Genomic DNA, 51,560 nt, shown 5'->3' with positions numbered 1-51,560 from the left:
AATGATTAACTTCCCAAATCTCCACAAGAGCTGAACTGGGCCAGACCAAAGTCAGGATCTGGGAACTCCATCTAGATCCTTTGGTGGCAGAGACCTAAGTGCTTGGACTATCATCAACTGCCTCCCAAGGTGTGTGTTAGCAAGAAGCTGGATTCTAAAGTGGAATCAAGACATGAACCCAGGTATTCCCAATATAAGATATAGGCATCCCAGTGGTGTGTTACCTGCGGCACCAAACAGCAGTCTGGTGATGTAGAAGACTTCTCAACTTTGCACTTTCCAATATCCTCACATTCAACATAGACAATACCAATCTAATTAAATACACTTATACAATGTAAGTGAGCATTAAATGTTTTAGAAATTCAAGTTGTTAAATCACATCAGCCAAATACTAAGTATACTGGTAATACATGAGGGCACTTCAAAAAGCTTATGCAAAATATTTATTATGCAAAAGTATGTGGATATTAAACTTTCTTTTTTTAAAGATTTGTTTATTTATTTAAAAGGCAGAGATAACAGAGAGACAAGGAGTGAGAGAGAAAGAAGAGGGGTTGATGGAGAGGGGAGAGACAGAGAGAGACAGAGAGAGAACCTGGTTCACTCTCACTGGTTCACTCTCTAAGTTGCTGCAACGACCACAGCTGGGGCAATCTGAAGTCAGGATCCAGGACCCAGGAGCTTCTTTCAGGTCTCCCACTTGGTGTAGGGGCCCAAGTAGGTGGGCCATGTTCCACTGCTTTCCCAGGCTCATTAGCAGGGAGCTGGATTGGAAGTGGAGCAGCTGGGACTCCAAGCAGCACTCATATGAAATGATGACACTTTAGGTGGAGGTTTAACCTTCTACAACATGACACTGGTCCCTTCAAAATATCTGGTACCAAAATAAATATATCTTTTAATTCCCTTTTCCAAAAAATTTTTGAAATATTCTCATGTATGTGTTTGAATTATATTATTACAATCACAAGTATAATTGGTATAAAGAGGTAATAGTGAACATGGGAGTAAAGCAATGGTCTATCAAATTAGGATATGTATTGTGGGAGTTTTCAGTTTGATCTGGGCATCTTGGCATGTTTTACAAAAGGACTAGACAGTTTTGCTTAACTCGATAAATTGAATAAATTGGATTTAAGTAAAGAAAACTTTTACTGTGTGTTGATTGAGTATATTGAGAAGATATTTTGCCTGTTTTTGGCCCTTCAGACTCAAACATTTTTGTTATTAACTGAAGAAAAACGGGTGCCCTTTTTTCAAAAAAACTATTTTTATTTATTTATTTGAGAGGTAGAGCTATAGATAGAAAGTTAGAAACAGAGAGAAAGGTTTTCCATCTGCTGGTTCACTCCCCAGATGGCTGCAATGGTTGGAGCTGGACTGACCCAATGCCAGGAACCAGTGTATTCTTCCTGGTCTCTCACATGGTGCAAGTGCCCAAGTACTTGGGCCATCTTCCACTGCTTCCCCAGGCTGTAGGCAGAGAGCTGGATTGGAAGAGGAGCAGTCAGGATACAAAGTTGTACCCATATGAGCTACCTGTGCCACAGGTGAAGGCTTAGGCTATTATGTCACAGCGCCAGCCCCAAATGGGTGCCTTTAAATATTTTAAAAATTAAGGGGAAAAAAGATGCCTGGGGAGCCAAATCAGGACTGTTGGATGGATGCCCAGCAAAACTGTGACAAAATTTCCCTTGTTTAATGAAAGGAATGATTAGGAATATGATTATCATGGTGAAGAACTCTCTGTTAAAGCTTTTCCAGATACTTTTCTGCTAAAGTTTTGGCTACCTTTCTTTATTTATTAAAAAAAAAGATTTATTTATTTATTTGAAAGGCAGAGTTACAGAGAGGCAGAGGCAGAGAGAGAGAGGATTTCCACCCGCTGGTTCACTTCCCAGATGGCCGCAACAGCTGGAGCTGTGTCCGAAGCCAGGAGCCAGGAGTTTCCTCCGGGTCTCCCACATGGGTGCAGGGGCCCAAGGACTTGGGCCATCTTCTACTTCTTTCCCAGGCCATAGCAGAGAGCTGGATCGGAAGTGGAGCTGCCGGGACTTGAACTGGTGCCCATATGGGATGCCAGCACTGCGGGTAGTGGATTTACCCATTACAGCACAGTGCCGGCCCTGGCTCCCTTTCTTAAAACTCTTCATAATAAGCAGATGCTATCATTCTTTGCCTGTCCAGAAAAATCAACAGCCAAAAATGCTTGGAGCCTGACAAAAAACTGTTGCCAGGAGCTCTAATCTTGACTGAACCATTTCCACTTCTCATCAACCATTGCTTTGATTATGCTTTGCCTTCAGGATCATACTGGTAAAAGCACATTTCACCGTCTGCTAAAATCTTAGAAGAAATGTTTTGGGATTCGGATCTTACTTATTTAAAGTTTATATTAAAAACTCTATTCCTTTTGCATATTATCTGCACAACAGATTTTTGTATCCATTGAGTACAAAGTTTGCACTGCTTTAATTTTTCAATCAGAATTGCATAAGCTGAGCCAAGTGAGATATCAACCATGTTGGCTATTATTTCTGCTGTCAATCATGGGTCTTCTTCAATTAGGGCACAAACAAGATTAATTTTTCCTCACACGTTGAGAAAGATGGTCTGTCACTTCATCATTGTCTCATCCTTTCTTTAAATGAAGATGTAAACTTGTAAACTACTGATTTCTCTAAAACATTGTTCTCATGGATGTTTAAAATATTATCTATTTTCATTTTATTTGAAAGACTTTCAGAGAAAAACAGAGACAGATGGACATCTATCCCCTGATTTCATCCTCTCAAGCCCACAGCTGCCAGAGCTAAGCCAGGCTGAAGCAAGGAACTTGCAAACCCATCCAGTTCTTCCAAGTGGGTGACAGGGGCCCAAGTGCCTAAGCTTACTGCCTCACAGGATGTACACTAGCAGGGTTGGAGTGAAGCAGAGTTGCCATGACTCTATTCAGGCACTCTGATATGGAATGCAGGCATTCAACTGGCAATTTAACTGCAGCGCCAAACGCTCAACTCTTCATAACTTTTTAATAAAGCATCAATGATTTCACCATTGTTCTACCCAAACTTCACTCCAAATTTGGTATTTGTCCTTGCTTCAATTTTAATAGAATTTATCTTGCTTTGATAAGTATTCTTTTTGAATTGATTTCTTATCCTTCTTAGTGCCCCAAACTACATGCTGTTCAGACTTAACAAATCATTACAAGGTCATTTTGATGAAACAACTTTTTTGAACCCATGAATGATTTTTTCATGATACACCCACTCCATGTACTTCTTGAAAACCCTCCGTATTACACTAAAATTTTGGGAAACAAGTAGCTAGTAATTTGTCCAGGCTCAATATAGATATAGGTCTTCATTTCACCTATGAAATTAAAATACTTTTGCAAAGTAGAATGGAACTAATTCCATAAAGCAAATCTAAAATATAAAGTTATTCCAGGATGATAGGTCACTGCTTTCTATTCCTCCACCAGAAGTTCTAGAATTCAGAGACTGAAGTTCTGTTAATTTTGTTGGGACTGGTTTCCTTCCTGATATCTATGTACATCATAGCAACATGCCAGAACCCCTCGAGCAGAGGAAAAATCTGAAACACTTCCAAACATTGAAAGTTATGTGATTTTCCTAGAAATTTTTTAAAAAGATTTTATTTATTCATTTGAGAGGCAGAACTACAGAGAGACTAAGAGACAGGGAGAAAAGTCTTCCATCTGCTGGTTCACTCCCCAAATGGCCAATGGCAGGAGCTGAGCAGGTCTGAAGCCAGGAACTTGGAGCCACTTCTGGATGTGCCACATGGGTGCAGGGGCCCAAACACTTGGGCCACCTTACACTGCTTTAAGCAGAGAACTGGATCAGAAGAGCAGCAGTCAGGACATGAACAATCGCCCATACAGGATGTGGGCATTGCAGGCAGAGGTTTAGCTTACTATACCACAGCACTGGCACCTAGAAATGTTTTTATATGACTATATCAGTTATCTGTTCTAAAATTTATTTCTTTGTAGCTTGCTCTTAATTTCTTAATTGTTTTAATTTTTCATTGTAAACACATAAGTAATATATTTGATTTGAGCATAGCAGTGTGTGTATGGGGTGTGAGTATTTGTAGTCGTTACTAAATTAAAAAAAAGTGAGAGAGAGAAGGGTTTCGCATGCTGAAAAAATAAACTGAATTCCAACCACCAAAGAAAATAAAGTCAAATACTAATGTTTTCTTTTATAATGACATTTAATTCTTTAAAATTTTATACAGAATAGACTCTGTTTACATAGCATTTCAGCTCTGTTGTTGCAAATAGTAAATATGTTAAAGGAATTAAGAAATTTTGAACAAAGATATAGCATTATGAACTAGCAAATTTAAAAAAATATTTGTTTATTTGAAAGGCTGAGCAACAGAGAGGGAGTGATAAAGAGATTTTCACCCACGGTTCACTCCCCAAGTGATCTTAATCGCCAGGGCTGAACCATGTGGAATCAGGGGATAGGAACTGCATCCAGATCTTTCACTTGGATGGCAAGGGCCCAAAAACTTGGGCCATCAATCACTGCTTTCCCAGGCATATTGGCAGGGAGTTGGATTGGAAGTGGAGCAGCTGGGTCTTCAACCAGCAGTCTGATATAGGATACCAGCATTGCAAGCCATGATTTAATTGCCTGCTCTACATCACTGGACCTTAACAGAACATTTTGAAAATCGAAAAAGCACTGCCTGAAACAATCATGTTGCTACTTTCAATATATACATATTTTTAATTTTGAAGAAACGGACATGATTAGAATGTTGATTTATAAGTAAATTCATTTAACTGGTAAAAACACAGGTATATACATCAAATGCTCTCTATGCATGTATACACTAGTAAAAGCATTGTTGAGAGTTTTGTAAAGACTCCATTTTAATGTCTATTTTATGAGCCACATCCCTTTAAATAAATAATCATTGACTATCAATAGGTAGCACCAGTGGACCTTTCACACTGGGTGCTTGGGGTCTATGATATATCTACTCTGATATCACGCTTTCCTTTGTTTTTCTAAAATTAATTCCAGATACTCAGAGAGGATTCTGTGGCCCAGGGATCATATTTAGACTTCAGGTTCCAGCTCACTGTGGTCACCAGGATCATGGAAGTGATGGTCATGTTCTCTCCACCGAGGCACCTGCAGAGAAGGCAAGATTGGAACACTTAACAGTTTCTTTCACTGGGCCTGTCAGAAGTTAGCATTGAGACAAAGGTTTATTTCTGTACTAATTATCCAAGCTTGGAAAGAACTGGAAATAAAAATCGTTTGACCTGGGGAAAAGTAGAAGAACAAAAATATTTATCTCACCCACCCTGGCTGTATTTCTTTTTTTCCAAGCTCAGTCTTCCTGAAAATCCTGCTGAAAACACCTGAGCATCTATCCTTGTCAAGTTTTGCAACAAATAATTTGGGAGAAAATGTCAATGGAGTAAAAAGGTAGAAACTGGAGGACATGAGAGAGACTGTTTTGTTATTCATTGAGCGTCTTGATACATAGTCATTAAAATTCAATTTTACAGATCCTACTGGCTTTCGCCTATTTTTACATATTGTTCTCACACTATTGTATAGATTTCCTATTATTTTTATGAATAGCTCTTTCATTGCTCTCAAAGGAGAGAAAGGACATTTTTGAACTAAACTCTGTCTTTAGTTTTAGCTTTGGAAAGTACCTTAACTTCTGATTTTATCTGGTTTGGACACATTTCCTCTATTTTTCTCTATAAATAGGAAGTACATCTGCTTTCAACATATATATGCCAAAGAGGTATCTAGGCTTAAGGTGAGCAAAACTTTCACAAGTGGAACTATCAGTTACTCTCTTGTTTAGAATGGTGTACAGTACCTCCCAGTAAACAGAGTCATCATAGCAGTACTCGTCCAGTGGCTGTCCCCAGATAGGTAACCTTAGAATTAAACCTTTGAAGGTAGAGGGAAAATAAGACATGTTATGATGCTGAAGAGGAAACTCTAGTAACTAGCTTGCTGCCATATAATCATGGCTTGAGCCCCATAGTTAACTTTACTGCCAGAAGCTTAGCACATTTTCTAATTTACCAACTGAGTGGATTGGCAATGGTCTGTCACACTGAGAGCATGAAGTACAGGAAAGTGTTTACTTTTTATGCTGACCTGTAGTCAGACCTCCAACAACTGCTGTTCCGATGGAAGAACCCAGGGCAGCTGCCTGCATTGCCATGGTAGACCTGAGAAGCCAAGCAAAGAGAACCTTGTTTTTCCTTGACACTAGCAAACAAATCTCACAGATGGTTTGAATGTCTGCCATCTTCAGGCCAAAGCGCAGCATCACACCAGCAAGTTACCAACATTTGTTACAGCTTTTATTTTAAGTTTTCATTTTCTTTAAATCTCTTGAGCAGTGTTAGAAAATTCCTAGGCACACTTAAACAAGAACCAACTTTTGTTGTACTTTCAGAATAATAGGAAGAGCTTCCGTAGGAAGGCTTCAGCGCTCTCAAAATAGCGTGCCCCGACTGGATTCTCCAGTAAATGCTTACTGCGCACCAGCTCTGTGTCAGCGGCTTTCCAAAACTGAGGATAATCTGTAAAACAGCATGGGCTACCTTCTCTTCTCCCCTTATGCTAAAAAAGCAGTTATAGCCAAATTGGAAAATCTACCAATAAGGATAGAGAAACTATCTTCAGCAAATACTGAAGAGACAATTTGTTGAAGATATTTAAATCTATGTCATCATAGCAGTAGCTACCATAAAATGACAATAATAAAAAACAAACATCATTTGTGGAATGGAGGATTATGATGAAAGTCTAGTAAAATCATATGGGTATTACATGAGTGACAAATGAACTAGGAATGTGGTGAATCTCCTCAACACAGTGCCTTGGTCATTATAGGCAATTAATCCAGAGTTATTGAAACATTAAATTAGTGACTCCAGGAAAGTAAACACTTAGAAAATAAGAGTGTATTGGTGAGACAGGCTTGTCATTCAAGGGAAAGAATTCATTAAACTCTGATTTCTTTTTTTTTTCTATTTGAAGAGTTTAAAATTTTCTACTACATAAAAATTTGCATAAAAGCATACAACATTATAAAAATATAGAACCAAATAAAAAAGAAGGAAAAATGTTGTTATACTTCAAATCCTATCAGAGTAAAAATATAAGCTAAAAATTTATTAAAATGTAATAATTCTATAATTCACATTTTCCTCTTTTATAAGAATTATGTAGGTTGTAGTGCCTTACTGCCACTATTTTTTTTGAAAAGATTTATCCATTTATTTACTTGAAAGGTAGAATGACAAAGAGAGAGAAAGAGACAGGGGGAGAGTAGACTTTCATCTGCTGTTTAACTCCCCCAATGGGCCATCCACTGCTACCTTCCCAGGCACATTAGCAGGAAGCTGGAACTCAAATCAGCACTCTGATATGGGATGCCAATGGCAGCTTAACCCACTGTGCCACAACACAGTCTTCCATTTTTTTCAAATATGTCTTACATATCCTTTCATGTCAGTAAATGAAGATCTAGATCTTAATTTGAATTGGTACTGAGCATATCACTGTGCCAATGTTCTGTAATTATAGTTCTACAGCATGACATTTAGTTTGCCTCATTGTTCCATATTTTTAAAAACCCATTCTCCTCTTAGCTTTCTTATGAACTTGTCCAATTATTCTCCTAAAATAAAACCTATACAAAAATGAGACTATCAGTAAAAGATTATGTATACTTCTAACAGTTTTCCAAACAGGAATTGTACAATTTACATCCCTATATTTCTACTTATACCACAATTCAGAATTAGGATTAGTTTGCTCTTTATAAATTTCAGAAGTGAACAAGTTGAATATTTAATAAATATTTATTTATCTTATTCTCTACTTTTGTGAAATGCATCTTTTTGTTTGTTTGTTTGTTTGTTTTGAACTGCCTCTTAATGTTACAGGAATTTGCTAAAATCTTTCACAAAGTGTTAAAAGTTAGGCTGCCATTGCAAAAATGTCCTTTAAGAACATTAACTTCCTAGAGTTCTACGCATTCCAAATATCTGATCTGCATTTTAATGTGCTGAATAGACACATGTGAGTTGTCTTGGCTCTCGGATAAGGTACTTTATTTGCTGTGAAAAATTTATGAATTATATCCAGGTGAATGAGACTTCTTGGCTTGCCTCTCTCCCCTACCACTACTCATCTTTTCCCCCAAAATAAATTGAGAAGGTGTGGCTTAAGTTGCATACCCAAGGATTAGACCCTCAATCTTGCGCCTTACCCAATGCCTCGCCAGCCAGTGAGACCCACCCTTCCAGAGTCAGACAGACTTGTTTTACTGCATGTGTGTAACTTATCGGCATGGAACCCAAGAAACTCAAATCATGAGGCATCTTTAGTGTGTCTGCACAGTGTGTTTAGACTGAAGCTCATTGACATGTACTTTCAGTGTACTTGATTCATATAAAAATAATTGTAGTGTTTGGTTTCAGTAGCCTATTAGGTCCTGAAGGGAATTTTTAAAAGAGTGACATTTTGGAGATTGGCCTTCAAATTTGCAAAATGGGGCAAAAAAAAAAAAAAGGAAATATAAAAATGAAATGGGTCAACTGTACACATGAAGGAAGAAGCAAATTTTCTATTCAGTAAAAATATGATTTAGTGGATTTTTCAAATATTTATTATAGTTTTAGCATGGTTATTTCAATCTTCTAAAATTGAAAGAAGATTTTTCTTTGCAAGTCATGCAATTCTAGCCAGTGGTCACCCTGAAATATTTCCAGACATACTTTCCACTTTTATTCCTATTTCATTTGGATTGAAAATCAAGTATTCTGATTCTTCTTCGTTTACTCTCTTAATGATCTGAACTATATGAACTTCCTAGCTGTTTTGCAAAGATGGTGTTTGTATCAAATTGCTCTAGTGTTATTGCCTAAAAGTGACAACTGCTAACATCTCGTTCATGCTCCTAGATTTGATAGATAGTTGTTTTTCCTTGGACCTTTTAAATTTTTTTAAAGATTTTATTTATTTATTGAGAGACAGAGTTACAAACAGTGAGAGAGAGAGACAGAGAGAGAGAGGTCTTCCATCTGCTGGTTCACTCCCCAGTTGGCCCCAACGACCAGAGCTGTGCCGATCCGAAGCCAGGAGCCAGGAGCTTCTTCCGGGTCTCCCATGTGGGTGCAGGGGCCCAAGCATTGGGCCATCTTCTACTGTTTTCCCAGGCCACAGCAGAGAGCTGGATAGGAAGAGGAGCAGCCTGGACTAGAACTGGCACCCATATGGGATGCTGGCGCCGCAGGCGGAGGATTAACCTACTGCACCACGGCGCCAGCCCCAGACCTTTTAAATTTTTATGTCCGTCTCCCCGACGTGGCAGAATCTAGTTCTGTTAGAGGTTGAAGTGATTTTAGAGAATAAATAGACCAATCTTCTTATTTTGTGGAAGAGGAAACTGGGATCCAGAGAGGTTGAGTGAGACATCAAAGGTCATGTAAGTAGTTAGGAGCATAGTTGAGTTGTATGCCCGTCTCCCTGACATCCTAGCTCCACTGCTTGCCATGTTGTGCTATTTCTTCTTCATGTGAACTGCATGGAAATGACTGTTGAATTAATCACATACATCCCCTCCTTTGTTTTGGTAAGACCAAGGAAATGAGTAAGCCTACTGCAATCTGATGGTGATCACTGAATTGCTTTCTATGATAGGAGAGTTGTCTTTGGTAGGGAGATTTAAATTACAATGCTAATTTTAAAAACATGAATAATATTACGACCTATTCTAGTACAACTCTATTGTGTTGGTTTATTTCTTTTCTTCTTTCTCTTATGATTTATTTATTTATTTGAAAGGCAGAGTTACACAGAGAGAGAGGAAGAGAGAGGGCTTCTAACTGCTGTTTACTCCCCAGATGGCCGCAATGGCCAAGGCTGGGCCAGACCGAAGTCAATAGTCAAGAGCTTTTTCCAAGTCTCTCACGTGGTTGGCAGGCACCCAAGCACTTGGGCTGTCTTCTGCTGCTTTTTCCAGGCCATTAGTCAGAAGCTGGATCAGAAGGGGAGAAACTGGCACACAACCAGAGGCTTTACCTGCTATACCACAATATTGGCCCTGGTTGTGTTTCTTTGTCTCCAATAAAGACAATATTTACAGACTGTGGCTTTGTGTGCTAAAACAAAACAAAGTGCTCCCTATCACTGGATATGTCCAAAAGCAAGCAAAAATACAACAGAGGTAGGAAGGCACAACCCTTTACTCACGTGTTAGATGCTCCCATGGCGACTGCTACAATGCCTGCAAGGCCTCCCATCACACCAGGTAAGCCGTGAAGATTGTGGATTCCACAAGTATCGTGGATCCTCAGTTTAGTAGCAATAAGTGGCTGAAATTGTAAAAGGAGGAAGATTTATTATTTTGTTAGATATACACAGCTCTAAAACAAAAGTAAATAACCACAGAGAATACATTTTATAGTAAATATTATGTGTATTTAAGATGTACAGCAGGAGTTATGGGATAGATATAGATAGTAAAACAGATACTATATTGATGCAAATGAACATCTCCATCATTTCACATAATTATTCAATTTTTAAAGGTATGAGTATTTTTATGCCTTTAAAAAAGCTAACATCTACTCATTGAATGTGGATCTTATATACACTCCTTTTTTAAAAATTTGTAGCCTTCATGTTATGCATTACATCTCTAGACCTATTCATATCTATCATATCTGCTATTTGTGTCTTCTGAGTTTACATCTCCCTGTTTTCTCTCCCTCCTAGAAAAAGAAATTCTGTTTGCAGCCAAGTTCTCCTTCCACATCTGATATTTGGTTTTAGTCAAATATTTTGATTGCACTGCTGGGCACAACTACCTATTTTGGTTCTTAGTGGAGGAGTTCGAAAGTGAATGACTTCAAGTCCCACTCTTTCTTATCTTCTGATGACATTCTAAATCCTTAAAAGACCACAGAGCCTTTAACTTTACAAAATGAGCAACAATCAACAATGACAAAAACATCAGTGTAACTGTCCCAAAGAGAGAGTAATGCAGAAGTACTTAACTTCCTATTCATGCTAAATTATAAATAGCTTTATCAGCTTCTCTTCTGTCATATAGAAGTCTAGAAAGAATAGAACACTGGACCTTGAAATGTGAGTAGTATTTCTGAAGGGAAAGCAAATGACCTCCAAATAGGAAAGGTATTTTTGGAGGAAAACTTTATAGATTTTTTCTGCTGGAGGAATGTGAGAAGATAGTGGTGCAGATTAGAGTATGACTTAGAACATCTGTTGTACTCACAGTCAGGAACTTGTATCCAAACACAGAAACAATTCCTGCAATGCTTCCAATGACCATAGAACCATATGGGTGGATCGTCATGTCTGCACAGGTACCCACAGCGACTCCTCCTGCGAGGGTTGCATTCTGAATGTGCACCTGTGTGGAAGGTAGCAACATGAATGAAGTGAGTGAATGAGGCAGAGTTCAGAATACTGCAGGATTCTAGACTTTAGTAGACTCATGGCATCTTATACAGTAATGAGAGAAAATCAAAACAAGTTGTAGAGGCAGGGAGGGAGTTTATAGAGTAAATATTCTACCAGTGTTCTGCTTCTTTATAAAAAAGATTTGCTTATTTATTTGAAAGGTAAAGTTTCAGAGAGAAAGAGGAGAGACATGCACACACAAACACACACAGAGAGAGAGAGAAAGGGAGAGAGAGAGAGAGAGAGAGAGAGAGAATATTCCATCTACTCGTTCACTTCCCAAAAGGCTGCAATTCCAGGAGCCAGGAGCTTCCTCCGGGTCTCACTCATGTGGGCAGGGGCCCAAGAACTTGAACTATTTTCCACTGCTTTCCCAGGCATACTAGCAGGGAGCTGGACTGAAGTGGAGGAGTTGGAAGTTGAACTAGTGCCCATATGGGATGCCGGCATCATAGGCCAGGCTTAACTGGCTGCACCACAGTGTCAGTCCTGTGTTTTGCTTCTTGATGGAATTCTTTTTTTCTAATATTTATTTACTCATTTGGAAGAGTTAGAGAGAGAGGAGAGACATAAAGCTATCTTCCATCCACTGGTTCACTCTCCAAATGACCACAATAGCTAGGGCTGGGCCAGACCAAAGCAGGGAGCCAGGAGCTTCATCTGGGTTCCCACATAGGGGGCAAGGTCCCAAGCACTTGGGCCGTCTTTCGCTGCTTTCTCAGCCCATTAGCAGATTGCTGGATTGGAAGTGGAGCAGCCGCGACACAAAGTGGTGCCCACATAGGAAGTGGCAGCCTTATCAACTTCAGCAGAACACCAGCCCCACTGATGCAGTTCTTGAAACATGTGCGTGGCTATCATGAATCACTTGCTAAACATTTAGAGAATTGGAATATATTCCCCTAGTCATGCTTTAAAATTAAATTATAATAATTTCCCTCTCTCAAGTTAAAAAAGTAGAGTGACTGATTTGCCATTTCTTTAGTTCAAAAACAAGAGACTCAAGAGATCAACTTGGATTTAAAATATTTTAGATTAATTTTAGATATATAAGGTTTGCAAAAATACACTTTCCATTTCCAGCATCTCCCAATGTTAACACCTTGCATAACGATAGAATGAGGGAATTATATATCACTATAAAAAGCCTCATTGGGGTTTCACCAGTATTCCTAATAGTGTGCTTTTTCTTTTCCAGAAGCTTATGCTGGATCCCACATTACATTTAGTTCTTTATTTGAAAGGAAAAGTTGCAGTTGGAAAAACAGCATCAGTGTGTACCATCATATTCTTTTTCTACTTGCTGACAAATAAGTAGGGAAACTTAGGAACAGTTAGCTATATCATGAAATATATTTCATGGCTTTGATTTTTTCCACAACTGTATATGCTACTAGACGAAATTCTTTTAGAACACTTTTTCCCTCCCAGAGTGCACATTTGATGAATGAATTGTTATTGCTTTTGAAATATTTCCAAAGTGTATGGTTTGTGACTTGTTCCAAGTAGTTCAGCAGTGATGCAGAAATTATCTATTTATCCAAGCAACTTTCAGTATCATTAAGTGAAATTTACATGGGAATTAATATGACACTTACCATGTCGAGTTTGCCTCGGTGCTGGACAAGGCTGGAGAACGCGTAAGTTGTAACCACACAGGCAGCAAGAGAGAAGTATGTGTTTACAATAGCCATGTACTGTTTGTCTCCAGTCTCAGCAATGGCTGAATTAAAGCTGGGCCAACACATCCACAGAAAAAGAGTCCCTGCAGCAAACCACAAGAAAGGATGTTAGTTCTGAATAGTAAAGACAGTCCAGGGAACAGAGTTTCCTATGGGGAATGAATGTGTTTCTACATTTAGGCTTAATTACTTAATAGTTAGGAGAAAAGAGGAGCAATGAGCCAGTATGAAGAAAGCAACATCCAAAGGTTGTTTCTTGTTGAGTATTTTCATGTCTGCGTTGATGTTGACCTTCTCCTATGCTTGCCCAAAGAGACAGGGTCAGGCAAGTCCGTCTGCACTCACCAATCATTGCAAACAAGTCTGAGTGATACACAGACTCTTCATTGTCATGCCCCCTTCTCAAGCCAGATCGATACAAGACGCCTGCTACAGCCAGGCCAAAGTAGGCTCCAAAGGTGTGGATTGTCATTGATGCTCCAATATCAGAGGCCTGTGGGGGAAAAGGGTCATTCATATAAATAGAGGTGAAAGTGAATTTACTCATTCCAGGAGGAAAGTTGGTGAAAGAACTGCTTCATTGGTTAGACAAGTTAAAAAAAAATGGAGAGAAGAAGAAGTGGATTAAAACAAGGCCGTTAAATAGAAAAAAAAAAAAAAAAAAAAAACTGGGGCTGCCACTGTGGCAATAGTGGGTTAAGCCATGGCCTGCAAGATAAGCATCCAATATGGGTGCTGGTTCTGGTCATAGCGGCTCCATTTCTGATCCAGATCCCTGCTAATGAGCAAAAGATTGCCTCCATGCTTCCCTCCCTGCCTCCCAAAGGAAAGACCCAGATGGAAGCCCAGGCCCCTGGCTTCAGCCTCGCCTAGCTCTGGCTGTTATCATTTGTAGGATGAATTAGCAGATGGAAGATCTCTCTCTGTCTGTCTCTCCTTCTCTCTCTATAACTCTGCCTTTTAAATAATAAAATAATCTTTAAAAAATAGAAAAAAAATACAGATTTGGGGGCTACACAGAAATGACTTTCACTAGTTGCTCAGGCACTTACTTACAATGCAACTTTAGAAAAATTACCAAACACTTACTTTCAGGGTTCTGTAAAATCAGGAACTATTATAATCTAATAGAGTTGTGGTGACACTTAGATTCCAAAGAACTAGATCCTTAGTGGGCATTTAATGTATTCTGTGTTATTTCTCCAGGAAATAGAGTCTCAGTGAAATACTGTGTGTTGCACTTGATGCAAAACAAAGATGATTTATGTTTGCTGGACATTGCACCTTTTTTTTTTTTTTAAAGATTTATTTATTTACTTGAAAGTCAGAGTTACATAGGGAGGGAAGGAGAGGAGGAGAGAAAGAGAAGTCTTCCATCGGCTGGTTCACTCCCCAGATGGTCGCAATAGCTGGAGCTGCACTGATCCGAAGCCAGGAGCCAGGAGCCAGGGGCTTCTTCTGGGTCTCCCATGTGGGTGCAGGGGCCCAAGGACTTGGGCCATCTTCTACTGCTTTCCAAGGCCACAGCAGAGAGCTGGATCGGAAGTGAAGCAGCCAGGACTTGAACCGACACCCAAATGGGATGCCAGCACTGCAGGCGGTGGCTTTACCTGCTATGCCACAGCACTGTTCCCTGGACATTGTACTTTAAACTCACTAAATTGCTCCTCAAATGCTTGAAGCTTCAAAAGGCTAGCATTTGCCCCCTATTTTTTCACTCTTCTACATGATAACATGTAGCTGAGGCCCAAGATTCATTGGAGAAAATATGCTTTAGGTTCCTCTTTAGGACATGGTAAATTTGATCCTGTTTTCTGTTTCTGGCTCTGAGGAAATGTTTAGTGTGCCCAACCCTGAGAATTTCTCTGTACTTATTAATATAGAAAAATGATACTTTATTCAAAATGATCAAATTGTCACCAATTAAACTAAAAAAGGACCTTCTTTTTGCTTCTCTGTCTTTGAGTAGTCATCCACAGACCCAGTCCCCTTGAAGGCCCACACTTGGTTATCCTTCCAGCACATCTGACTCTCCGGCAGCCATTAGCCTCTCAGCAGCACCTAGGCCCTTTGCAACTATGAAACCTTGCCTGGCTTCCCTACATGGTTTCAAGAGAGTGGGAGGTGGCAACTGATCAGGTTTGGACTTTACAAATACTGCGTCCAAATCTCTTTCAATGCTATCATATTTTATGCAAAATCTTTTCCCTGTTTCTCACTCTGGAGCAGCTGACACACATAGTCTATAGGGTTTCTTGGTCAAGACTGTTTTCCTTGATGGCTTCATTTTGTACTGGTAAACTTCTTTCATCTTGCTTCAGCTAAAGGCTTTCCTTTAGTTCCTCATTATCAGTGAACTTGATGTTACATTGACTTAACATACTCTCTCCCCTTTGGTTACTTGAGAAATCCCACATGCCCTTCAGGGCCAGCTTATCTATTATATCCTCAGAGACCCCCTTCATGATTTTAAAATATAAATTAGGTATGTTTCACATAGGCACTCCATGCACTTATTTTTCATTGCACACATTGCAGTTTTCTAAAAATATTTAAGTGAGTATATATTTGTGTTTTTAGGTACAAGATTGCTTATACAATTATTTGTCTAATTTCTTTCTCTACCACAGGTTTGTAAGCTCTGTAAAGGTAAGGACTATTTTGCTAGTCACTGACACCCACATCTAGAAAGTTGTTAAAAATATTTGCTGTTAAATTACTCAATAGAATTATAAACAAAATAACAAAACACTAGAGTTCCCAGAAATATTGTTTATTATCCATGAGAGAACCAATGCAATATTCATAGAAGGAAAAAAATTTTACCTTGACCTTAACAAAAGCTATCTAAGACTTTATATATGTCTATTTACTTAGTGATTGGGATATAAATTGAAATTATCATTAATAGACAATATATTATATTAAAAGTGTTGTGGAGTTAGAGAAATCTGGGCTTAAATCCAGATTCTGGCAAGTCATTTGGCATCTATGATCATCAGTTTCATTGTGTATAAATGGTAACAGCAATAACTACCTTACAGTGTTTCTGCAAAGCTGAAATGAAATAATGTTTGTAAAATCCCTTGTTTAAAATAGGCATTCTGGGGCTGATGCTGTAGCCTAGTGGGTAAAGCTCCCACCTGCAATGCTGGCATCCCATATGGGCACTGGTTCGAAACCCAGTTGTTCCACTTTCCATCCAGCTCTCTGCTATGGCCGGGGAAAACAGTAGAAAATGGCCCAAGTCCTTGGGCCCCTGCACCCACATGGGAGACCTGGAAGAAGCTCCTGGCTCCTGGCTTTGAGTCGGCACAGTTCCAGCTGTTGTGGCCAATTGGGGAGTGAACCAGTGGATGGAAGACCTCTCTCTCTCTCTCTCTTCCTCTCCTCTCTCTGTGTAACTCTTTCAATTAAATAAATAAATCTTTAAAGAAAAAATAAAATAGGCATTCTACGAACAATTAAACTATGATTACTATATAGCTATGATTACTATTGGCTGTGTTACTACTCTTACCAAGATTTACCCATGTTTCAAGTAGGCACATATTATGCATTGTGACCAGAATGGGTACACAAAGCTAGGCAAGGATGAATCCTCTAATTCTTACCTTGAATATCTCACCAACCAGATATTCATTGCCAGCAAAGAAAGAAATTTCTATAATTGTCATGATCAGCATTTGGATTGGACTTGTTTTTCCCAGAACGGCTCCAAAAGAAATCAGGACTGTGGCTGTACTGAAGTCTGCATTTATCATGCTGAAAGGAATAAAGAATAAACCAAAAATAATCACAACAAAAATAAAACTGAGTTGTAAGGTGATGAATGACAGCATCAATTTATCCGGAGTGTAAGCCCTTCTCCAACCAGGCCCCATCAGGTTCTCCTCCCAGACTTACTCATCCTCTCTCACTTCATTACTCCTTCTTTCTCCTTTGGACTATATATTCTTAAGTTGCTTTAACATTTGTAGAAATTTTAACTTACCCATTCTTCTCTTTAGTTTTGTTGATTGATACATGTCCTATAGTGATTGTTTATTTTTTAAGATTTATTTTTTATTTATTTGAAAAGCAGAATTACTGAGAGGAGGAGGAAGAAGAAGAGAGAGTGAGAGCGAAAGCAAAAGCAAGAGAGAGAGAGGAGAGAGAGAGAGAGAGAGATATTGGGAGATCAATCTTCCATCTTCTAGGTCACTCCCCAAATGGCCACAACAGCTGGGGCTGGGCCAGACTGAAACCAGGAGCCTGGAGCTTCATCTTGGTCTCCCATTTGTGTGCAAAGGCCCAAGAACTTGAGACATACTCTGCTGCTTATCCAGGTGCATTAGTAGGGAGCTGGATAAGAAGTGGAGCAACCAGTACTCAAAACGGTGCCCAACTGGGATGCCGGAATCTCAGTAGGAGGCTTAACCTGCTATGCTCTAATGCAGACCCCAACACTTTTACATTTTAAAAATGATATTCATTTTTGTTCCTTATAGCTGAGATTGAAGGAATATTAATTTTATGAAGGAGGATTTCTCATATCTTTAAGTCAAACCAGAGAGGTTACAACATTGATGTGGAATCCAGCGCAGCAGGGGAAGGAACTGATTGGGATCCTTGGGTGAAAAATTGCCAGCTAGTTCAGAGTCCAAATGACAAAGCAGTAAGTAGAGACATGATTTATCTGAAAACACAGTGGACAGACATTACTGTCTTTGGGCTGATATTACAATGCCATTAACTGGGTAGCTTAGAAACAGCAAAATTCTTTTCCTCACAGCTTAGGAGGCTGGGGTTTCCTGCATAAGATGTTAACAGATTTGGTGTCCGGTGAGGGCCCACCTCCTGGTTCACAAATGGTGCCTTTTGGCTACACTCTCACACGGTATAAGGGGAGACAACTCTCTCTAAGGCCTCTGTTATAAAGGTTATTTTTTAATGATTTCTTTATTTATTTGGAAGTCAGAGGCGGGGGGGGGGGGGGCGGGGAGAGAGAGAAATGTCTTTCCTCCGCTAATTTACTCCACAGATGGCTGCAACGGCTGGAGCTGTGGCAATCCGAAGCCAGGAGCCAGGAGCTTCCTCCAGGTCTCCCACACAGGTACAGGGACACAATCACTTGGGCCATCTTCTACTGCTTTCTCAGGCCATAGCAGAGAGCTGGATTGTAAGTTGAGCAGCCGGGACTCAAACCAGCATCCATATGGGATACTGGCACTGCAAGGCAGTGGCTTTACCCACTACGTCATACTGCTGGTCCCTATAAATGTCCTTAAAGTGCTTTACCATTTTAAAAAAATTTTTTTTGACAGGCAGAGTGGACAGTGAGAGAGAGAGAGAGAGAGAGAGAGAGAAAGGTCTTCCTTTGCCGTTGGTTCACCCTCCAATGGCTGCCGTGCTATGGCCGGCGCACCGCGCTGATCCAATGGCAGGAGCCAGGTACTTATCCTGGTCTCCCATGGGGTGCAGGGTCCAAGCACTTGGGCCATCCTCCTCTGCACTCCCTGGCCACAGCAGAGAGCTGGCCTGGAAGAGGGGCAACCAGGACAGAATCCGGCGTCCCAACCGGGACTAGAACCCGGTGTGCCGGTGTCACAAGCCGGAGGATTAGCCTAGTGAGCCGCGGTGCCAGACATTTTTAAAAATTTTAATTTACCTTTCCTTCACTTTAGTTTTGTCAATTGATAAGTTCTCTAGAGTGATTGTTTCCTGCCGCATAACAAGAATACATTTCCATTTTTAAAAATGATCTTAAAAATATCTCTTAGATTCTTTTGCACCTTGGAGCTCAGATGGAAGGAATATTAACTGTGTGAAAGAAGATCTCATATCGTTACAGTCGAATGAGAACAATTTCAGCATGAATGTGGTCTGGTGCAGCAGAGGATTAAATCCCCCATTCCTGAAGGATTTAATCACCACCCAGAGGTCTCACCTGCTAATGTACCTTGGTGGTTAAGATTTCACCATATGAATTTTAGGGGGAGCTGGGGATAAAAATATTCAGATGACAGCAAGGATGCTCACTTTTTGATTCCAATCTGAAATTTCTTTCCATGGCTGTGTAGCATCCCCTGTGCGATAGTGCCCCATTGGAGGCCCAGAGCAGCAATTAATAGGTTGATACCCACACTGCTGAAGCCGTATTTCTTCAGGAAGGTCATGAGAAAGCCAATACCAACAAATATCATAATATGTACATCTTGGAATACTGGAAAAGAGCAGAGGAAAAGGTAACTGCATTAGGAGAACCTGAAGAATGTGTTACACCATAGGCTATCCCATTTATTTAATGCTATCTCTTTTGTACGAAACATTTCACAAGGGAAGCATTAACTTGTAGGCAAAAGGCTGATTCTATCACAAGCTTGGCTACTTACCATCCATGAGACCTATTCAATATTTGAGCCTTAGGAAAATGTGCACTATCATGTATCAGTGTAACTTTTATCCTCTTCCTGAAGAATTTTTCATTATTTTCCACCCAAAGAAAGCTTTGTGGAGAATAATGCACGTGTAACATCCTTTTGCAGATTTTCCCAAAGCTCTCAAGGAAAATTAATATTTTCTCTTGTCATTTATACAGCTCTCTGTATACATACTTTGGCTTTATCATTTGTCACATTATATTAGCATTTATTTAGGGTGCATTACCCTGTAATAGTTAAATAACCAATGAAATGTTCATCTCCTGCATTAGGTTGTGAGTTTCTTGATTGAAGGATTTAAGACATATTCACCCTTGGCTCCCCTGATCTTGACATTACGGACTACACCTAGAAGAGCAAGGAATGTTTGATATATGAATGAAAATACTTAACACTAGAGTCCTCATGTCATATTGTCAAATGTGTACAATAGCTCTAGTCCCACAAATCTTACCAGATCATTATTTTAGTCAAATGGGATAATGACTTTGGTAGCATTTTATAAACCATGAAGCACTAAAGAAACATGATTATCTCAAAGTCTGTTTCCTGGGGAACCCAACCTGTACCACCTTCTGCCTGCGCTTCAGAATATGCTACTCAGAACTTTCCTGACTTCCCCTGATATAACTTACATACTACATTTTTTTTTGACAGGCAGAGTAGACAGTGAGAGAGAGAGACAGAGAGAAAGGTCTTCCTTTTTGCCGTTGGTTCACCCTCCAATGGCTGCTGCAGCCAGCGCGCAGCAGCCGGTGCACCACGCTGATCTGATGGCAGGAGTCAGGTACTTATCCTGGTCTTCCGTGGGGTGCAGGGCCCAAGGACTTGGGCCATCCTCCACTGCACTCCCTGGCCACAGCAGAGAGCTGGCCTGGAAGAGGGGCAACCGGGACAGAATCCGGTGCCCTGACCGGGACTAGAACCTGGTGTGCTGGCACCGCAAGGCGGAGGATTGGCCTAGTGAGCCGCGGTGCTGGCATACTACATTTTTTTTCAAACATTGTTAATTAAATCTGATGTGCTAATATGTGGTAGTAACTGCATGCAGAGGTGAATTAAGATGCTAGCTTCCAAAGGCAACCTGCATTTGGAAAGGGCCCCATAGAGGTACAGGGAGTTACCCTGAAGTATTTCTGATTAATCCTGAAATAGAAAAAGTTGGCAAAATAGAATGATTCAGAAGGTCCTTTGGTGGACTAGAAACTGGTCTTGTTCTTGTCTGAGTGCAGGAAATATAAGAGTAAAGAACATGAGCAAATTAAACAAGTTCTACATGATTCAATCACATGTTGTAGTATCATTCATTCTTTTGACCCTTTCTATGTGCTGAGACTTTTGGACATTTTATTTTTCACTTGAGCCACTCCCAGGAAAGGCAGTATGAGGAAGGCAACAATGGAAAGGAGTATCTGAGAAGTGTCCCTTGTTAGCAGCTCTGAGAGACATCTCAGAGAGAATGCTGCACAGTCTTTATTGTGGTAAAGTAGTGCAAATGGATATGCATCTTCATTTCATACCTAAATATCCCAGAACTGGTGTCAAATCTGCTGATGGCAACCATCAGCAAACATCAACTTGTTTCCTTTTCGGCTTTTGAAATATAGATGACAATATATACTTAATTTTCCTTACAAATTCTTTTACTATCATTTAATTTTTACACATAAATATTTGATTTTTACAATAGACCAAGTTGAAGGAGAATTTAGGGAATATGGATGGATGATTATTATTAACTATAATTTTACTAAACCTCCGTGAAACTCAATCTTTTTCCTCTTTTCAAGAATATTTGTATTATGTTGAATGGTTTTCCAGTCTACAAAATGGTTAATTCATTTTATTTTGATCTTGCTTTTAACTTCAGAATCTAAGGCTATATAAATTAAGTGAGTTGTTCGTAGTTACAAAGCTCTAATTAAAAAAAATCAGTCTAGTTTTATGAAATTCACTTTTTATTTCATTATGTAAAACTATTTTACTAAACAATCTCCTTTTTTTCTTAGACTACTCTTGTTCCCCCTGCAATCTACTGATTTTAAAGTATGCCCTAACCAGCTAGTTTTAAAAATTCCTTGATTTAGTCCTGTAATGTCAAACACCAGTAGCAAGTATTTCATGGAATCCATCCCTTCTTTCTTTTGATGGAAAATGAAACATTTTATAAGAGGGAGGAATATTCTATTAACTACTCCATTTTTTTGTTTTCCTTTTGCTCTAATTTTTATTACTGATTTTTGCCACAAGGGGGCCTAAGAACTTCATCTATTATTTAAGTTGCTAAAGGGAGTTCACATTTTGCGTGAAAGGTATGGATTAATAGATTTACACACAGTTAGAAGTATGAGCTTTCTCTCATCCTGATTCGGGTTCTGGGTGGAGATCATGAAGAAGACCAAGAATTTCAGTTTTTGGTGCAAGACTCTGCCATTAAAGCAACAAAATATCTACATTTTAATGGAAAACAGGATTTCTTGAGGGGTTTGCACTTTAGGGAAGTCTTTCAACGTATTTTAAGGATCATCAAGATTTGTCTGGGTCAGTGTTTCTCAACAGGACACTATTTTAGTTCCCAGAATACATTTGACAATGTCTGGAGACATTTTTGGTTGTGGCAGCAATTGCTCAAGTTTCCTAATACAGGTATCTAAGTTTACTCCCCTTATTGCTTTCACTGAGTAAACGATCCCACAAAGAGTATGTTCTTGCCTTTCATAGGTTGACTGATGCTAGTGGAAATCAAAAAATATTTTGACAATGTGTTAGAGACCAGTAGGTAGATATCTGAATTCCTACCTGATGAGCAGTGTTCCTCTACAATGTAGTGGTTAACAAATGGGTTTTGGATGCAGACAACTAGGGTAGGAATCTGAATAGGCTCTTTCCTATATTAAACAATTGACTTTAGGCAAAGTACTTCCTGTTTCTCAACTCCTACTTTATCATAGGTGTTTTTCTTCACTTGCATAATACAGATAGTTTTGAGGATTAGAAAATGAGTGCAAAGTTAGTTAGCACAGGCTTGGAACAAATTAAGTAGCATTATAATTATAACTTCTATCATAATGTGAAGTTTGTGCTATTTTGGAAAGTGCAATGTGACAATGATCATCATCGCTATCACCACCATCACCAGTCACCACCACTATCATCATCCTCACTCTCATCATTTCTTCCTTAGTACAAAGAGGTTTGCTTTATTTTGTTATTTTTGCTATATTTTGCTTCCACATTTATCTTCCAACAGAATATCTTATAAGCCCTGATAGGTCAACATGTTTAAAATGTAACCATTTTATTCTAACACTTTACTACCCAAAACAAACAAAATGAACCAAAAGTCTCCTTATCCTCTGTTTTCCATGTATGACATCAACCCAGAATGTCCTCTTCATTCTACAGCTGGCAACTCTTTTTACCTGGAAAACTTCTAGATAGCATTCAAGAATCAACCCTGTGAACATAGCTCTCACATTGTATATAACCTTTTTATTTGATTTTATCTGTTTTGTTTCTCTGTGTGCTCCTTTATTATTTATTCAAGTAGCCTGGGGATGGAGCACTATCAGTTAGACACTATCAGGAGAAAGTGAATGCAAGTCTGCCTACTTGTTCTTGTTAGACCCTTGGAGAAAATCCGGCACCTGCAGCCGTCCAGGGAATGCCTCAGTTATTTACGAATAAGTGGATCACAGGTGAGGGCTACTGAGAATTATTGTAATTATAACTACAGGGCTTTTCTGAAAAAAAAAAAAAAAAAGTGTTTCTAGACCAACTAGTGAATATGACTTTAAAGCTTAGTTTCTGATTAGAGATGCTGTTTTATAATGGTTCAGTGCTGGTGAAGTAAATTTACTAAGGTTGTAGATTTTGAAACTGCAGGGTTGTACTATGAACTCTTTTTTTAAAGATTTATTTATTTATTTTAAAATCAGAGTTACAGAGAGAGGAGAGGGAGAGCGAGAGAGAGAGAGGTCTTCCATCCTCTGGTTCACTCTCCAATTGGCTGGAACGGCCGGAGCTGCGCCGATCTGAAGCCAGGAGCCAGGAGCTTCTTCCCAGTCTCCCACGTGGATGCAGGGGCTCAAGGACTTGGGACATCTTTTACTGCTTTCCCAGGCCAAAGTAGAGAGCAGGATGGGAAGTGGAGCAGCAGGTACTCGAATTGGCACCCATATGGGATGCTAGCACTGAAGGTGGCAACTTTACCCACTGTGCCACAGCACTGACCCCTGAATTCATTTTTTTAAAAGAAAAATATTTATAGGCTAATGTCATCCCACCTCTATCCAAATATTTTATTTTCAGGTATTTCAAATATTCAGAAAAGTTTGATCAATAAACACGTATATACTATTTATCTAGCTTTATCAGCTATTAATATTTTTCATATTGATTTTCTCTCTCCTGTATGATTAATATATTTATGTATATAGACTGGCGCTGCGGCTCACTAGGCTAATCCTCTGCCTTGCGGCGCCGGCACACCGGGTTCTAGTCCCGGTTGGGACGCCGGATTCTGTCCCGGTTGCCCCTCTTCCAGGCCAGCTCTCTGCTGTGGCCAGGGAGTGCAGTGGAGGATGGCCCAAGTGCTTGGGCCCTGCACCCCATGGGAGACCAGGAGAAGCACCTGGCTCCTGCCATCGGATCAGCACGGTGTGCAGGCCGCAGCGCACCAGCCGCGGCTTTTGGAGGGTGAACCAACGGCAAAAGGAAGACCTTTCTCTCTGTCTCTCTCTCTCACTGTCCACTCTGCCTGTCAAAAAAAAAAAATATATATATATATTTATGTATATTGATATATATATAATGCATATTCTTTTAAACCACTTGAAAATGAGGTGATAGTTTGCTTAAAAACACTTTAGCATGAATTGCCTATGTAAAGGATATTCTAGGGGTCAGTGCTGTGGCATAACGGGTAAAGCTGCCTCCTGCAGCGCTGGCTTCCCATATGAGCGCTGGTTTGATTCCCAGCTGCTCAACCTCTGATCCAGCTCTCTGCTATGGCCTGGGAAAGCAGTAGAAGATGGCCCAAGTCCTTGGGCTCCTGCACCCTTGTGGGAGACCCAGAAGAAGCTCCTGACTCCTGGCTTTGGATTGGCACAGCTCCGACCATTGCAGCCATCTGCGGAGTGAACCAGCGGATGGAAGACCTCTCTCTCTCTCTGCCTCTGCCTCTCTGTAGCTCAGTCTTTCAAATGAATAATTAAAATCTTTTAAAAAAAGGATATTCTGAACAACCACAATTTCATCATCAAAGCCAAGAAATGGAACAGTAATAAATGTTTATTTAATATATAATTATTTTCTAAATGCTCCAACAGCCTCAAACTGCCAAGCTTCAAATGTTTCCTTTGCTATGTGTCTTCAGACTCCTTTAATGTAGGGCAATTTTTCTACATGCCTTTTATTGTTGTTGCTCCACTTTTTATGTAAAATGCCTTATAATTTGAATTTATTTGTTTTTACCATGATTAAAATAATATTATATGTTTTTGGTAAGAATAACATGTAAGTAGCATGGTGGGCCTCCCACTGGATCACACATAGAGGCACCTAGTTTGTTTTTCCTAACACTGTTAACAGTGAGTTTGATCACTTGGATTAGATAGTGCTATCAGATCACTCCATTACAAATGCATCTTTTACTCTCTAAGTAAGAAAAAACCTTAGGGATAATTCTTCCAGATCATGTGAATACTATGTTCTCCAATAACTTTATATCCAATGGATTTATCATTCATTGATGAACCTTGCCAGAATAAATTATTACATTGATCATTTCAATATATAGTTTTCTATATCTATTACTTATTTTATATTAATCTGTTGGCATTTTTCTCTAAGAAGATTTCCCCTCTTCCATTTCTCAATTTTATGAAATATTTCTGAGTTCATTGAATCCTTTTTCTTTCTTTCAATTTCTAATAACACCAAATTGTTAGTATTTTTCATACTTTCTTCCTGATTTGGCTAGTTGGTGTCTCTTCAGGCAGAATGTGTGTTATTTTTGTCAGGACCCTATTAGTATTTAAGCATTTGGCTTACCCTGTCCTTTCTTTGCCCTCATTTGGAATCTATAGTTTCTCCAAGGAGCCCGTAATTAAGGAATGTTGTTTAGAAACTGAGAATCAGATCCTAGCTGTGCCCATTGCTTCCAGGCCTTTTAAGAAGGTAGAACTACTCAATTCAAAGCAGCACATGAACTCTTCTGGGTCCTAGTCTCTTATTGTTAGGTTATATATTATAGACAGTATATTAATTCAGGCATCACAGCAATTCCAAGTAACAGAATAGTGGCAAATGGTTTCCTAGGAATTGTTCACATTGTACATACCAGTTATTCTTTACCTATAATCATCAAGATTTGCTGAATGTCGTAGCAAAAAAAAGTGAATTGAATGTATACAGGAGCAAATTCTTAAATACAAAATTTAAAAATAAATCATTGAACCATAAAAGTTCTCAAAGCAGTTTCTAGTGCTGTGTAGATTCTTAGATTCCCTGTATCTTTGGTGATGTCCAGTGTGATCCAAAGACATATCGGTGTTTGGGACTTACTTTCAGGAATCTGAGAGGTGATAACTATTTGCATGATAATTCTAAGATGTAATTTTTCTTTCTTCACTATATTGATATTTACACAAATGGTGGAAAGCAATGCTGTATGAAACCACTGTTGCTGTAGCATGAATGAGAACAGGAGCATCAAACTGTCATAGTAGTCAAGATAGTCTTCAATACAGCAGGAAAAAAGATTAATTTAAGACTTTTTAGATGAAGTAAAAATTATTAATTTTGTTAACTATTGAGCTTTTCATACATGTGTTTTAATACTTTCTATGAATTAGAATGATAAAATGCAAATACACAGAAAGCACTACTGAAATGTGGTGGTATCTTGGAAAACAATCACTTCTGTGACTGAGGGGTGAACTCAACCAGCACATTTTTTATCGAATTCCATTGTTACTTGAGAGACAGATATGTAGTTTTTCAGACCTGGGTATTTGGCTCACTTTTTTTTTTTTTTTTTTTTTTTATTCGGCAGATAGAGTTAGTGAGAGAGAGAGACAGAGAGAAAGGTCTTCCTTCCGTTGGTTCACCCCCCGCAAATGGCCGCCACTACTAGAGCTATGCCAATCCGAAGCCAGGAGCCAGGTGCTTCCTCCTGGTCTCCCATGTGGGTGCAAGACCCAAGCACTTGGGCCATCCTCCACTGCACTCCCGGGCCACAGCAGAGAGCTGGACTGGAAGAGGAGCAACTGGGACTAGAACTTGGTGCCCATGTGGGATGCTGGTGCCCAGGCGGAAGATTAACCAAGTGAGCTATGGCGCTGCCCCTGGCTCATATTTTTTTAAAAACTGAAGCTGAATTGCCATCATAGTTAAAAGGACTAACAGCATTTGCTGTCATTATACAATTTTAGCTTTGAAAACATTAGAATTTCAGAGAAGTTGTGTTTGCCACTACATGCTTATTAATTTCCTGATATTCCTCAAGGTTTTCTTGGTAAGATAGTTGGTGATATTAACACATATTCTCTTTTTGGAAATTGTATACTGAAATGTGTCAACATTTGTAAAATTGATATAACTCAATGGGTTAATATTTTTCAAACAAGCAATACACACTATTCTAAAATCAAGCAGGCTGAATGATTCATTCAAAGTACAAGACAGACTAAAGGACTTCAGTGTAACACAATGCTAAAATATTTCAGCATATTTTTAAAATGTCCACTAGGTGTTAAAGACTAGCCATTTGTAGAATTTCTAACAAAATGTAAAAGTCTTGGAAAGGTCCATCACTCTACGCTAAGCTGAGAGGTTGATGCTGCAGCCTCCATCTCCATGCGGTTTGACTGGGGAGAATTCCATGGTACTAATCCAGCCTGGGGAGCTGGTGTGGGTCTAAATGACTACTCTGCTCCGTGAAGGGAGGCCTTGTTGCCCCCCACCCCCCCCCCCCCCCCCACTAAAGCACCAGACTCAGTTTACTATGATGGAGACCCAGCTGAACTTTGGCCTGAGTTGGAGAACAGTAGACAGTTCTGCCTCTGCTAGAGGCTGCTGGGGACAAGGCAGCTTGCAGGATGGAGAGTGGACACCCTGTACTCTGTGACTGTGGCCTGTGACAAAGGCCACAGAGCTGGGAGGGTTGACACTGTGTCTGTTTCCCATGCACCTGCCCAGTCTGACTGCAGAGTCGCAGTGCTCCCTATACTGGGGATAGATCTTGCAGAGGAATTGAAGGACATACTGCAGGGTGGGCTGATGCTTAGGATGGTGCCCATACATAGATGGAGGAGGTCCACTGGTGCTGTGAGTTAGCTCTGGGATCTGAATCAGCTGGTTCACTCTGGCATATAGACTATATAGAAGGACTGAGATCCTGAACACAATACTCAGCCCCAACATCCTGTTCACTCACTGAATGTAGCCGTAGGTGCACCACCTTGTCCCTCTTGGGTGTCACTCTGAACTCTTGCCCCACATACAAACTGTTGCCAGAACTCCCCGATCCAACCCAGCACACACCCCTGGAACTCAAGTGTAAGCCTTAGACACTGCATAAAAACCCAGAGGCAGATATCCAAAATGAAGCTTTCAATAAATCAATAAAACATATTCCAGAATATATAGAAACAATAGATCTCCCAGATGCACAAAGATTAATGTAAGAACACAAGAAACATAAGCAAGGAAGACAATATAACCCCCAAAAGGAACACAATAATGCAGTAATATTGGACTGTGAAAAAGGGGAGACTGACAAAATATCTGAAAAAGAACTAAAAAGAATGATTAAGGATATTCAAAAACACAGAGAAACAGTAGGATGAAATCAGCAAATCAGTGCATGAAATTTATGAGAAATTTTCAAAGAGAGAGATACTGAAGGAAAACCAGAGAGAAATATTAGAAATAAAATATTCAGTAAGTCACATACAAGAATCACACTGAACCTCAAATAGGCATGTTCAGAAAAGACCCTCACCACAACACATTATAGTCAAACTTTCAAAAGTAAAATTTAAAGAGAATATCCTAAAATATGCAAAATAGAGAAAAGCCGGATTGCCTTTAAAGGAACTCCCCAGCATATTTCTCAACAGAAATCTGATAGGCCACTAGGGATTGAAGAGATGTAGTCCAAGTTCTAAAAAACAAAACAGAACAAAACAAAAATAAAAAAACTTCAAACCCAGAATACTTTACCCAGAAAATCTCTCATTCCTAAATAAAAGTGAAATAAAGACTTCCTAAGACAAGCAAAAATTGAAAGAATTTGTTATAGCCTAGCCAGCCTTACAAATGGTAATTTAGGATGCATGACACACAGTAATAGAGAAAGACAATCAGCATCAAGAAAGAATGTGAAGGTAAAAAAAATCCCCTAGTAAAAAAACAAAGTAGACTGCAAAAAAAAAAAAAGGAATTTTTATGGGAAAAGACTAAGTCATTACTTATCAATAATAACTTTGAACGTATATGAGTTAAATTCTTTTTTTTTTTTTTTTTTTTATTTTTGACAGGCAGAGTGGACAGTGAGAGAGAGACACAGAGAGAAAGGTCTTCCTTTTGCCGTTGGTTCACCCTCCAATGGCCGCCGCGGCCGGCGCACCGCGCTGATCCGATGGCAGGAGCCAGGAGCCAGGTGCTTTTCCTGGTCTCCCATGGGGTGCAGGGCCCAAGCACCTGGGCCATCCTCCACTGCACTCCCTGGCCACAGCAGAGGGCTGGCCTGGAAGAGGGGCAACCGGGACAGAATCCGGCGCCCCAACCGGGACTAGAACCCGGTGTGCCGGCGCCGCTAGGCGGAGGATTAGCCTATTGAGCCGCGGCGCCGGCGAAGTTAAATTCTTAAATTAAAGGACTGACTGAGGGGCTGGCGCTGTGGCTTAGCAGGTAAAGCCTCTGCCTGCAGTGCCAGCATCTAATATGGGAGCTGGTTCAAGTTCTAGCTGCTTCACTTCCAATCCAGCTCTCTGGCCCAGACCTGGCCTTTGCAGCCACTTAAAGAATGAAAGAGTAGATGGAAGACCTCTCTCTCTCTCTCTTTCTCTCTCTCTCTCTGTAACTTTGTCTTTCAAATAAAATTTTTTAAAAAGGTTTATCTTAACAGATGCAGAGAAAGCATTTGATAAAACATAGCATTCATTCATGATAAAAAAAACTTAAAAAATTTTATATAGAGGGAACATACCTCAACACAATCAAGGCAATACATGACAAATTGACTGCCAGCATCATATTGAACAGGGAAAAGCAGGAAGCATTTCCACTAAGATCTGGAACCAGACAAGGATTTCCACTCTGACCACAATTACTCAATATAATTCTGGAACTTTTAGCCCTAGTCAATAGGCAAGAAAAATAAATAAAAGGGATGCAAACTGGAAAGGAAGAAATAAAATTATCCCTGCTTGCAGACGACACAATTATTTATACAGGGGAAAAAACCATGCCTCTAAGAGACTATTAGCATTCATAAGAGAGTTCAGCAAAGTTTCAGAATACAAAGTTAACACAAAAATCAATTACATTCTTATGTAGCAGCAATGCTCTGGCTGAGAAACAACTTAGAAGACCAGTTCAATTCACAATAGCTACAAAAATTTAAATACCTTTAAATTTATATTTATTATATATATACCTTTAAATTTAATATATTTAACCAAATATTCAAAAAATCTCTACACTGAAAATTATAAAACATTAATGGAAGAAATAGAGGGACACACAAAAAATAGAAAAAAACATCTTCCATGTTCATGGATTGGAAGAATTAATATCACCAAAATGTTCATACTACACAAAGCAATTTACAGATTCAATGTGATCCAAAAATCAAAAAAATAAATGCTGGTGAGGATGTGGAGAAAGAGGAACTCCAATACACTGCTGGTGGGAATGTAAATTGATACAACCATTATGGAAAACCCTATGGAGATGCTTCAGAAAACTAAAACTAGATCCATCACAAGAGCCAGCTCTCCCACTCCTGAGAACACGTCCTTAGGAATGAAATCAGCACATGAAAGAATTACCTGCACCCTCATGTTTATAGCAGCTGAATTCACAATAGCTAAGATATGAAACCAACCTAGATGGCACCCAACGAAAGAATGAAATCCTGATGTTTGCAACAAAAAAGATGCAACTGGAAACCAATATGCTGAATGAAGTAAGCCAGACACAGAGAGACAAATAACACACATTTGCTCTTATTTTTGTAGTTAATGTAAATAAAGAGAATATAATAATTTCATGAATGTTATCTTATTCTTCATATAGATATAAATACTGCTTCAGTGAGTCATCCTATGTTAATGATAACATACGCCTTTTTCCCATGTTAATAAAGAAGAATTGGGGAGGGGAGGAATAGTGAGCACTCTTTGGGAGCTAGTAATGCGTTCTTAATTTGGATTTTAGTTATGAGTGTGATCAGAGGATCAAAAACTCATTTTCTATAAACTTATGTGGGTTTCCTGGTATGTATAACGTCTTCCAATAAAATGTTTAAAAAAGAAGTTTTTTTGTTTGTATACACACTGGATTATGAACAGCATTTTGAATGAATGAAGATGAGTTTTCATGTAAAATTTCACATTGTGGTCTGCTGTTACCATCTCATATTTATATGTACCCCCCCAACTTTGCTTGTTTAAGTACTGTTTTAGATACATACAAGAAAAGTTAATTAATGACATTCAACTTATGCCTTAAATAACTGATGAGTTCTCTCAAATAGCTTTGATTGAGAATGACTAAAAGGACAGTAATGCTTGTCTAGATGCATATGCTTACCCAATCTTACCTCATGGGTAACCATGACATTTTATTATTGTCTGAATGTACATACACACACATACCTCTTTGTATATAGTATATCTTCTGTATATAGTATATTTTCCCCAAATATGATACAAAGATCATAACGACATGGACTCTGCTCATTTTGTCTGCCTTATTCTCTGTCTAGAGCATAAAGCTTGAAGATCGCTGGACTAGAATTACAAGCTTAATAAATATTTTCTTAATAAATAAAAAATAAGTGACAAGAATGATTTCCTTGTTAGTCTATTTTCAAATAGCTTTATTGAAATACCATTAATACATAATTATGTATACGTAAAGTCTATGATTTGGTATTTTCATATGCATATATCGTGAATTTATCACCACAATGAAGCTAATTGTGTCCATTACTTCTACATAACCACCCCATTTGTGTGTGTGTGGGTGTGTGTGTGTTTGTGTGTGCATATGAATGGTTTGGAGATTTAATATTTATCCTTTTAGTAAATTACAAATGTAATTTGTACCAATTCTTCATCTATTGGTAGACTATTAAGAAATGAACATGTTTAGTAACTCCCTTGCAACTTAGTTTTTATTCCACATTCTGAATTGAGGCTATACCTGAGCTTTTGACACTGGAACTAAGAAAGTTCAGCACAAATTATGCACATTATCAAGCTCTTAACATCTTAATATTATTTTATTAAAATTAAAAATTAATCTTAGATCATGGTTTTCTACATCAAAAATGTCATACATCACTATAAGTGAGATTTATCTCAGAGATACAAGGGTGGCTCCACATTGGCAAATCAATAAATATCATAAATTACATCAACAAAATGAAGAACAAAAACCACATGGTCATCTCAATAGATGCAGAGAAAGCATTTCATAAAATTTAATATCACATCTTGATTAAAACTCCACAAATTAGGCATATAAGGAACATAACTCAAAATTATAAAGCCTAGATATGACAAGCCATCAGCCAATATTATACTGAATGGGGAAAAACTGAAAGCATTTTCCCTCAGATCTGGAACAAGACAATGGTGTCGACTTTCACCAGTCTCATTCACCGGAAAGTATCAACAAGAACAATCAGGGAAGAGAAAGAAATAAAGGGCATCAGCATTGGGAAGGAGGACATCAAAAAAGCCATGTTTGCAAGTTATGATGTTGTCCATGGAAAACTCGAACATGCCACCAAAAATTTGTTAGACCTGATAATCCAATACAGGAAAGTTGCAAGTTACAAAATCAACATACAAAACCCAATAGCTTTTTATACGCAAATGATGAATTCACCAAAAGAGAAATCAAGAAAGAAATCCCATTCACAGTGGCATTTTATTTCTTAAATTTATTGCATCTCTTTGTATATATGTGAATCAGACAATGGAATCTTTTAATAAAATAACTGTATTTTTTTATCTTTAAATACATTTGCTTTAGCACATGCTTGGTACTTAATAAAATATTTTATTGGAACAAATGGATGAATCAATAAAATGTACACAAGCATACAGAGTTGAATGGAATTCTGTTCTGTTGTATTGTTCTTTAATATACAAAGTATAAAACATATTTAATGAAGAACCCTCTTGGATATCTATGCAGTATAAAGAAAAGTAGATTGGAATACAAGTATTAGATTTATGATCATAACTTTGCCCTTAGTCTCCAGCTTTTTATTTTTGCTGTCAGGTAGCAGCTCTAGGCCATAATTTCACCATAAAAATACTTCTCATTGCATTAATTCCCTAAAAAAATATAGGAATGGAAAAATAGGTGTCAAATTATTAAATTAAAAAAATAAGATTATCTTCGTTAAAGAGTTAAGCAACCTGTCTAACAGGGATCACTACCATATTCCTCCTGGATTAATGAGGTAATGAATACGTCTGGTTCATAATAAGAAAGTGTTAGTTAGCATTATCGTGTTAACTATTTCATAGTCTATCTTCCTAAATTTGAAACTAAACTCCTCCTTTTCCTGGTCACTATTCTGAGGGAAGGATGCTGCTTTTCAAATGTGTTAGGTAAATGTTCACAAGTTTTTTCCATCTCAAAGGAATAAATTGCTTTCTTTTCAGAATGTTATAAAATCCTGAGTACACGCTTTTCAATTGAAACTTCATTAAGTTCTACACTATTCTAAATACACCTTTTTATATATTTTATGGTCCCCACATAAAATCCAGATCACCTCTCTTACTTTTAAGTTCCCCTTAGCCACTTTCTTTGGGTTAGGGGAAGGTGTGAAATTTGTATTCTGTGCAGAACTAGGGATCAAGAGAAAAAAATCATTTAGCTGCAGAGAGGAAACATGCAAACAGCCAATTTTTAAATTTTCACCTTCTTTTCCTGATATTTTAATAGATGCAGCTTCCATCAAAACACCTTAATCATGTAGATTAGCAAACAAAAGCATAGCAGAAATAAAGATGCTTATCATACTTCTACAAAGAGTTCAAGAGCTTACAATATTCAAAGATTTCACATTATGAGAAAACAAAGAACCACAAATTGCCTAATAAAAAGTAAATTGCCTACTCACAAGGATATAATTTCAGGAATCCATCCATGTCTGCTGCCATAGTGTTGTTGATATGTGAGGTAGTATTGTGATCTGTTTCGTACTGAACAAATAATGAAAATAAAACAATCATGGCCACCTCCAGGCCTATGGCCATGAGAGGGAATTTGAACCTCATGTTTGTGACCAAGGGCAGAGGCACACTGAGAGGTTCACAGGCTGTGAGGTGTTGATAAGGACAGGGGATGGCTCTGTGTGTGGAATCAAGCTGCATGTGTAAGGCACCCCAATGACATCACAAGAAAAAAAAATGGGCAAAACTGCGTAAAGCTCCCCACCCTTTGGAAAACATTATGCACTGTAAACTAACTGGTGTTCCCAAAAGCTGGTTTGAAGAACATACGATATAGAGTGGGAAAAGTCAAATGATCAGTTGGTTGTACAAATGTCTAGGATGCTATTTAACTGGCCATATACATAAATTTTGTGACATTATCACCACAATAAAACTAATTAACATATCCATTAGTTCTACACTGCTAAGCCATTGTGTGTATGTGTGTGTATATATGTGTATCATGAGAAGATTTAAGATTTAGCTGGTTAGTAAATTACAAGTGTACAATGCAATATTGTTCATTGTAGTCCGTATGTTGACCACTAGATCTCCAGCAATTATTCATCTATTGGAAGAGTATTGAAAAGTGAATGATGACCCCAGAATTCCATGTGGATTGCAGTGACACAGATACTTGTGCTATCCTCAGCTGGAACTGGTCTCAAGGTGGAACAGGTCTGCTTTTGAATTAAAAAATTCCTTTCATTAAGTAGCATTTCCAACATATTCTATGCAAAATATGGAAGAGAGAGGTGCAAGTAAAGGCTTGGCTGAAGTCTATATCATAACAAATGATTAAAAAAAAGCAACAAGGTTTTTTTTTTAATCTTTTTTGTATGCTTTTACTCAGAGAACATGAAATCAGAACTTATAAATAAATGTACAATTTAAATAATTTGAAAATGTCTACTACTAGCATTCCTAATGCATGACACAATAGGACGGAATTCACATACCTGACTATAGGAATACATGTGTACACCCCACACTTTTGCAGTAACCTAAAGAGTATCCATGAGATTGTCATCAAATTATAAATGCAAGACATTTATGTTATTAAACTACATGCAAGCTTTTGAAAACTAAGAAAGAAATTATGCCCTGCAAGAACATCTAAACTTTAACATAAATAAATGTGGTTTTAAGCCATTTAACAAAGTGATAAAGTATGAAATAACTCCAGACCTATTGTATCTTTTTTTCTCTGTGACACTATAAGCACAGAAATCCCTCAAAATAATGAGAAGTTTACATCCATCCAAAATAATGGGGGTTGTTGCAGGATTTGACATTCACTCTGTTCACTTCCAGAATTTCTCATTTGCTGCTCTTTTTCTAAATGAAAGTCTTTTTAAATGAGGTAAACTGCGTCATGTACAACTTGGAAAAAGAAATATTTTTCTTGTTCAGCTCCTCACAGAAGTTTTTTTTCTCTAATTACATCACTGTTCTTACACACTCTCTCCTTCAATCCCATACACACAATCTTTAGCTTTTTAGGTAAAATGCCACAAACTTAGCAAAGACATCTTTGACCTCTCATTTTAAAGCAGGTTCTCAACTCAAATTATCTCTTATTGAACTTGTTGTTTTCTCTTCTAAAAAATTTTTATTATGGGGCCAGCACTGTGGTGCAGCAGGTTAAAGCCCTGGCCTGAGGTGCCGGCATCCCATATGGGTGCTGGGTTCTAGTCCCGGATGCCCTCTTCTGATCCAGCTTTCTGCTATGGCCTGGAAAAGCAGTGGAAGATGGCCCAAATCCTTGGGCCCCTGCACCTGCGTGGGAGACCTGGAAGAAGCTCCTGGCTCCTGGCTTCGGATTGGTGCAGCTCTGGCAATTGCGGCCATCTGGGGAGTGAACCAGTGGATGGGAGACCTCTCCCTCTGTCGCTACCTCTCTCTGTAACTCTGTCTTCAAAAAAAAATTTATTACAATAATTGTACAAACGTTGGGGCTATGGTATGACATTTCAGCACATGTATACAATGTGTTCTGGTCAAATAAGGGTAATCAACATTTCCCCTTCCTCGACATTATTTTGTGATTGGATATTTGGAGCTCCTTTCTTCCATTTGTTCATGAAATATATTTTGGATTGTTGTGAACTACAGATGCCTCCACCATTCTGTATAACATTAGGAAATTAATCCTTTGATCTATCTCTGATTTGGTACCTATTATCCAAACTCTCTCTATCTGTCCCTATGCCCCAAGTCCTCCCAGCTTCTATTTTTTTTTAAGATTTATTTATTTATTTGAAAGTCAGAGTTTCACAGAGAGGAGACCCAGAGAGAGAGAGAGAGAGAGAGAGAGAGAGGTCTTCCATCCGCTGGGTCACTCCCCAATTGGCCGCAACAGCCAGAGCTGCGCTGATCCGAAACCAGGAGCCAGGAGCTTCCTTCGGGTCTCCCACACAGGTGCAGGGGCCCAAAGACTTGGGCCATCTCCTACCGATTTCCCAGGCCACATCAGAGAGCTGGATAGGAAGTGGAGCAGCTGGGACTCAAATGGGCACCCATATGGGATTGCTGGCACTGCAGGTGGCAGCTCTACCCACTAGGCACAGTGTCCCCCTCCCCCAGCTTCTATTAATCACTATTCTATCTTGTCTTAGTACAGTTTTTGTATATGGCATATTTATGTAGTGTTTGTATCTACATCTCATTTATTAAAATGTTTATTTCTATCTGTGGCCAGTTAGTTCCATGAGAACAAGGGCTGTGTCTCTTTTGCACATCATTTATTATTGAGAGTCAATACAATGACTTCCACAGTATACAATTGATAAATATCATTTGAGTGAACTGAATTAAAGATAGACTTGAAAGGGGAAAAATCTCCAAAGGAAGTCCAAATGGTGTGAGGAAGGCCATAGAGACAGCCTTACCCTAACAAATCCCATTTTAAATTACTTGCAACAAGGGAGACACGGAGCCTTGGAAGTGCCAGCATTGCTGCCTAAGGTGATGTTTTTTTTAAGTAAATGATTAATATTTCCTTCTCTCTTATCATCTCAGTCTAGTATTGCTGGAATGAAGAAATGAATCTTACATGTAGCACACATTTTGATTTACCGACTTGCAAATGAGGCTAATTTCCAGAACCATTCAGCTGGCTGGTTTATATAAAGTGTTAAAAAAAAATTTCCTGGTTTAAGAATTAGGATATCTGGCCAGCGCTGCTGCTCAACAGGCTAATCCTCCGCCTTACGGCGCCGGCACACCGGGTTCTAGTCCCGGTCGGGGCGCCGGATTCTGTCCCGGTTGCCCCTCTTCCAGGCCAGCTCTCTGCTGTGGCCAGGGAGTGCAGTGGAGGATGGCCCAGGTGCTTGGGCTCTGCACCCCATGGGAGACCAGGATAAGTACCTGGCTTCTGCCATCAGATCAGCGCGGTGCACCAGCCACAGCGTGCCAGCCACGGTGGCCATTGGAGGGTGAACCAACAGCAAAAGGAAGACCTTTCTCTCTGTCTCTCTCTCTCACTGTCTACTCTGCCTGTCAAAAAATAAAAATAAAATAAATAAATAAAAAAGGGTTAGGATGTCTAGACAAGAGCTTTAACATAATTGCTTATATTTGTTAGTACTGCTTACCCCCTGTACTATATTGGAGCATCCTAAGGGAAGGCAGCTCTTTTATTTATTTATTTAAATTTCCAGCTTCATCAATGCTGAGAAACAATTTTTATTTAATTTGTTTAAAGATTTATTTATTTATTTGAAAGTCAGAGTCATGCACAGAGAGAAGGAGCAGTAGAGAGAGAGAGAGAGAGAGAGGGCGAGAGGGAGGTTTTTCCATCCGCTGGGTCACTCCCCAGTTAGCCTCAACAGCTAGAGCTATGCCGATCTGAAGCCAGTAGCCAGGAGCTTCTTCCAGGTCTCCCACGTGGGTGCAGGGGTCCCAGAGCTTGGGTCATCTTCTACTGCTTTCCCAGGCCACAGCAGAGAGCTGGATTGGAAGTGGAGCAGCCGGGTCTCGAATCGGCATCCATATGTGATACCAGCATTGCAAGCGATGGCTTTACCTGCTATGCCACAGTGCTGGCCCCATTTTTAAATTTTAAGAACAGTTTTATTGAGTTTTATTTTTAGATATCATTTAAGCTATCCATTTAAGGTGTACAATGAAATGATTTTCAGCATATTCACAGGTATCTGCAACCATTACCACAGTCAATTTTAGAACATTTTCATCATCTCAAAAAGAAACCCATGTCCTTTAGCAACTACCTTTTTTTTTCCATACCCCCTCCTGGCTCTAAGCTACGACTACCTCCTCCCTGTCTCTATTAATTTCCCTATTGTGGATTATCATATTGATGGAATTATCCAGTATTAAGTCTCTTGTGACTTTTCATGGTCAAATAATATTCCATAGACTCAGTCTATCATATTTTTGTTAAAGATTATTTTATTTGAAACTCAGAGTTACAGATAGAGAGAGAGAGAGAGAGAGAGAGAGAGGTCCATCTTCTATTCATTGGTTCATTCCCCAGATGGCTTCAAAGGCCAGAGTTGGGCCAGGCTGAAGCCAGGAGCTTCATCAGGATCTCTCATGTAGAGATCAGGGGCCGAAATGCTGGCATCATCTTCCTCTGCTTTTTCTAGGCCCATATTGGGGGAGCTGGATCAGAATTGGAGCAATCGGGATAAGAACTGGGATGCTGGCAACGCAGGCAGCAGCTTTACTCACTGCAAAAATCCCTCAACCATACTTCTTCATCTACTCTTCCATTGATCCATGATGGACATTGTAAAAATTTAAACTTTTTGGCTATTATGAATTATGCTGCTGTGAACACTTGTGTCTAATTTTTTGTTGTAGACATAAGAATGTTTTCTTTGTTCTTGAGAATATATGAGGGAGTCTTTCAGAAGTTCACGGAGGGGCCAGCGCTGTGTCATGGCAGGTAAATCCGCCTCCTGCAGTGCCAGTATCCCATAGTTGGCGCTGGTTTGAGTCCTGGCTGTTCCAGTTCCTATCCAGCTCTTTGCTATGGCTTAGGAAATCAGTAGAAGATGGCCCAAGTCCTTGGGCCCCTACACCCACATGGGAGACCAGGAAGAAGCTCTTGGCTCCTGGCTTCCGATTGGCGCAGCTCTGGCCATTGCAGTCAATTGAGGAGTGAGCTAGTGGATGGAAGTCCTCTCTTGCTCCCTCTGCTTCTTCTCTCTCTTTGTAACTCTGACTTTCAAATAAATAAATAAATCTTTTAAAAAAAGTTAATGAAAAATACACATTTTGGAAATATCCCTAATTTCAAATATTTTCCACCAGAATAAATTTATCTTTTCATTTCATTTTCCATAAACTTTTTGAGGTATTCTTGTGTGTATTAAGAAGTAGAATTGCTATGTCATATGGTAAATTTGTACTTAATCACTTAAGGAGCTGTCAGACTATTTTCTAAAATGATGTTGCCAGTTCAGAGTCCCACAAAAGTGCAGGGGAGTTCTGATTTCTTCACATTGCAGCCAGCACTTGTTGATGTCTGAGTTTTAATTCTAGCCAGCCTAGTGAATGTGAAGCCGTATATCCCAGTCCTCTTGATTTTCAGTTCCCTAATGACTAATGATGCCAGACATCTATTCGTGTACTTTTCCATTTATATATATGTGTAGAATGGTCTACACGTATTCCTTGCCTGGTTTCTAAAAACTAATACTGCAAGTTATCCTTAAGTCTTTGTCACTGACTCATATATTATAAAGTGAATCTTGTAAGCAGCCTTTGTTGCTATACCTCTCATTCTTTATTTTTGATTTGAACACGTTAGTTACTAGAGAGAGAGAAACATTCCTTCTGTTGGTTCACCCACAACAATCAGAGGTAGGAGGATGAAGCTAGGACCTGGGTACTCCATCTACATCTCTTCAGGTACGAAGGCTGGAGAACAACTACTTCAGACATTGCTTTATCCTCCTAAAACAACTGCACAGAATACCTGAAGGAGTAGATGTGAACCTAAGAAAGGGGTGAGGAATCTAAGGTATCACAAATAGACCAGATGACATGGTAAGTTTCTAAGCTTTTTATTCAGTGAGAGAAATGCATAGGAGAGTGAGGGCTCTATCTAAAGGAGAAAGGGAACTCTGAAAATTAAGTTGGCACCATACCAAGCAGAGAGCAGGCTGAGAGCCACATGCAGCAAGCATTTGGTTATGAGCAGCTACTAGCAAGTTATTACAGGCAGCAAAGCAAAGGCAGAGAGCAGGCAGCCTGAAGGCCACGAGCCCCGAAGGCATGGGGCAACATGGGGATCCAGGGCAGCAAAGGAAAATAAGGGAAAAAGGGAAATAAAAAAGGGCTGGGCCCACTGTGTTCCCGGCCTTTTATCCACTACCAAAGGGGAGTGGCTATGTAGCCTGATTGGCAGGTGGGCATACAGGTAGGGTCAGGTGTGGGCATGAGATCACACAGGGGGGCGGTGAAGGCGTGGTCTTCCAGCTCACATATCTAATCAATTTTATCCTATGTGCCTCCCTACATCAACTTAACCCACACCCTATTGCTGTTTCATTATCTAAATTAGTTTTCTATAATGTTAGTAAAATGGCACAGTCTTATCTGTGGCGCTATCTATGCCCCAGACACCATCTTAAGCTCTAACCCCTGCCACCATTGCTGGAAGCCAGGTGACCACACGGCCCAACCACAGGTGTCAGCTTCACTCCCAGCCTGATGGGATTCGCTGCTCCTACTTCCCTGCCCTCCCCCAGGCAAAGTTTTAAAAGGACCTTTTCCTGAACACATTCTCTCTCTCTTGATCTCTCTCTTATACTCTCCTTCTCTCTCTCTCTCTTTCCTTCTTTGCCCCTTCCCTTCAGTCTGTCAGGTTTCCCCCACTAATAAACCTTTCCCTTACTCCGGTGTTCGGTGTGTTTTGTGGTGGCTTTACATATAATCTATGGCAGTTCCTCAACCTTTGTTTATCTTTCATAACACTGACTCTTCTGAACAGTACTAGCCAAATATTTTGCAGAATGTCCCTGATGTGGAATTTGATATTTTCTCGAATTTAGACTGTGGTTATGGACTTTTAGTTCAAGTACAATAGGAGTGCAGTGCTCTTCCTTTCATCATATGAGGGTGTAAATAATACTGATATGCATGACCTCTATGACATTAACTCTTATCACATGGTGAAGACAAAAAAGAATTTTAATTTTAAAATGCCCTTTCTCCATAGCCCAGAGAGTGTTATGTATCAATTATGTATTCCTAAATTTACTATTAATAATGTGACTGTGGTAGCCATTACCCAAAGTTAAAACGAAAAACAAAAAAGAAGGCAGAGCTAGCTAAGGAGATGGTGGAGGAGGAGGGCAAGGGCCAGAGACTTGCATCTGGGCTTCCGAGAGAGATCCCGCCTGATCAGTGGCCTGGTGGCCTGGCAGTTGGGCCGCGGGAGTAGCAGCTTAAAAGAAAGGAAGTTTCATAAGCCAGGCACGACCTTAAGCAAGCTGCTTTTCAAAGATAAGGTGGGAAATGAAGGGCCTCCCAGAAAATATGACAGGTCTTTATTATTTTTTCCCTCCTAGAACTTGGTCTCATTCCCCATCACATTTTATCAATATGCTTCAGCTTGCTGAGCCAGAGGCACTAATATGTGTTCAGAGTAAGCAGTTGGTGGCATTTTAACATCCACTGACACCTGATACCTACGAGGCTGTTTACCAATGCTAACTATAATCCTTAGAACAGTCTAGCAAGTAGTTGTGTGTGTTTTTTTTTAAACTGTCATTTGCAAATAGGAAAACCAAGAAACTAAATAGATGTCAAAATCTAATGCCATTTAGAAAATTCCATTATCCAAGTTAAAATGCAAGTCTGACTCTAAAACTATGTGATTTTTTTCCTTTGGCTAATTGATTTCAATGCTCTTTTACTATGTGTTCTGGGTTACTCATATAAAATACTTTTTTTTTGCATAAAAATGTAAATGATTGTATACATACACATGTGTATGTGTGTATATTTACAGTTTTTTAAATAAAAGCTATAAACAGTTTTGGTGTTTTAAAATGATTTACACCACACAGAATTGCACAAAGTAAATATGAATGTTCAGCCATGCACTCCTATGCTTATAAAAATAGCTTGGTATTTATCTTTCCTATCCCCTTCTATACATTTATACAGAAATATGCTCTCATTTCATATATCTTATTATCAACATTACTATATTATTGTTTTAGTTAAAAAGTTAGCCATGAATCTTCAAATTGCAGTTTTACCTTTATTTTTAAATGTAATAAAAGTCCCCTAAAATGGAGTAATTGTCAGGAAAAGAGGCTCAGAATAGAGAGGAGTTGGTGTACAAATTTACAGCCAGACTGAATTTATTCAAAGAAAATAAATCCGTAGAGATGGGTGACCAACTGCCCACGTGTACATTGATGAAACACGTGGCAAAAGGTCCCAACCCCCAGGGCTGGACCTCTTTATATTTTAAGAAAGCTAGGGATCCGGGTGGGGGGAGTGGGCAGCAGGTGGAGGTGAATTCCTGTAAGTGGTCTTTCAGGTGTTCCAGAAACTGGTCTTTAAGGTGGCCTCTGGGAGTGGGGTATGAAGGCAATAGGGTATGAGACCTAATTGAGATTCAAGGGCAAGGAATAAATTCCAGTGATTATGTTTTGGGCAATGAGAGAGAATGGCTGAGGCTTATGTCTTTGTTCCGTCAGTAATCATATGTATTGATATTTTAATAGAGAGTCATTACAGATTTTTACTACAGAATTGCAGTTCAAAGGATTAAAACTGCAGTTTGAAACCTCAAGCATTGTAACAAGCTTTGAAGAAAAATATTTGGCAGTGCTTTGGAGCATACAGTATGTTTCTAATAATAATTATTATTATTATTTAACTACCATTAAAATGTATTTTTTTGATTTTACTTTTTACATTTTAGTTAGCTTTTAAGAGTCAAAACAGTTATAGATGCAGTTCTAAGAATATATTTCCTTCCTCCCTCTCTTCCTTCACCCTTCTCCTTCTTCTCTCTCTCCAACTCCCTGTCTTTCTCTTTTCAGTTTTTGAGATATCTTAAATTTACAATACAGTAAAAAGGTTTAATGCTTCACCTAATAAGAAATTTAACAAGAAAAAAGCAAAAAGACCCTAGTTAGTGGGACTATACGCAATAGCTGAGTGGAAAAATGACCATTTCATCCTAGAGCATGCAGTATAGATCAATACTTAGGATCTTAGACCTTGAGCCAGATTTCCCAGCTCCCCATCCCAGCTGCAGTGTTGACTTTTGAAATGAACTTCGGTAAATCACCTGGGTAGTAATTACTTATTGGGCTTCTAATGAAGTCATACTAAGGCTCATAATGTTACTGCATATTAAAAGCTCAGAACAAAACCTGGGGTATAGTAGGAACATGATAAACATAACTATTAATCTTATTTTCTGACATCTTTAGCACTCACATGCCAGAAACTCTTTTGATGGAATTTTCAAACATGTGAGAACTCACATTGGAGCAGATATTTCTAATTCCTTTCTCCATTCTCACTTTGGCAGTTAAAGCCTAAGTCTTAGAGGCTAGCCTCATGGTGCAGTGGGCTAAGCTACCATTTGCATTGCCAGCATCTCACATCTAAGCATCAGTTCAAGTCCTGGCTGCTCTGCTTCCAATGAAGCTTCCTGCTAATGTGGCTGGGAAAACAACAGAATTTGTTCATGTATGTCCTTGACATGATCAGATGCTGTCTTATATTTGGAATTTAGACAATTTGAGGGACATTTATGCAAAATATAAAGTAACTGGAAACCCAGGGGACGTTTGTGGCAGCAATAATAGTGATATTTTAACTAGAATGTTACTGTAGTGTTCTCTGCCATTGATACTAGCCCTACTTTGGTAAACTTGTTTCCTGACCTTTGTGCCTCTAGATTTCAGTTGATTTTGCCAGCTTCCCAAAACCTGTCCAACAAATCTCCTTTTCTCATTGGAATAGAAAGATTTGATTTCTGTAGTTCATAACAGACAATTGATAATTCAGTATTCTGTATCCTTTTCGTCAGATTTATTTATTTATTTAAAAAAAAAAACAGTGGAGGAGACAATGGTAGCAGGTGGGGAGAGAAAGAGAGAGAGAGAGAGAGAATCTTCTATCCACTGGGTCACTCCTCAAATGTCCACGATGACTGGGATAGGGCCAGAACAAAACTAGGAGTCAAGAACTCCATCTGGGTCTCCCACGTGGGTGGTAGGGACCCAAGCACTGGGTCATCTTCTGTTGTTTTCCCAGCCACATTAGCAGGAAGCTGCATTGGAAGCAGAGCAGCCAGGACTTGAACTGATGCTTAGATATGAGATGCTGGCAATGTAAATGGCAGCTTAGCTCACTGCACCATGAGGCTAGCCTCTAAGACTTACATCTTTTTTGTTTGTTTGTTTTTTAAAGAGAGAGGCAGAGTTACAGACAGAGAGAGGGAGAGACAGAGAGAGAGGTCTTCCATCTGCTGGTTCACTCCCCAAAAGGCTGCAATGGCTAGAGTCAAGCTGCTCTGAAGCCAGGCACCAGGAGCTTCTTCTAGGTCTTCCACATGATTGCAGAGGCCCAAGCACTTGGACTATCCTCTCCTGCTTTCCCAGGCCATAAGCAAGGAGTTGGATCAAAAGAGGAGCAGCCAGAATATGAATCAGTGTCCATATGGGATGTGGTGCTGCTGGTGGAGGCTTAATCTGCAACAGCGCCGGCCCCTTAACACTGACATCTTAACATGATCTTAACCCCAGATTTAATGTACAGGTTTAAAGAAAAAAGTTTTATTTGCAATGTTGATTCTTGCATTTGTTTAGTTGCAATTGGAACAATTTAATTTATTTAAATAAAAATCTCATTCTCAAGTATAAGTGAAAAGAAAATAAATTGACAAAACTCTAATCTTATGTCCACTATGAAATTTAATAATAAATCAATTACAAATCTCTAAGCAGATGGCTTGCCAGCTATGAAGCATGCCCCCTCTTAACCTCAATATTCACTCCTCAAAACACTTATTGAACTTCCCCTATATTGACAGAAAAGCTACAACTTGTGATATTGTTCTAGGTTTATTAGCAGGAAGCTAGATTGGAAGTGAAGCAGCTGGGACTTGAACCAGAACTCTGATATGAGATACTGGTGTCTCATGTGGTGGCTTAACCCACTGTGCCACAATGCTGGACCTCTTAGACAAGATCTTAATGTACTCAGGAATTACCTTGAGGTCTGAAGGGCCAGTGGAGAAAACAGAGTTCTTGAAACCTGGGGAAACTTGAGTCCATGTCAGAAGGACCACTCAAAAGATGTAACACAGACAGACGTATGTAGCCTCTAACTTAACTGCACCACCAAAGCAGGGACCAGGGCAAATGAATCCCTAATCTCTTTCTTCTCAGTGACATTGTCCATAGGCATAAGCCCTCACAATACAGAGGGGAGAAAGGGAGACTGTGTATCACATGCAGAGAACTTCTCATTCAAAGCTATCACATTAAAATTTAAGAGGAGGCAAACTTTGTTGTACAGCTTGTTCAACAAGCTGTAATCCATATTGCATTCCGTATTGGAGGACTATTTTGAGTCATGGCTAATATGCTTCCCATCAGGCTTCCTGCGATGCATCCTGAGAGACAATAGATGATGGTGGCTCAAGTATCTGTATCCTTGCCATTCCCATGGGACCTGGATGAAGCTCTGGGTTCCTGGCTTCTGCCTGGCCCAGTCCTGACTACTGTGGGCATTTGAGAAGTGAACCAGTAGCCAGAACTCGCTCTCTTCTTCTCTCCCTGTCACTCTGTCCTTTAAGTAACTGAAAATAAATAAGCACTTTAAAAGTAAAAGAGAATTGTAATTAACAGCACAATTTATAAAAATAAAAATGTACAGCAACTTCAGTGTTTTAAATATTATATATCTTATCAGCTGGGTTCACAGTTTATCTTGACATTATGGGGTCTGAGAATTCTATAGGTTTTCCTGAATATTTCCTTTAACTATCGACTCAAAAAAGTGACTTATAAAGGTCTTGGCTTTAATTTGTTAAAATTAAAAAAAAAAAAGAATTCAATCAACAAATTTGTGTATTTACTTTGTAATTGGCAATTACAAGTTAATATTCCAATAAGGAGACATAGGAGGAAAGTTGCAAAAAATATATCTGTATTTCAATTTATAGATAAGATGTAAAATAAATGTTAGTTGGTTCTTTTCAGCCCCTTATATGTTAGGCAAACTTGGCTAGAATTTCTCACTCCTCTATGTATGAACCTGGAGCACTCTCCATGATTTGTATAAATGTCTAGCCCTTGTTGTTCCAACCCCATGTAGTCAAAAGCATTTCTCCCCTTACCCTCACCAAAACCTGCCAACACTTGACCTATAGCAAGTGTTTCTCTTGTTTTCTGACTCTATAGTTTTGCTACTTGAGCAGGACTTAAATTATTTTTGAGAAGTAGTCTTTTTCCCCTTATTATACTACAAGTGCCTTGGAATAAGTCATATTCTTTTGAAAAGTATTTCACATTTTTTCTATTCATTTTTTCTTGTTGGTTGTGTGTAGCCAGGATTGGAGCCCTGTGTGAATCCCTGACGGGACAATGCCTAATGAAGCTGCAGAACTGAGGCTGCAGTGAAGGTCCTAGGAAGACAGAGTTATTGGAACGTGAGACACTCATTGAGAAAAGCTGCAAGCAGTGCAACAAGTGAGCATTGGAAAGCAACAGATGTTAGCATGCCGCCTCAGAAGATGGCCAACGGGGCAGAGACCACAGAGATATGGAGTCATAGAGGCCTCCACCTAGATTTCAAAGGGCATTTTGGGCAACCTGGGGGACAGTCAGAGACCTATTACAGCAGTGCAGCCACTCAGAGATCCCCTATTAGGACAATGCAAGTGTAAATGTGAGAACACAGTTGCTGCAGAGAATTCCCAGAGCGGTAATGTCTAGTGAAGCTGTGGAGATGAGACTCCAATCTGTGAGAAGCAATGCACTGTGACCAGTAAAGTCCTTGGAGGCCTGCCCACCCCAGTGTGCAAAGAATCCTGGGCAAGAAGCTGTAAGAGTTTAACGTCTGCCCTGTTGGGTTTCAGTTTTGCTTTGGCTTGATTCCTTCTTTCTATGTCCCTGTGCCTTCTTTTTGGAATGGGAATGTTTACCTTGTGTCTGTTTTACTGTTGTATCTTGAAAGAATATAACTTTTTTTTTTTTTTTTAACTTTACAGAAGCTTGCAGCTGGAGGATTTTTGCCTTGTACTTAGACTGCTAGAACACTAGCATTCCGGGACTTCTGGGATGGAATGATTTTATGATAATGGTGAGAAGGACATTGATTTCTGGGAATCAAGGGCAGAACATTAGAGCTTGAACAGTATTTGGTTCCCAAAATCAAGGAGACACATAAATCCCAAAATCATGGGTTGGTGGTTCTAGGAGGGTGGAAGCTTGGTCCAATTGTGTTTAGGAGGTGACTTTAGTGATACGCCCTTAGATCACTGAGGGTTTTGTGTCCTTGGAAGACAGCTCTCCCAAGATGGCTGATTATGAAAGCTGAATTGGGCCTAGCCAACTTTCCAGCTCAGAATGTGATCTTACCTCCACATACGCTCTACCACTGCCATCCTTCATCTCACCAGGTGGCCAAACCAAAGGGCCTGTCTGATCTTGGACTATGGACTTCCCTAAACCAAAATAAATCTCTTGCCTTTGTGAATAGCTTGTTTTAGACACTTGTTACAGATAAGAGAAGCTGATTCTATCCAGGCCTCAGAACACTAGGCAGTTAGGACAAAGGATGTAGGATTAGTTAGCCGTTGGTTGATTACACTTACTGGTGAAAAAACTACACAAAATAACCAAGGTTTAATTGAACATTAAAAAAGTGGGTATTAGAAAAGTAATTTCAGGTTTTTAATCTCTTGAAAAGTCTATGAAAACATTTATAAAATTATAAGTGATGAAATAAATTAAATTTTGTAGTATATGCCTAAAATAACTACTGTTAGATATTATAGTTCTTGGTTAAAATCTTAAAGCATCACTGCCCAAAAGACAAGTTTTTATTTTCTTTTTTTTAATTTTTTTAAATTTTTTTTTAACTTTTATTTAATGAATATAAATTTCCAAAGTACGACTTATGGATTACAATGGCTTCCCCCCCAATACCGTCCCTCCCACCCACAACCCTCCCCTTTCCCACTCCCTCTCCCCTTCCATTCACATCAAGATTCATTTTCGATTATCTTAATATACAGAAGATCAGCTTAGTATACATTAAGTAAGGATTTCAACAGTTTGCTCCCACACAGAAACATAAAGTGAAAAATAATAGATGATTTTTTTTAAATGATGATGAAATCAGATCAGGCCTATTGTCATGTTTAATCCCAGTGAGAGTCAAGTTGGGAATTGATAATTTCTTTTTTTTTTTTTTTACAGAAGATCAGTTTAGTATGCATTAAGTAAAGATTTCAACAGTTTGCACCCCCATAGAAACACAAAGTGAAATATATTGTTTGAGTACTCGTTATAGCATTAAATCTCAATGCACAGCACATTAAGGACAGAGATCCTACATGAGGAGTAAGTGCACAGTGACTCCTGTTGTTGACTTAACAAATTGACAATCAACAGGATTGAATCCAAAAAAAAATTACAAAAAATCAGCCAAATGAGGAGCTGGTTTTTTGACAATAAAATTCTCGCCAATAGAATGCAACAACACATCAGAAAGATCATCCACCCAGACCAAGTGGGATTTATCCCTGGTATGCAGGGATGGTTTAATGTGCGCAAGACAATCAATGTGATACACCACATTAACAGACTGCAGAAGAAAAACCATATGATTGTCTCAATAGATGCCGAGAAAGCATTTGATAAAATACAACACCCGTTCATGATGAAAACTCTAAGCAAACTGGGTTTGGAAGGAACATTCCTCAATACAATCAAAGCAATCTATGAAAAACCCACAGCCAACATCCTATTGAATGGGGAAAAGTTGGAAGTTTTTATTTTCATTGTATCTACATTTAAATATAATTCCAGAAAAACTTGGAAAGCTATAATTTATAATTAGCATCCTGCCTTAAAGATGATTACTTCACAAGCAAGCAAATGTTAAGAACCAGATTTATATTATTTAATTGTTATTACACTGGCATGTGACCTCACAAGCAGTTTGCACTTCTTGATCACTACAATGATCTTGCAAAGTATTGCAGTTGTCACTTCTTTTGTCATATATCCTGGTAAGCTGAAACAAAGTAGAATGCAAATCATTTTCCATTCGTAACAAATACATTATTATTGTTTTAGTGACAATTCAAGTAGAAGGCAGCAAGTGGTAATAATCTAAAATGCACACTAGATGTGTATGTGTGTATATATTTATATTATATATACATACAATGAATATACATACAATAAATATATACAATTGATATACATACAATAAATGTTTCACTCAGTTATCTAACATTCAAGTAGCATATGTGGTCTATGATATTTTGGGTAATTGTATAGTTATAATGAGGAAGGATAACATATAAACGTGTTTCTCTTACAAGTAATAGTAATCTTTCAAACCTTTTCTCGTGTCTTTTAAATAATATTAAACATCTACAACTTCTACATCTAAACTTGATCTTAGTAAAAATTATAAACAATATTTATCATATTTTTATTATATTCAGGCAGTACACTAAATACTGATATGCATAAACTACAATTATCATCCCAACGTGCCTTTGTTGAGTACCTTTGTGTTGTTGACTATTATGATCCCCATAATACACATGAGGAATTCATGATACAGGACAGCTAAATTAGGAACCTAAGATTACACAGCCAGATAGAAATGGGATCAGGACCCAAACCAAATGGTTTTCATGACTGAAACACCAGAGCACTCATGGTGTCTATCACATATTAGAATATTTTCTTAATGATTCTTTAACGCTTTATTGATGAGAAATCATAAAAAAACCTTTATATTCTTTATAAAATGGAGTTGTGTCATTTAGTTTGTATTAGTGATAGTCTTTTATGAAATTTTAATTCTTTGAAAAGTGAAAAATCTATGTCTGACTTATGACATACAGAGTATTTGACTAACCATAATGTTATTTAGTGGTGCTAGAGAAATAAAAATAACAACACTGTATGATTTCTTCCCTATTACCACCTGGTGTTTCTAATCTGGAAAAAGAAATTCTCCTTTCTTGAGAAAATGAGAGACCTGAGTTCTACATCTGTGTGGACTATTAATAAGCCATGAGGCATTGAGCCTCCATTGCATCCTAATATGTCTTCATTCTTTTATCTGTAAAATGTAGAAACTGATTTTGTTGTTAAGCATTTATAATTCTTTATTATACTGTGAAGTTAGTTATACTTTTTGGAGCCCAATATAGAGGCCACTTATATCATATGTACACATCATAGTATATATAAATTCTTAATGTAACCATACTTTTTTTTTTTTTTGACAGGCAGAGTGGACAGTGAGAGAGAGAGAGAGACAGAGAGAAAGGTCTTCCTTTACCGTTGGTTCACCCTCCAATGGTTGCCGCGTTTGGCACACTGCGGCTGGCGCACTGCTCTGATCTGAAGGCAGGAGCCAGGTGCTTCTCCTGGTCTCCCATGGGGTGTAGGGCCCAAGCACTTGGGCCATCCTCCACTGCACTCCCTGGCCACAGCAGAGAGCTGGCCTGGAAGAGGGGCAACCGGGACAGAATCCGGCGCCCCAACCTGGACTAGAACCCTGGGTGCTGGCACCGCAAGGTGGAGGATTAGCCTATTGAGCCACAGCGCTGGCCCCAATGTAACCATACTTGTATATTGTATTCAATATGCATACCATCTGAATGGTGTATTTTACACAGTAAACTTATGTTTATAATATTATCATCCTTTCTTGTTTTCTTTCAACTATACACATTGCCTTTGCTAGGTACAATAATATAGATGATGCCGTCTTTTATCCCCTCTTTCCCTATGCCATCTACAAGACTGTAGTAGGAGATGTTTCTTTGTCAATATCCTTGTTAAAACAAATTATTTTGAACTGATTTGTGCCTCTGATGGTGATACTTCTGGACAGAATTATTTCTATGAATTAAAAAAAATCAGAACAAAAACAGTGGACATGAACTTCTTGTAAACTCTCAACAGTGTATCATATACCTAGAGCAAATTTGGGGACTATGGCATATACTAAGCACTTACAGAATTAGGAATGAGTCCAAAGATTCAATATGTGTACATTTTAAAGGAGGAAAAGAAGAGGGTGAATGGCATGACAGTCTTTCCTACTTCCTATTTTAACTGTATAGTATGCAAATGATAGCAGTCATCTCATAATAGATTAAGCTGATGTCAGATAATGCATTTAAAAGTGCCTTGTCCATTTTAAAGAATATGCAAGTATACAATACAATGATGATGGTGCTAT

General features: G+C 38.9%; 1 protein-coding gene across 1 annotated transcript; it reads right to left on the bottom strand.

The window, feature by feature from the left end:
- Positions 1-4,239: 4,239 nt before the first annotated feature.
- On the bottom strand, positions 4,240-34,186 carry RHAG (Rh associated glycoprotein). Its single transcript, XM_002714380.5, has 10 exons — positions 34,010-34,186; positions 19,229-19,412; positions 16,822-16,972; positions 13,553-13,700; positions 13,124-13,290; positions 11,338-11,475; positions 10,293-10,414; positions 6,180-6,253; positions 5,893-5,966; positions 4,240-5,183 (listed from the first exon to the last, which is right to left on the bottom strand). The coding sequence occupies exons 1-10, from the start codon at positions 34,164-34,166 to the stop codon at positions 5,109-5,111; spliced, it is 1,290 nt and encodes a 429-aa protein (XP_002714426.1). The 5' UTR covers positions 34,167-34,186; the 3' UTR covers positions 4,240-5,108.
- Positions 34,187-51,560: the final 17,374 nt, after the last annotated feature.

This window comes from Oryctolagus cuniculus, chromosome 5 (assembly GCF_964237555.1).
Source record: "Oryctolagus cuniculus chromosome 5, mOryCun1.1, whole genome shotgun sequence".
Classification (NCBI taxonomy): Eukaryota; Metazoa; Chordata; class Mammalia; order Lagomorpha; family Leporidae; genus Oryctolagus; species Oryctolagus cuniculus.
This window is presented reverse-complemented; position numbering and strand designations above follow the sequence as displayed.

Excerpts from the sequence above, each read along its gene's own strand:
- RHAG (XM_002714380.5), bottom strand. The coding sequence starts at position 34,166 with ATGAGGTTCAAATTCCCTCTCATGGCCATAGGCCTGGAGGTGGCCATG. Across the intron at positions 19,413-34,009 it reads ATTCCTGAAATTATATCCTT|TATTCCAAGATGTACATATT; the intron begins GTGAGTAGGCAA and ends GCTCTTTTCCAG. Across the intron at positions 16,973-19,228 it reads TTTCAGATTGGAATCAAAAA|CATGATAAATGCAGACTTCA; the intron begins GTGAGCATCCTT and ends TATTCCTTTCAG.